This window comes from Salmo trutta, chromosome 22 (genome assembly GCF_901001165.1).
Source record: "Salmo trutta chromosome 22, fSalTru1.1, whole genome shotgun sequence".
NCBI lineage: Eukaryota > Metazoa > Chordata > Actinopteri > Salmoniformes > Salmonidae > Salmo > Salmo trutta.
In genome coordinates, this window is record NC_042978.1 from 1,140,995 (window position 1) to 1,213,083 (window position 72,089).

Genomic DNA, 72,089 nt, shown 5'->3' on the forward strand with positions numbered 1-72,089 from the left:
GCAAAATTCCAGTAGTTTTCCTAAAATTTTCACGTTCTTCTGAAATCCTTGTTGTAAGATTCCCGGCATCAGGAGTCAATACTCAATAAATCTGGTATCATCCAACCAGGATTTCTGGAAAACCTGGGAATTTGGGATAGTTACTCGAATTTTGAAACCCTACGAAACACACTCAAAAACCTACTACAATCAACCACATATCTAAGTCTGGACCTTGTCAATGACCTCTGGAAACTGAACCTATCTCAGTTATGACATCACTAGATCATAACTCAACTGTCCTATGTGAAATATGAGAGTATGTTCGTGGACGATGCATCAGGGAACTTAGCTGACACTGAATTCTCAACTTTTCACTGGTCTATAGAGAACTGTAAGGAGATCACCAGTTATTGTTGTTTTGATCTCCTGACTTCACAGATTGCCACTGTAACAGAAAGTAACAGGCATCAAAGCTGCTCAATGATATATCGGCGCTTGGAGGATTTTCCCCTGCTGTCCTCCGGAGGGGCAGGTTTTCTCAACACAATGGAAGGTCACTCCTCCCGTGTACATACACTGAGTATACAAAACATTAAGAACACCTGCTCTTTCCATGACAGACTGACCACGTGAAAGCTATGATCCCTTATTGATGTCACTTGTTAAATCCACTTCAATCAGTTTAGATGAATGGGAGGAGACAGGTTAAATATTTTTTTTAAGCCTTGAGACAATTGAGACATGGATTGTGTATGTGTGCCATTCAGAGGTTGAATGGGCAAGACAAAATATTGAAGTGCTTTTGAACGGGGTATGGTAGTAGGTGCCAGGCGCACAGATTTGTGTCAAAACCTGCCACGCTGCTGAGTTTTTCACACTCAACAGTTCCTGTGTGTATCAATAATGGTCCACCACCCAAAGGACATCCAGCCAACTTGACACAACTGTGGGAAGCATTGGAGTCAACATGGGCTAGCATCCATGTGGAATGCTTTCAACAAAGTGGAGGATTCTCGATTGATAATCGCTTGGCCACTGCCCTCAGCAACATCTTGTGACTCAGAGTGGAGGATGGTGGCGGGAGGGGTGGGGGTTGTTTTATGGTGGCTTGGTGTTGTGCTCCTGGTATCCCAGTAAATTTTGATTAGTGTGAAGGTTCAGGAGTAGTAGAGGCATACGTATGGGACTAAAGCTTGGAGCTTGGGCCAGGTGCACTCCCCAGAGGCCACAGCCTGCGAATTAGCCGGTAAATGCCCTCCATCCCTTTCTCTGGTAAATCCTTCAGTAAACAATGGCTGAGAAAGTAGCTCCTTTCTCACATGAAGAATGCCCCATTCCTTAGACCATACAGTTCCCTGCTCCTTATGGAATGGATGGAGTGCCAATTTGGTTATTGTTTTTTTACGGACTCAACTTTTATTGGAGGTGACTTACAAGCATCAACATCCATGAAATTATATAAACAGTAAAAGCTTGAGGGCAGTCTGGAATGAGATTTGTTTTACAATAGCGTTAGCATTGATTGCATAGAATGGTATACCTGAACACAGACCTTCAGCACTTTACATATCAGTCCAGGAAAAGTATATCCATTATTTTATGTAATGCTGACATATATTACAGAGACCATTACATCTCATATATTAAAAGATAAATATACAAAATAAATGTGAAATCAATACAATAAAGATCTATCCGTATGAAACATAACTTAGTATGATTAGCAAATAGCAAGTAACAATTGAGAGGACAGCTTTGATGGAACAGTATTAAGGAGGCTGAGAAATACAGTAAGGGGAAGAGAGTGCATTATAAAGACTTATAGTAAAGGAATCACTTCCATCCGGAGTGGGCCTACACCCCCAGTCCCCTTAGCACACTAGTGCGCGCACACACACACTCCCTCTCTCTTTCTCACACACAGCTCTTGCAAGCTCTGCACAGACCTGATGGAAACCATAACAAGAAGCTGGAGTCCTCTGGTGGGTTCAAGAGCGCCGCACACTAACCAGTTACCCTGTAACCCAAGCACCAATGAGAGAGAGAGAGAGAGAGAGAGAGAGAGAGAGAGAGAGAGAGAGAGAGAGAGAGAGAGAGAGAGAGAGAGAGAGAGAGAGAGAGAGAGAGAGAGAGAGAGAGAGAGAGAGAGAGAGAGAGAGAGAGAGAGAGAGAGAGAGAGAGAGAGAGAGAGAGAGAGAGAGAGAGAGAGAGAGAGGAGAGAGAGAGAGAGAGGAGAGAGAGAGAGAGAGAGAGAGAGAGAGAGAGAGAGAGAGAGAGAGAGAGAGAGAGAGAGAGAGAGAGAGAGAGAGAGAGAGAGAGAGAGAGAGAGCTTGTGAAAGTATGGAGAGATGGGAGAGAAAAGGGACAGAATCAATAAAAATAGAGATGGGCAGCAATGAAGTTAAAGTCAAGCAGTCTACTGTATAAAAGGGAGGGAGAAAGAGGGGGAGAAAAAAAAGAGGAAGGGAGGAAGGTTGATAGGTGAGTAGATAAGAATATCCATCCTCTGTGAGTAATCAGTGACTATAGCTATAGGAGTAAACCTGTTCCTTTACTCCTAATTCACTAAGCAATGCTCTTAACATTATGCCTGTATTTGGTTACATTATCTCATTTTCTCCATCATTCCTCTCTCTTTCCATTGACAAGGTATTTATCTGAGGAGAAAAGTATGGGATTCAAGATGGAATAGTTTGGAAATAATGTTATTTTAATCAACCTTAGAGGTACAAATGAGGCAAGCATTTTGGAGTTTGGAACTGAGTAAGCATGCATGCGAATCTCCTAAAGTATTCTTCATCTTACCAGTCAAATGAGTGAAAAATACTCCTCCAATATACAGTAGATTTGAATCTGAACCCTTTTAAGAGTGGTTTAGACATGTATCTGAATTAATTCTGAATATTACATGATCCTTTGTTGCAGTTTTCAATGGAATTGCCAGCACTGAAACAACGACAGGTTTAACATTACACATGTACCTACAGTAGTTGAATAAGCCATCTACCCAGTCAATAGGCGTTTTAAAAACACTTCCCCGTCAGTTAAATTCAACAGTTAGATTTGTACGTATCGCAGGTCTGTCTCAGTGGCCCCCGTAGCGGAGTAAGAGGTCACCAGGCTCCCAGCCTGTTAGGCGTGTAAACACGGACAACAAAAGAAGTTGTGCCAAACTAATCCCAGACGTCTCACCCCTGACCCCTCCCTCTGTCCGCTGGGGGACCCCGTTCCATGTGGAACCCACGGTTCTGGTCGCTGCCAGGACTTTGACACGCGTCTCCACTTCCCAGGACCTTGACTTTTTAAACTTTGTGTCCCTGGCTTTTGAGGTCTCAAAGATGTCAGATTGCTGGGCTAAAAGGACAATGCCCTAGGTCCCGTGGGTAGACTGAAACTTGGGTAGGTGAGGGTCATAAGCAGAGAGTTTACGCAATGTATACGTTCACATGCCTCCAAAATTAAGGTATGCTAATGATGCACTTTCGTGCTTTATATTCCAATCAAGGCTAATACCACACAGTGACCGCATCACTACTTTTTCACCCTCATCACAACACATGTAGCTCTGCCAGACAGAGACAGGTCTTGGCACTCCGGCTGCATTTCAGGATTAAGCTATTAAATGTCAATTTAATCGATTAGAAACATCTGTCGGTGCCTTCGCCGATTTTCCAGGACAAATTGTGCCATCAAGTGAAATTAAAAGCAAACTTCATGCTAATATGCAGGCATGATCTCATTGAACTAAGAGGGTTAGACTGTTAGTATCAGTTGCTACTAGATGGGAGTGCTCTCATTTTGAGGGTCACAAATGTAATGCATGTAATTTGGAGGGAAGAGCTCTTCTATGTAATTACAATAATCTTGTGCTTTCTGCAGCCAAATGGCGTTTGTTTTGCCATGCATGAAGAACAGAGAGAAGCAAAGCCGTCTGGTTAGGATTTTAGCAGCCCTGCAGAATGCATGCATGACTGTAAGTCACTTTGGATAAAAGGAGTCTGCTAAATGGCATATATTATTATAAGTTTATAATAAATGGCATATATTATGGCATATATTATTATAAGTCTATAATAAAGCAACAAATGAGAAATAAACATTTTTCCAGGTACTCTGACGGTTATCAAACTGTTCAGTGAGCCACTAATTTCCCGAAATCACTATCGGCTGTTTGTTGTATTATTATACACATGCAGCCATGTGTGAAATATTCCTATGTTGACTATTTGCCTGTTGACACAAAAGTATTTAACTTCTTACACAAACAAAAATGTATACAAGCACACTGATACACACACACCACTGCACACATGAGAACATATGTCGGCCATGGTTTCAAATCAAATCAAATGTTATTTGTCACATACACATGGTTAGCAGATGTTAATGCGAGTGTAGCAAAATGCTTGTACTTCTAGTTCCGACAATGCAGTAATATCCAACGAGTAATCTAACAATTTCACAACAATTACCTTATACACACAAGTGTAAAGGAATGAATAAGAATATGTACATAAAAAAATATATGAATGAGTGATGGTATAGAACGGCATAGGCAAGATGCAGTGGATGGTATAGAGTACAGTATGTACATATGAGAGGAGAATGTAGGATATGTAAACATATAAAAGTGGCATTGTTTAAAGTGGCTAGTGATACATTACATCAAGATGGCAAGATGCAGTAGATGGTATAGAGTACAGTATATACATATGAGATGAGTATTGTAGGGTATGTAAACATTATATGAAGTGGCATTGTTTAACTTGTTATGGATAGGGGGCAGTATTTTCACGGCTGGATAAAAAACGTACCCGATTTAATCTGGTTATTACTCCTGCCCAGAAACTAGAATATGCATATAATTAGTAGCTGTGGATAGAAAACACTCCAAAGTTTCAAAAACTGTTTGAATGGTGTCTGTGAGTATAACAGAACTCAAATGGCAGGCCAAAACCTGAGAAGATTCTGTACAGGAAGTACCCTGTCTGACCATTGATTGGCCTTCTTTGTCATCTCTATCCAAAACAGAGGATCTCTGCTGTAAAGTGACACTTTCTAAGGCTCCCATAGGCTCTCAGAAGGCGCCAGAACGTTGAATGATGACTCTGCAGTCTCTGGCTGAAAAACAGTAGCGCATTTGGTAAGTGGTCGATCTGAGAACAATGAGACGGCCGCGCATGCACGTGAAGAGTCCATTTTCTTCTTTGAGTCTTTGAACGAAAACAACGACTCCCGGTCGGAATATTATCGCTATTTTATGAGAAAAATCGCATAAAAATTGATTTTAAACAACCTTTGACATGCTTCGAAATACGGTAATGGAATATTTTGAATTTTTTTGTCACGATACGCGCCCGCCGTCACCTTTCGTTACCCTTCGGATAGTGTCTTGAACGCACGAACAAAACGCCGCTATTTGGAAATAACTATGGATTATTTGGAACCAAACCAACATTTGTTGTTGAAGTAGAAGTCCTGGGAGTGCATTCTGACGAAGAACAGCAAAGGTAATCCCATTTTTCTTATAGTAAATCTGAGTTTGGTGAGTACCAAACTTGGTGGGTGTCAAAATAGCTAGCCTGTGATGGCGAGCTATCTACTCAGAATATTGCAAAATGTGCTTTCACCGAAAAGCTATTTTATAATCGGACACTGCGATTGCATAAAGGAGTTCTGTATCTATAATTCTTAAAATAATTGTTATGTTTTTTGTAAACGTTTATCGTGAGAAATTTAGTAAATTCACCGGAAGTGTTCGGTGGGAATGCTAGTTCTGAACGTCACATGCTAATGTAAAAAGCTGGTTGTTGATATAAATATGAACTTGATTGAACAAAACATGCATGTATTGTATAACATAATGTCTTAGGAGTGTCATCTGATGAAGATCATCAAAGGTTAGTGCTGCATTTAGCTGTGGTTTTGGTTTTTGTGACATTATATGCTAGCTTGAAAAATGGGTGTCTGATTATTTCTGGCTGGGTACTCTCCTGACATAATCTAAAGTTTTGCTTTCGTTGTAATGCCTTTTTGAAATTGGACAGTGTGGTTAGATAAAGGAAAGTCTTGTCTTTAAAATGGTGTAAAATAGTCATATGTTTGAAAAATTGAAGTTTTCGGATTTTCAAGGAATTTGTATTTCGCGCCACGCCCTATCATTGGATATTGGAGCGGTGTTCCGCTAGCGGAACGTCTAGATGTAAGAGGTTTAAAGTGGCTAGTGATACATTTATTACATACATTTTTCCATTATTAAAGTGGCTGGAGTTGAGTCAGTATGTTGGCAGCAGCCACTAAATGTTAGTGATGGCTGTTTAACCTGTCTGGGGTATGTGGGACGATTTCGTCCCACCTACGTAACAGCTACTGATATTCCAGTGGCGCGATTTTTGAATCGTTAGAAATACTATTACTTCAATTTCTCAAACATATGACTATTTTACAGCTATTTAAAGACAAGAATCTCGTTAACCTCTTACATCTAGGGGGCAGTAATTTCACGGCTGGATAAAAAACGTACCCGATTTAATCTGATTATTAGTCCTGCCCAGAAACTGGAATATGCATATAATTATTAGCTTTGGAGAGAAAACACTCCAAAGTTTCTGAAACTGTTTGAATGGTGTCTGTGAGTATAACAGAACTCCTATGGCAGGCAAAAACCTGAGATGCTTCTGTTCAGGAAGTACCCTGTCTGAACATTTCTTGCCCTTCTTGATTATCTCTATCGTTTACAAAGGATCTCTGCTCTTACGTGACACTTCTCACGTCAACAATGGAGTCTCACAGCCCGGGAAAAACAGGAATGATGTAATTCAAAGCCCTGGCTGAAGCACACGAGAGCAAAAGCTGAGTGGTCAGTCAATGGACTAAGCCTTAGGCGCGTGACACGCCCCGCCCCCGGCTTTCGGTTTTTTCCTCAGTTTACAGACAGGCAGATTCCCGGTCGGAATATTATCGCTTCTCTACGAGATAAATTGCATAAATATTGGTTTTAAACAGCGGTTGACATGCTTCGAAGTACGGTAATGGAATATTTAGAAATTTTTTGTCATATTTTGCGTCATGCTCGTGGCCGAGATTTAGCGTTGGGATAGTGTCTAGAACGCACGAACAAAACGTCGCTGTTTGGATATAACGATGGATTATTTGGGACCAAACCTACATTTGTTATTGAAGTAGAAGTCCTGGCAGTGTATTCTGATGAAGAACAAGCAAGGTAAGAACATTTTTCTTATAGGAAATGTGATTTTGGTGAAGGCTAAACTTGCAGGGTGTCTAAATAGCTAGCCCTGTAACGCCGGGCTATGTACTTACATTATTGCAAAATGTGCTTCATCCGAAAAGCTATTTTAAAATCGGACATATCGAGTGCATAGAGGAGTTCTGTATCTATAATTCTTAAAATAATTGTTATGCTTTTTGTGAACGTTTATCGTGAGTAATTTAGTAAAATCACCGGAAGTGTTCGGTGGGAATGCTAGTTCTGAACGGCACATGCTAATGTAAAAAGCTGGTTTTTGATATAAATATGAACTTGATTGAACAGACATGCATGTATTGTATAACACAATGTCCTAGGTGTGTCATCTGATGAAGATCATCAAAGGTTAGTGCTGCATTTAGATATGGTTTGGGTTTATGTGACATGATATGCTAGCTTGAAAAATGGCTGTGTGATTATTCCTGGCTGGGTACTCTGCTGACATAATCTAATGTTTTGCTTTCGCTGTAAAGCCTTTTTGAAATCGGACAGTTTGGTTAGATAAAGGAGAGTCTTGTCTTTAAATAGCTGTAAAATAGTCATATGTTTGAAAAGTGTAAGTTTTCGGATTTAGAGGAGTTTGAATTTCGCGCCCCGCCCATCATTGGATATTGGAGCAGACGTTCCGCTAGCGGAACGTGTAGATCTAACCCCACTGTCCGATTTCAAAAAGGCTTTACAACGAAAGCAAAACATTAGATTATGTCAGCAGAGTGCCCAGCCAGAAAAAATCAGACAGCCATTTTTCAAGCTAGCATATCATGTCACATAAACCCAAACCACAGCTAAATGCAGCACTAACCTTTGATGATCTTCATCAGATGACACACCTAGGACATTGTGTTATACAATACATGCATGTCTGTTCAATCAAGTTCATATTTATATCAAAAAACAGCTTTTTGCATTAGCATGTGACGTTCAGAAAACGCATAACCCCCGGCAAACTTCCGTTGAATTTACTAACAGTTTGCTAAATTACTCACGATAAACGTTCACAAAAAGCATAACAATTATTTTAAGAATTATAGATACATTACTCCTCTATGCACTCGATATGTCCGATTTTAAAATAGCTTTTCGGATGAAGCACATTTTGCAATAATCTAAGTACATAGCCCGGCATTACAGGGCTAGCTATTTAGATACCCACCCAGGTCAGCATCCACCAAAATCACATTTCCTATAAGAAAAATGTTCTTACCTTGCTTGTTCTTCATCAGAATACACTGCCAGGACTTCTACTTCAATAACAAATGTTGGTTTGGTCCCAAATAATCCATCGTTATATCCAAACAGCGACGTTTTGTTCGTGAGTTCTAGAATGCTTCTTCCCGGTTTCGCGCATGGCGCATTGGCGTGTCAAAAATGTCTAAATATTCCATTACCGTACTTCGAAGCATGTCAACCGCTGTTTAAAACCAATTTTTATGCCATTTATGTCGTAGAGAAGTGATAATATTCCGACCGGGAGTATGCATTGAGCCTAAACAGCCGAATAAAATTTCTCCTCAGAAGCGACTCATGCACGCGCATCATTCAAAGGTCCTCGGAGCATCCACTTACAAAAGGCGATAATATGTTTCAACCTGAGGCTCCCTCGTAAACCTTCAGTTATTTCGCGGGCTCTGAGAGCCTATTGGAGCCCTGGGAATTGTCACGTTACAGCTAAGATCCTTACTTTTCAATAAAAAGATGCAAGACGCACGACTCCTTGTCAGACAGGGTACTTCCTGCTTGAAACCTTGTCAGGTTTTTGCCTGCCATAGGAGTTCTGTTATACTCACAGACACCATTCAAACAGTTTTAGAAAATTCAGAGTGTTTTCTATCCAAACCTGAACAATAATATGCATATTCTAGCTTCTGAGTTGGTGTAGGAGGCAGTTAAAAATGGGAACATATTTTTCCAAAATTCTCAATACTGCCCCCTAGCCCAGACAGGTTAACAGTCTGATGGCCTTGAGATAGAAGCTGTTTTTCAGTCTCTCGGTCCCTGCTTTGATGCACCTGTACTGACTTCGCCTTCTGGATGATAACGGGGTGAACAGGCATTGGCTCGGGTGGTTGTTGTCCTTGATGATCTTTTTGGCCTTTCTGTGACATCGGGTGGTGTAGGTGTTCTGGAGGGCAGGTAGTTTGCCCCCGGTGATGCGTTGTGCAGACCTCACTACCCTCTGGAGAGCCTTACGCTTATGGGCGGAGCAGTTGCCGCACAAGGCGGTGATACAGTCCGACAGGATGCTCTTGATTGTGCATCTGCAAAAGTTTGTGAGTGTTTTTGGTAACAAGTCGAATTTCTTCAGCCTCCTGAGGTTAAAGAGTCATTGCTACGCCTTCTTCACCACGCTGTCTGTGTGGTTGGACCATTTCAGTTTGTCCGTGATGTGTACACCGAGGAATTTAAAACTTTCTACCCTCTCCACTACTGTCCCATCAATGTGGATAGGGGGGTGCTCCCTCTACTGTTTCCTGAAGTCCACAATCATCTCCTTTGTTTTGTTGACGTTGAGTGTGAGGTTATTTTCCTGACACCACACTCCGAGGGCCCTCATCTCCTTCCTGTAGGCCGTCTCGTCGTTGTTGGTAATCAAGCCTACCACTTGTTGTCTGCGAACTTGATGATTGAGTTGGAGGCGTGCATGGCCACACAGTCGTGGGTGAACAGGGATTACAGGGGAGGGCTGAGAACGCACCCTTGTGGGGCCCCAGTGTTGAGGATCAGCGGGGTGGAGATGTTGTTACTAGAGGTCGACCGATTAATTGTAATGGCCGATTAATTAGGGCCGATTTCAAGTTTTCATAACAATCGGTAATCGGTATTTTTGGTCACCGATTTGCCGATTTAAAAAAAATTATTATATATATATATATTTTTTATAATATTTTTTAACTAGGCAAGTCAGTTAACCTCTCTGGGCCAGTGGGACGCTACTCAACAGCCAGTGTAATCCCGTGGCGCGATATTCAAATACCTTAGAAATGCTATGACTTCAATTTCTCAAACATATGACTATTTTACACCATTTTAAAGACAAGACTCTCGTTAATCTAACCACACTGTCCGATTTCAAAAAGGCTTTACAACGAAAGAAAAACATTAGATTATGTCAGCAGAGTACCTAGCCAGAAATAATCAGACACCCATTTTTCAAGCTAGCATATAATGTCACATAAACCCAAACCACAGCTAAATGCAGCACTAACCTTTTATGATCTTCATCAGATGTCAATCCTAGGACATTATGTTATACAATACATGCATGTTTTGTTCAATCAAGTTCATATTTATATCAAAAACCAGCTTTTTACATTAGCATGTGACTAGCATGTGACTAGCATTCCCACCGAACACTTCTGGTGAATTTACTAAATTACTCACGATAAACGTTCACAAAAAACACAACAATTATATTAAGAATTATAGATACAGAACTCCTTTATGCACTCGCTATGTCTGATTTTAAAATAGCTTTTCGGTGAAAGCACATTTTGCAATATTCTGAGTAGATAGCCCGGCCATCACAGGCTAGCTATTTTGACACCCACGAAGTGTGGTACTCACCGAACTCCGATTTACTATAAGAAAAGTTTGATTACCTTTGCTGTTCTTCGTCAGAATGCACTCCCAGGACTTCTACTTCAATAACAAATGTTGGTTTGGTCCCAAATAATCCACAGTTATATCCAAATAGCGGTGTTTTGTTCGTGCGTTCAATACACTATCTGAAGGGTAAAGAAGGGTGACGCGCCCGACGCGTTTCGAGACAAAAAAATTCAAAATATTCCATTACCGTACTTCGAAGCATGTCAAACGCTGTTTAAAATAAATTTTTATGCTATTTTTGTCGTAAAAAAAGCGATAATATTCCGACCGGGAGTCGTTGTTTTCGTTCAAAGAGAGAGAAAGTAAACATGGTGTCGGCTCGTGCATGCGCCTCCAGTCTCATTGTCCTCAGATCGACCACTTACAAAATGCGCTAATGATTTTCATCCAGGGCCTGCAAAGCCACCATTCATCGTTCTGGCGCCTTCTGAGAGCCTATGGGAGCGTTAGAAAATGTCACGTCATGCCAGAGATCTTCTGTTTTGGTTAGAGATGATCAAGAAGGCCAAGAAAAGTCAGAGAGAGCGCTTCCTGTAAGGAATCTTCTCAGGTTTTGGCCTGCCAAATGAGTTCTGTTATACTCACAGACACCATTCAAACAGTTTTAGAAACTTTAGGGTGTTTTCTATCCAAATCAATTATATCAATTATAACAATTATATGCATATTCTAGTTACTGGGCAGGAGTAGTAACCAGATTAAATCGGGTACGTTTTTTTATCCAGCCGTGCAAATACTGCCCCCTACCCCCAACAGGTTAAGAACACATTCTTATTTGACGGCCTAGGAACGGTGGGTTAACTACCTTGTTAAGGGGCAGAACGACAGATTTTTACCTTGTCAGCTTGGGGATTCAATCTTGCAACCTTACGGTTAATAACTAGTCCAACGCTCTAACCACCTGCTTTACATTGCACTCCACGAGGAGCCTGCCTGTTACGCGAATGCAGTAAGAAGCCAAGGTAAGTTGCTAGCTAGCATTAAACTTAATCTTATAAAAAACAATCAATCAATCAATCACAATCACTAGTTAACTACACATGGTTGATGATATTACTAGTTTATCTAGCCTGTCCTGCGTTGCGTATAATCGATGCAGTTCGCATTCGCGAAAAAGGACTGTCGTTGCTCCAACGTGTACCTAACCATAAACATCAATGTCTTTCTTAAAATCAATACACAAGTATATATTTTTTAACCTGCATATTTAGTTAATATTGCCTACTAACATGAATTTCTTTTAACTTGGGAAAATGTGTCACCTCTGCAACAGAGTCAGGGTATATGCAGCAGTTTGGGCCGCCTGGCTCGTTGTGAACTGTGTGAATACTATTTCTTCCTAACAAAGACAGCCAACTTCGCCAAACGGTGGATGATTTAACAAAAGCGCATTTGCAAAAAAAGCACAATCGTTGCACGACTGTACCTAACCATAAACATCAATGTCTTTCTTAAAATAAATACACAGAAGTATATATTTTTAAACCTACATATTTAGCTAAAATAAATCCAGGTTAGCAGGCAATATTAACCAGGTGTAACGCCCTGGCCATAGAGAGGGGTTTTTGTTCTTTATTTTGGTTAGGCCAGGGTGTTACAGTGGGCGTTCTATGTTCTTTTTTCTAGGTTGGTTTGTTTCGTTGATTTTGGCCGTGTGGCTTCCAATCAGGCTCAACTGTAGTTTGTTGTTGCTGATTGGGAGTCACACATAAGTAGCCTGTTTTTCCTTTGGGTTTTTGTGGGTGATTGTTTCTGTCTAGTGTTTTGTATTTTGTTCATTTGGGACCAGACAGGACTGTTTGCTGTCGTTGCTATCGAGTGTTTTGTTTGTAGTGGTTCATTTTTTATTAAATATTTAAAATGAATACACATCCTCCGCTGCACCTTGGTTTTCTTACGACGACAGCCCTTACACCAGGTGAAATATTGTCAGTTGTCTTGCGTTCTTTGCACGCAGAGTTAGGGTATATACAACAGTTTGGGCCGCCTGGCTAATTTGCCAGAATTTTTCGTAATTATGACATAACATTGAAGGTTGTGCAATGTAACAGGAATATTTAGACTTAGGGATGCCACCCGTTAGATATTATGTTATAATTAAGTCTATGATTTGATATTTGATAGAGCAGACTGAGCGATGGTAGGCACCAGCAGGCTCATAAGCATTCATTCAAACAGAACCTTCATGCGTTTTGCCAGCAGCCCTTCACAATTCTTCAAGCATTGCGCTGTTTATGACTTCAACCCTATCAACTCCCAAGATTAGGCTAGTTCACCGGGTACGCGCTAATAGCGTTTCAAACGTCATTCGCTCTGAGACTTGGAGTAGTTGTTCCCCTTGCTCTGCATGGGTAACGCTGCTTCGAGGGTGGCTGTTGTCGATGTGTTCCTGGTTTGAGCCCAGGTAGGAGCGAGGAGAGGGACGGAAGCTATACTGTTACACTGGCAATACTAAAGTGCCTAAAAGAACATCCAATAGTCAAAGGTATATGAAATACAAATCGTATAGAGAGAAATAGTCCTATAATTCCTATAATAACTACAACCTAAAACTTCTTACCTGGGAATATTGAAGACTCATGTTAAAAGGAACCACCAGCTTTCATATGTTCTCATGTTCTGAGCAAGGAACTTAAACGTTAGCTTTTTTACATGGCACATATTGCACTTTTACTTTCTTCTCCAACACTTTGTTTTTGCATTATTTAAACCAAATTGAACATGTTTCATTATTTATTTGAGGCTAAATTGATAGTATTTATGTATTATATTAAGTTAAAATATGTGTTCGTTCAGTATTTTTGTAATTGTCATTATTACAACAACAAAAAAATTGTCCGTTTAATCGGCAGCGTTCCTTTTTGGGCCTCTAATAATCGGTATTGGTATCGGCGTTGAAAAAAAATCATAATCGGTCGACCTCTAGTTGTTATCTACCCTCACCACCAGGAGGCGGACCATCAGGAAGTCCAGGACCCAGTTGCACAGGGCGAGGTCGAGACCCTCAAGCTTGATGACGAGTTTGGAGGGTACTATGGTGTTAAATGCTGAGCTGTAGTCGATGAACAGCATTCTCACATAGGTACTCCTCTTGTCCAGATGGGTTAGGGCAGTGTGCAGTGTGATTGCGATTGCGTTGTCTGTGGACCTATTGGGGCGGTAAGCAAATTGGAGTGGGTCTAGGGTGTCAGGTAGGGTGGAGGTGATATGGTCCTTGACTAGTCTCTCAAAGCACTTCATGATGTGGAAGTGAGTGCTACGGGGCGGTAGTCATTTAGCTCAGTTACCTTAGATTTCTTGGGAACAGGAACAATGGTGGCCCTCTTGAAGCATGTGGGGACAGCAGACTGAGATAAGGGTTGATTGAATATGGTTTAACTGAATATGGTTTGGAATATGGTTTAACTCTCAAAATTACCCTGTTTATGGAAAACAATGTGAAATGTAATGAATGCTATTAAATGGTGCATGCGTTGACATGATATTGCACAGAAATACAGTAGATTTATAAATGTATAACAGGGAAACAATATACCCTAATAGAACACATACTATCTGTAGCTTTGCGCACTATGTAGCCAAACTATGCCACCTTGAAAGGTGAGGTCCTCGGATAAATATGAACAATAATACCAAGAAATATAAAATAACAGGTTCTTTGATCAAGGGTGGAGCATGGGGGTGGCAGTTTAGTTTGCAGTGCTGAAATAACATGGTAAGGTCAAGGAAATAACCGGAAACGACAGGGAACTAAGATGGTAAAAATCAGATAATAACCCTTTCATAGTTAGTATGTAGTTGCCAAATAACTACATAGTGTGCCAAAATGATAGTAAATGTGATATATTTCCCTGGTTGTTATGTAGAAATAATTATTTGGAACTTATGAACAAGTTATGTAATAATTATTCCAGGCTATTTCGACTGTTATTAACAGCATCATCTATATACTTATATATCATATGAAATTGTATTAGTCACATGCGCCGAATACAACAGGTGTAGACCTTACAGTGAAATGCTTACTTACGAGCCCCTAGCCAACAATGCAGCTAAAAAAAATAAGAGTAAGAATGTGAAATAAAAGTAACATGTAATTAAAGAGCAGCAGTAAAATAACAATAGCGAGACTGTACAGAGGGGGGTACCGGTACAGAGTCAATGTGCGGGGCCACCACTAAAATGAGGTAATATGTACATGTAGGTAGCGTTATTAAAGAGACTATGCATAGATGATAACAACAGAGAGTAGCAGCGGTTTTAAAGGGGAGAGGGCAATGCAAATAATCTGGGTAGCCATTTGAATAGATGTTCAGGAGTCTTATGGCTTGGGGGTTGAAGCTGTTTAGAAGCCTCTTGGACCTAGACTTGGTGCTGCGTACCGCTTGCCGTGCGGTAGAAGATGGCTTCCTGCCATCCAGGACCTCTATACCAGGCGGTGTCAGAGGAAAGGCCTAAAAATTGTCAAAGACTCTAGTCATAGGCTGTTCTCTCTGCTACCGCACGGCAAGAGGTACCGAAAGGCTTTTTAACAGCTTCTACCCACAAGCCATAAGCCTCCTGAAGAGATAATCAAATGGCTACACAGACTATTTCCATTGTTGAACCCCTTTCACACTGCTGGTACTCTCTCTTTATTATCTATGCATAGTCACTTTAACACTACCTACATGTACAGTTGAAGTCAGAGGTTTACATACACAATAGCCAAATACATTTAAACTCAGTTATTCACAATTCCTGACATTTAATCCTAGTAAAAATTCCCTGTTTTAGGTCAGTTAGGATCACCACTTTATTTTAAGAATGTAAAATGTCCGAATAATAGTAGAGAGAATTATTTCTCTCTATTATCAGATTTTATTTCTTTCATCACATTCCCAGTGGGTCAGAAGTTTACATACACTCAATTAGTATTTGGTAGCATTCATTGCCTTTAAATTGTTTAACTTGGGTCAAACATTTCGGGTAGCCTTCCACAAGCTTCCCACGATAATTTGGGTAAATTTTGGCCCATTCCTCTTGTCAGAGCTGGTGTAACTGAGTCAGGTTTATAGGCCTCCTTGCTCCCAAATACTTTTTCAGTTTTGCCCACAAATGTTCAATAGGCTTGAGGTTAGGGCTTTGTGATGGCCACTCCAATAACTTGACTTTGTCCTTAAGCCATGTTTTCACACCTTTGGAAGTATGCTTGTGGTCAATGTCCATTTGGAAGACCCATTTGCGACCAAGCTTTAACTTCCTGACTGATGTCTTGAGATGTTGCTTCAATATATCCACATACATTTCCTTCCTCATGTTGCCATCTATTTTGTGAAGTGCACTTGTCCCTCCTGCAGCAAAGCACTGCCACAACATGATGCTGCCACCCCCGTGCTTCACGGTTGGAATGGTGTTCTTCGGCTAGCAAGCCTCCCCCTTTTTCCTCCAAACATAACGATGGTCATTATGGCCAAACAGTTCTATTTTTGTTTCATCAGACCAGAGGACATTTCTCCAAAAAGTACGATCTTTGTCCCCATATGCAGTTGCAAACTGTAGTCTGGCTTTTTTATGGCAGTTTTGGAGCAGTGGCTTCTTCCTTGCTGAGCGGCCTTTCAGGTTATATCGATAAAGGACTAGTTTTACTGTGGATATAGATACTGTTGTACCTGTTTCCTCCAGCATCTTCACATGGTTCTTTGCTGTTGTTCTGGAATTGATTTGCACTTTTTGCACCAAAGTACATTCATCTCTAGGAGCGGTATGACGGCTGCGTGGTCCCATGGTGTTTATACTTGCGTACTATTGTTTGTACAGATGAATGTGGTACCTTCATGCATTTGGAAATTGCTCCCAAGGATGAGGTCTACCATTTTTTTTATGAAGTCTTGGCTGATTTCTTTTGATTTTCCCATGATGTCAAGTAAAGAGGCACTGAGTTTGAAGGTAGGCCTTGAAATACATCCACAGGTACACCTCCAATTGACTCAAATTATGTCAATTAGCCTATCAGAAGCTTTTAAAGCCATGACATCATTTTCTGGAATGTTCCAAGCTGTTTAAAGGCACAGTGAACTTAGTGCATGTAAACTTCTGACCCACTGGTCAGTAATCAATTGTTGGAAAAATGACTTTTGTCATGCCAAAGTAGATGTCCTAACCGACTTGCCAAAACTATAGTTTGTTAACAAGAAATTTGTGGAGTGGTTGAAAAACGAGTTTTAATGACTCCAACCTAAGTGTATGTAAACTTCCGACTTCAACTGTACATACTACCTCAATTATCTCGACTAACCTGTGCCCCCGCACATTGACTGTACCGGTACCAATTGTATATAGTCTCGCTACTTTTTTTTACTGCTACTCTTTAATTACTTTTAATTTACATTTTTTGCTTATCTATTTTGTACTTAACATGTATTTTTCTTAACTGCTTTGTTGGTTAAGGGCTGGTAAATATGCATTTCACTGTAAGATCTACACATGTTGCATTTGGCGCATGTGACAAATACAATTTAATTTCAAACATGAAATAAATATATCAATATATAATATTACATGTGAACCCAAGCTGATACCATAAATGTCGCCGACAGAGAGGGCTGCCGGGAAGAACTATTGGATATCAGAGCGGTGGTAACTCACCAGCACTACCAGCATTACGACCAGGAATACAACTTTCCCGAATTGGATCCTTTGTTCTTATCCCCCAGGGCAATTGAACTGTTTCCAGAGGCCAAACCAAAACAACGCCGGCAAGGGAGAGGTACACGGAGTGGTCTTCTAGTCTGACTTAGGAGGCGCGCATACCACCCATCATTTTCGAGTATATTACTCGCTAATGTTCAGTCTCTGGATAATAAAGTTGACAAGTTCAGGGCAAGGATTTATTTCCAGAGAGACATCAGGGATTGCAACATACTCTGTTTCACGGAAATATGGCTCTCTCTGGATATACAGTGCCTTGCGAAAGTATTCGGCCCCCTTGAACTTTGACCTTTTGCCACATTTCAGGCTTCAAACATAAAGATAAAAACTGTAATTTTTTGTGAAGAATCAACAACAAGTGGGACACAATTATGAAGTGGAACGAAATTTATTGGATATTTCAAACTTTTTTAACAAATAAAAAACTGAAAATTGGCCGTGCAAAATTATTCAGCCCCTTTACTTTCAGTGCAGCAAACTCTCTCCAGAAGTTCAGTGAGGATCTCTGAATGATCCAATGTTGACCTAAATGACTAATGATGATAAATAGAATCCACCTGTGTGTAATCAAGTCTCCGTATAAATGCACCTGCTCTGTGATAGTCTCAGAGGTCTGTTTAAAGCGCAGAGAGCATCATGAAGAACAAGGAACACACCAGGCAGGTCCGAGATACTGTTGTGGAGAAGTTTAAAGCCGGATTTGGATACAAAAAGATTTCCCAAGCTTTAAACATCCCAAGGACCACTGTGCAAGCGATAATATTGAAATGGAAGGAGTATCAGACCACTGCAAATCTACGAAGACCCGGCCGTCCCTCTAAACTTTCAGCTCATACAAGGAGAAGACTGATCAGAGATGCAGCCAAGAGGCCCATGATCACTCTGGATGAACTGCAGAGATCTACAGCTGAGGTGGGAGACTCTGTCCATAGGACAACAATCAGTCGTATACTGCACAAATCTGGCCTTTATGGAAGAGTGGCAAGAAGAAAGCCATTTCTTAAAGATATCCATAAAAAGTGTTGTTTAAAGTTTGCCACTAGCCACCTGGGAGACACACCAAACATGTGGAAGAAGGTGCTCTGGTCAGATGAAACCAAAATCGAACTTTTTGGCAACAATGCAAAACGTTATGTTTGGCGTAAAAGCAACACAGCTCATCACCTTGAACACACCATCCCCACTGTCAAACATGGTGGTGGCAGCATCATGGTTTGGGCCTGCTTTTCTTCAGCAGGGGCAGGGAAGATGGTTAAAATTGATGGGAAGATGGATGGCGCCAAATACAGGACCATTCTGGAAGAAAACCTGATGGAGTCTGCAAAAGACCTGAGACTGGGACGGAGATTTGTCTTCCAACAAGACAATGATCCAAAACATAAAGCAAAATCTACAATGGAATGGTTCACAAATAAACATATCCAGGTGTTAGAATGGCCAAGTCAAAGTCCAGACCTGAATCCAATCGAGAATCTGTGGAAAGAACTGAAAACTGCTGTTCACAAACGCTCTCCATCCAACCTCACTGAGCTCGAGCTGTTTTGCAAGGAGGAATAGGCAAAAATTTCAGTCTCTCGATGTGCAAAACTGATAGAGACACACCCCAAGCGACTTACAGCTGTAATCGCAGCAAAAGGTGGCGCTACAAAGTATTAACTTAAGGGGGCTGAATAATTTTGCACGCCCAATTTTTCAGTTCTTTATTTGTTAAAAAAGTTTGAAATATCCAATAAATTTCATTTCATGATTGTGTCCCACTTGTTGTTGATTCTTCACAAAAAATTACAGTTTTATATCTTTATGTTTGAAGCCTGAAATGTGGCAAAAGGTCGAAAAGTTCAAGGGGGCCGAATTCTTTCGCAAGGCACTGTACTCTCTGAGTTCATCCAGGCATTTGGGTACAAAATTCATCTTGCAGACAGGAATAAATATCTCTCCGGGAAGAAGAGGGGCTAGGGTGTATGTTTCATGATTAACGACTCAAGGTGTGATTGTGATAACATACAGGAACTCAAGTCCTTGTGTTCACCCAACCTAGAATACCTCACAATTAAATTCCAACCGTATTACCTCCCAAGAGAAGTCTCTTTGGTTATAGTCACAGCCGTGTATATCCCCCCTCAAGCTGATACCATGACGAACCTCAAAGAACTTCATTCGACTTTATGCAAACTAGAACCCACATGGTAATGAGTTACCTTGCAAGGCGAGGTGTGAAGGCAATCTGTGAATTTTAAAAAGGGAGAGCTTGTTATCGCTTTTGTTCAATTTAGCTATGGGGATTTTAACTTAGCAAATTTGAGGAAAAGAATGCCGAAATTCAATCAAGACATTGACTATAGTACTCATGCTGCTAAAACACTCGACCACTGATACTCCAACTTCCGGCATGCCTACAAGTCCCTCCCCCGCCCTCCTTTTGTTAAATCTGATCACGACTCCATTTTGCACATTTAAAAAAAAAGATTTTGTTCTTAACTGACTTAGTTAAATAAAGGTTAAATATATATTTACAATGACGGCCTACCCTGGCTAAACCTGGACGACGCTGGGCCAATTGTGCACCGCCCTATGGGACTCCCAATCACGGTCGGATGTGATGAAGCCTGGATTCAAACTAGGGTGTGCAGTGACCCCTCTTGCGCTGAGATGCAGTGCCTTAGAAAGCTGGACCACTCGGGAGCCCAAGTGGCTCCATGTCCTATAGGCAGAAACAACTCAAACAGGAAGTACCCGTGCTAAGTACCATTCAACGCTGATCTGACCAACCGGAATCCACGCTTTAAGATTGTTTTGATCACGTGGACTGGGATATGTTCCAGGTAGCCTCCAAGAATAATATTGACGTACACTATCATTCAAAAGTTGGGGTCACTTAGAAATGTCCTTGTTTTTGAAAGAAACACTAATTTTGTTTGATTACAAATATGTGGAAGGAGTCGAAAAGAGAACACACAGGCTATATAAAAAAAAACACACGGATTACATCTTCATACTAAGGGCAACCATGGCATCCGTGACAGAGAGGGAGTAACGTTCATCCATGTACAGTGCATTCGGAAAGTATTCAGACCCCTTCACTTTTGCAACATGTTGTTACATTAGCCTTATTCTAAAATGTATTTAAAAAAATACATCTACACACAATACCCTATAATTACAAAATGAAAACAGGTTTTTATAGATTTTTGCAAATGTATTAAAAATAAAAATAGAAATACCTTATTTACATAAGTATTCAGACCCTTAGCTAAGAGATTCAAAATTGAGCTCAGGTACATCCTGTTTCCAATGATCATCTTTGAGCTGTTTCTACAACTTGATTGGAGTCCACCTGTGGTAAATTTAATTGATTGGACATGATTTGGAAAGGTACACACCTAGATGAAATGGAAATGTCCGTAGAGCTCCGAGACAGGATGGTGTCGAGGCACAGATCTGGGGAAGGGTACCAAAAAATGTCTGCAGCATTGAAGGTCTCCAAGAACACAGTGTCCTCCATCAATCTCAAATCAAAGACCTTTGGAACCACCCAGACTCTTCCTAGAGCTGTCCACCCAGCCAAACTGAGCAATCTGGGGGGAAGGGCCTTGGTCAGGGAGGTGACCAAGAACCAAATGGTCACTCTGACAGAGCTCCAGAGTTCCCCTGTGGAGATGGGAGATCCTTCCAAAAGGACAACCATCTCTGCAGCACTCCACAGATCAGGCCTTTATGGTAGATTGGATAGACGGATGCCACTCCTCACATGACAGCCCACATGGAGTTTGCCAAAAGCCACTCAAACCATGAGAAACAAGATTTTCTGGTCTGATGAAACCAAGATTGAACAATTTGGCCTGAATGCCAAGTGTCACATCTGGAGGAAACCAGGCATCGCTCATCACCTGGCCAATACCATCCCTACAGGGAAGCATGGTGGTGGCAGCATCATGCTGTGGGGATGTTTTTCTGCAGCAGGGACTGGGACTCTAGTCAGGATTGAGGCAAAGATGAACTGAGCAAAGTATAGAGAGATCCTTGATGAAAACCTGCTCCAGAGAGCTCAGGACCTCAGACTGGGACAAAGGTTCACCTTCCAACAAGAAAACAACCCTAAGCACACAGCCAAGACAGCGCAGGAGTGGAAAGTCTCTGAATGTTCATGAGTGGCCAAGAGCCCGGACTTGAACCCGACCGAACATCTCTGGAGAGACCTGAAAACAGTTGTGCAGCGATGCTCCACATCTAACCTGACAGAGTTTGAGAGGATCTGCAGAGAAGAATGGGAGAAACTCCCCAAATACAGGTCTTCCAAACTTGTGGCGCCATACCCAAGAAGACTCGAGGCTGTAATCACTGCCAAAGGTGCTTCAACAAAGTACTGAGTAAAGGGTCTGGATGCTTTTGTAAATGTAATATTTGCAAACATAACAAAAAACGATTTTTGCTTTGTCATTATGTGATATTGTGTGTAGATTGATGAGGGAAAAAAACAATTTAATCAATTTTAGAATAAGGCCGTAACTTAACAAAATGTTGAAAAAGTCAAGGGGTCTGAATTCTTTCCAAATGCTCTGTAAGAGTGTTTTTAATGGGGAAAAATAACATGAATGGCTATTTATATTATTATATTTCACTGTTATTTGTCTATATTCCGTTTGTTTCAGGCATAAGGACAATGAAATATACTGCTATTTACGTATAGTTGCATGTTTTCATAAGCTTGGGTCCCAGGAAAACACAGAATTTCTAATTTGGGTCCCAGACTGAAAAAGTTTAATAACCCCTGGTCTAATGTCATATCTAGGGTATTCCTACTCAGCAGTGTGTTGCTTAGGGCACTATCCTAAGTTGATAACTACATGATAAGTCCACAGCTGTAAGGCACCAGCTTCGGACAGTCTACAGAGATGACCTATGGACCTCTGGGGAGAAACTGGTTGTCACGACTTCCACCGAAGGTGGCTCCTCTCCCTGTTCGGGTGGTGCTCGGTGGTTGTCGCCGGCCTACTAGCTGCCACCGATCCCATTTTCCTTTTCGTTTGTGTCTGTCTGTTTTTTCACACCTGTGTTCAGTTTAGTTGATTTCGGTGGGTTTATATACATCCCGCTGCAGGCTAGGCTTTGTGCGGGATTATTTGTTGTGTATTTGCATGTTAGGGGTGCGTGCCTGCACTACGGGGTTTCGTTTTATATTTTCGGTAAATGTTACCGTGTGCCTACGAGACTTTGTTTGTGGAGTCGAGATTTCTCCTCCGTGTGCGAAGTTTATCCCCTGTGGGTGCCGACTACGTTTGTTCGTGTTTTTCCACTTGTTTGTATTGTGCCTTCGGGACCGCCTGTTTAAACGTTGTGTGCCACTGAAACTTCTCTGCTCTCCTGCTCCTGATTCCTACACCCCCGCCCACTCCTACTAGGAGGCCTTGTTACACTGGTGATTAATGTAGCTGTAGAGTCAAAGGCCTCAGGGTAAATGTTCAACTATTTTGCTTGGACCCTTAAGTGATCCTAGCATAAATCCTTATTAAATAGTCTGTTGTACATGTGTGTTTATGCTTACACACGCGCACATGCCAAGGGAAAGAAAACCAAGTATCATGGTAGGCTGCAACCTGTTCAGAATGAGTCTGACTTCATCAGATAATTTCCATGTCAATGACTGGAGGTCATTAAGAATTGGTGCCGACCTCAAGACATATGCCAAGGCTACCTGTTGTGGTTTTACAACAAATCAATGTGTCTGACACCATTGTATTGGCGATAGGTATGAAGGAGTCTATTTCAAATCAAATCAAATCAAATGTATTTATATAGCCCTTCGTATATCAGCTGAAATCTCAAAGTGCTGTACAGAAACCCAGCCTAAAACCCCAAACAGCAAGCAATGCATGTGAAAGAGGCACGGTGGCTAGGAAAAACTCCCTAGGAAAAACTCCCTAGAAAGGCCAAAAACCTAGGAAGAAACCTAGAGAGGAACCAGGCTATGAGGGGTGGCCAGTCCTCTTCTGGCTGTGCCGGGTGGATATTATAACAGAACATGGTCAAGATGTTAAAATGTTCATAAATGACCAGCATGGTCAAATAATAATAATCATTGTAGTTGTCGAGGGTGCAACAAGCACGTCCGGTGAACAGGTCAGGGTTCCGTAGCCGCAGGCAGAACAGTTGAAACTGGAGCAGCAGCATGGCCAGGTGGACTGGGGACAGCAAGGAGTCATCATGCCAGGTAGTCCCGAGGCATGGTCCTAGGGCTCAGGTCCTCCGAGAGAAAGAAAGAAAGAGAGAAAGAGAGAATTAGAGAGAGCATATTTAAATTCACACAGGACACCGGATAAGACAAGAGAATACTCCAGATGAAACAGACTGACCCTAGCCCCCCGGCACATAAACTACTGCAGCATAAATACTGGAGGCTGAGACAGGAGGGATCAGAAGACACTGTGGCCCCATCCGATGATACCCCCGGACACGGCCAAACAGGCAGGATATAACCCCACCCACTTTGCCAAAGCACAGCCCCCACACCACTAGAGGGATGTCTACAACCACCAACTTACCGTCCGAAGACAAAGCCGAGTATAGCCCACAAAATCTCCGCCATGGCACAACCCAAGGGGGGGGCGCCAACCCAGACAGGAAGACCACGTCAGTGACTCAACCCACTCAAGTGACGCACCCCTCCCATGGACGGCATGGAAGAACACCAGTAAGTCAGTGACTCAGCCCCTGTAATAGGGTTAGAGGCAGAGAATCCCAGTGGAAAGAGGGGAACCGGCAAGGCAGAGACAGCAAGGGCGGTTCGTTGCTCCAGCCTTTCCGTTCACCTTCACACTCCTGGGCCAGACTACACTTAATCATAGGACCTACTGAAGAGATAAGTCTTCAGTAAAGACTTAAAGGTTGAGACTGAGTCTGCGTCTCTCACATGGGTAGGCAGACTATTCCATAAAATGGAGCTCTATAGGAGAAAGCCCTACCTCCAGCCGTTTGCTTAGAAATTCTAGGGACAATTAGGAGGCCTGCGTCTTGTGACCATAGCGTACGTGTAGGTATGTACGGCAGGACCAAATCGGAAAGATAGGTAGGAGCAAGCCCATGTAATGCTTTGTAGGTTAGCAGTAAAACCTTGAAATCAGCCCTTGCCTTAACAGGAAGCCAGTGTAGGGAGGCTAGCACTGGAGTAATATGATCAAATTTTTTGGTTCTAGTCAGGATTCTAGCAGCCGTATTTAGCACTAACTGAAGTTTGTTTAGTGCTTTATCCGGGTAGCCGGAAAGTAGAGCATTGCAGTAGTCCAGCCTAGAAGTAACAAAAGCATGGATAAATTTTTCTGCGTCATTTTTGGACAGAAAGTTTCTGATTTTTGCAATGTTACGTAGATGGAAAAAAGCTGTCCTTGAAACAGTCTTGATATGTTCTTCAAAAGAGAGATCAGGGTCCAGAGTAACACCGAGGTCCTTCACAGTTTTATTTGAGACGACTGTACAACCATCCAGATTAATTGTCAGTTTGAACAGAAGATCTCTTTGTTTCTTGGGACCTAGAACAAGCATCTCTGTTTTGTCCGAGTTTAAAAGTAGAAAGTTTGCAGCCATCCACTTCCTTATGTCTGAAACACAGGCTTCTAGCGAGGGCAATTTTGGAGCTTCAACATGTTTCATTGAAATGTACAGCTGTGTGTCATCCGCATAGCAGTGAAATTTAACATTATGTTTTCGAATGACATCCCCAAGAGGTAAAATATGTAGTGAAAACAATAGTGGTCCTAAAACGGAACCTTGAGGAACACCAAAATTTACAATTGATTTGTCAGAGGACAAACCATTCACAGAGACAAACTGATATCTTTCCGACAGATAAGATCTAAACCAGGCCAGAACTTGTCCATGTAGACCAATTTGGGTTTCCAATCTCTCCAAAAGAATGTGGTGATCGATGGTATCAAAAGCGGCACTAAGATCTAGGAGCACGAGGACAGATGCAGAGCCTCGGTCTGACGTCATTAAAAGGTCATTTACCACCTTCACAAGTGCAGTCTCAGTGCTATGATGGGGTCTAAAACCAGACTGAAGCGTTTCGTATGCATTGTTTGTCTTCAGGAAGGCAGTGAGTTGCTGTGCAACAGCTTTTTCTAAAATTTTTGAGAGGAATGGAAGATTCGATATAGGCCGATAGTTTTTTATAATTTCTGGGTCAAGATTTGGCTTTTTCAAGAGAGGCTTTATTACTGCCACTTTTAGTGAGCTTGGTACACATCCGGTGGATAGAGAGCCGTTTATTATGTTCAACATAGGAGGACCAAGCACAGGAAGCAGCTCTTTCAGTAATTTAGTTTGAATAGGGTCCAGTATGCAGCTTGAGGGTTTGGAGGCCATGATTATTTTCATCATTGTGTCAAGAGATTCATACAGTGTCGTACAGTGTTGCACTTTAGTATCTCCCTTGAGCCAAGGTCCTGGCAGAGTTGTGCAGACTCAGGAAAATGGAGCTTTGGAGGAATACCCAGATTTAAAGAGGAGTCCGTAATTTGCTTTCTAATGATCATGATCTTTAACTCAAAGAAGTTCATAAATGTATTACTGCTGAAGTGAAAGCCATCCTCCATTTGCGAATGCTGCTTTTTAGTTAGCTTTGCGACAGTATCAAAAAGAAATTTCGGATTGTTCTTATTTTCCTCAATTAAGTTGGAAAAATAGGATGATCGAGCAGCAGTGAGGGCTCTTCGATACTGCACGGTACTGTCTTTCCAAGCTAGTCGGAAGACTTCCAGTTTGGTGTGGCGCCATTTCCGTTCCAATTTTCTGGAAGCTTGCTTCAGAGCTCGTGTATTTTCTGTACACAGGGAGCTAGTTTCTTATGACAAATGTTTTTAATTTTTAGGGGTGCAACTGCATCTAGGGTATTGCGCAAGGTTAAATTGAGTTCCTCGGTTAGGTGGTTAACTGATTTTTGTCCTCTGACGTCCTTGGGTAGGCAGAGGGAGTCTGGAAGGGCATCAAGGAATCTTTGGGTTGTCTGAGAATTTATAGCACGACTTTTAATGCTCCTTGGTTGGGGTCTGAGCAGATTATTTGTTGCAATTGTAAACGCAATAAAATGGTGGTCCGATAATCCAGGATTATGAGGAAAAACATTAAGATCCACAACATTTATTCCATGGGACAAAACTAGGTCCAGAGTATGACTGTGGCAGTGAGTAGGTCCGGAGACATGTTGGACAAAACCCACTGAGTCGATGATGGCTCAAATATGTTATCATGGATAACATATTTCATAACTATGTTATCCATGGAGGAGCTAACTTCACGACGGAAGTACTCTATAAGCACTGAACCAGACGTATGCGGTATGATCATGGTTCATTATAACTTTCCTCTTGAATGGAGAGATCTATTTAATAGTGGCATGTGTGTTAACCATCAGAAGAGTGTTTTGGGAGATTCCCTTCCATGTGTTGCAATCTGAATGCCTACTAACTCCTCTGTTGCTGTTATCAAGGGCAATTCAACTTGTTAGGTCTCTAACCTTCTTACTGATTGTGGCTGGACTGACTGTTGCTGGCATTGGTACTAGTACCCAAAGGAACCAGCTATCCTACCAATTCATTCTGAAATGTTATCCTACCGGAACACGTGATTAGAGCATTTTACTAGTTGCATTGTAGACTACACATGGCAAGGAATGATTATTGTTACCATTTATTTTTGGAAATGGAAAGGGCTTCTTGTCCTACCAGTGTGGTACCCCTCTAATTGTATCCCCGTCGAGGGGCTTGTCCGCTCCTCTCTGTTCTCGTGGGGAAGTTTACAACATATCTGGCGGCCTCGTACAGTGTTGCACGTAGTCTCGACCCCCCCACCGGCCTCGACGAGGCGCATCATGGGTCTGGGCTACTATTCCCCCCCTTTGGGTCGTGGGACCCCACCTCACCAGCGGTTGGTGTTGGTGTCTAACGCACAACCGAAAAGGTCAGACACTTTGCACGAGTTGTCAGCAGTCGTGTTGTTAGTAGACTGGCTGTGATCTTTCAACCAAATCTCTTTGTGTTTGTGATTCAAAATGCTCAGTGGTTGTCGTGGCCTGCAACTGTTCCAGTACCTGTGAACTGAGACAATGATGTCTTTCTGTGATATTGCACAGTGTTTCACCAGTGGGAGTCATTGGGTCAGTGGTGGGATGACGCCGAGTCCACTCCGCCTGTTGATGCTTTTATTCCTGAGACGGCGATAGTGCTTGCGGAAGTATCTGAAGGACAAGAGAACTTAATCTCAGCTACAGTATCGCATGACTAATTTTTTACATTTGACATTTTAGTCATTTAGCAGACGCTCTTATCCAGAGCGACTTACAGTAGAGTGCATACATTTTATTACATTTTTAAATACTGGCATGGGTACATCCTGTTTGAAATACTTGACTCCAAGGAGGAGGGAAGCTGCTCAATCACAGAGACTGCAGTCACAAAATTATGAAAAGAATAGTCAATCAGGTGTACTGATTGAATGTGACGAGATATCGTAATATCTGCTTGAGTCAGATTCTGCACAAAGAGGTGTCAAAACATCTTGTGGATGACTGTGTCACATCTGCGTTAGGAGAAGACAGTGTGGTCAGACGAGACGGCGTGGTTACCTGTGACCATACTTGGTTGATTTTCCAATCCATTAGTGGGATCAAACGATCCATCAAGTCTGCTCCGAGAAGCAGGGGTTCAGATTCGATGCTGGTGACATACACAGGGTAAACAAGCAATACGTCTTAGAAGTGTAGTTTCATTAGTCTCAATGTGAGAGGCAAGATAGTCTGAGTGAAACCTCAAAGTTTAGTGTCGCATCGTTCTGTTTTTAACCAACGTTTAGCTGGGTTCAAAGCCCTTTTGAGATCAAATGTTTGAGAGATGAGTGAAATTGTCGAGCCCGAATCAATTAGCGCATTACAGGTTAAGCAGTCCCCCGGGACTGTTTCCAGGTATGGGCATTTTGAGTTGCGTTTTGTGGTCATATTCCCCACAAAGTGGAGTGGTTGTTCACAACAGCGTGATGTCATTTGTGTCCATGGTGAAGACAGATTGACTAATCGAGGTTTGAGTGGAATTGACTATTGCAATGTTTTTGACCTTTTGCTTCGCAACATTTGTATCAGAGTCTATAGACAAAGCCATTGAATTGCGACTCCACTTTGTCTTTATACTGACATTTTGCCTATTTGATTGCCTTACGGAGGGCATAACTGATTCCCAGTCACAATATTCCCAGTCACCTTGCTTTTGTTAAATGCTGTGGTTCCCACTTTCAGTTTTGCGCGAACCCTTCCATCTATCCACGGTTCTTGGTTTGTATAGGTTTTAATAGTCACTGTGGGAACAACATCCCGGATACACTTCCTGATGAACTCCGTCACCGTGTTGATGGATACGTCAATGATATTCTCAGAGGCAACCCGGAACATATCCCAGTCCGCATGATCAAAACAATCTTGAAGCATTGATTCTGATTGGTCAGACCAGCTTTGAATAGACCTTACCACGGGTACATCCTGTTTGAATTTCTGCTTTGCTGAAGGGAGGGAGGGGGAGGGCCTTGTAGCCATCTCGGGAAGTGGAAGTAACAATGGTTGAGAGTTTTTTTGAAGAGTGAGTACTGCAAGCAATCTATTGATATGCTAAATATGTGTATGTGACCAATACAATTTGATTTGATAAAACTTAACCTCTCTAGGGTCAAAGTCAGATTTACTATAAGAAAAATGTTATTACCTTTGGTGTTCTTCGTCAGAATGCACTCACAGGACTTCAACTTCAATAACAAATGTTGGTTTGGTCCCAAATAATACATAGTTATGTTCAAATATCCTCTGTTTTGTTCGTGCGTTCAAGACACTATCCGAATGGTAAAGAAGTGTTACGAGCACGACGCATTTCGTGACAAAAAAATTCTAAATATTCCATTACCGTACTTCGAAGCATGTCAACCGCTGTTTAAAATCAATTTTTATGCCATTTTTCTCGTAAAAAAAGCGATAATATTCCGACCGGCAAAGCCTGTTTACATTCAACGAGAGAGAAAGTAAAAGCATGGGATCCCCTTGTGCACGAGCCTTAGTCTGATGGCCCTCTGATCGGCCACTATCCGAAAGCGCTAATGTGTTTCAGCCAGGGGCTGCCTCGATATCATTCAGCTTTTTCCCGGGTTCTGAGAGCCTATGGGAGCCGTAGGAAGTGTCACGTTACAGCAAAGATCCTCAGTCTTCAATAAACAGAGGCAAGAAGCTCAAGGAATGGTCAGACAGGCCACTTCCTGTAAGAAATCTTCTCAGGTTTTTGCCTGCCATATGAGTTCTGTTATACTCACAGACACCATTCAAACAGTTTTAGAAACTTTAGGGTGTTTTCTATCCAAAACCAATAATTATATGCATATTCTAGTTACTGGGTTGGAGTAGTAACCAGATTAAATCGGGTACGTTTTTTATCCGGCCGTGTAAATACTGCCCCCTAGCCCTAACAGGTTTTAAGTAGCATTTTCTTCAGATTTGCTTTATTAAAGTGCCCAGCCACAATAAATGCGGCCTCAGGATCTGCAGTTTCCAGTTTGCACAAAGTCCAGTGTAGTTCCTTGAGAGCTGTTGTGGTATCAGCTTGAGGGGGAATATACATGGCTGTGACGATGACCTAAAAGTTTTTAATTAGTTTGAGACTTTTTTATAACTTTGAGATTTTACTTGAAATGAAAAGTTCTATGCAATGTACACTGAACAATTTTTTTAACGCAAAATGCAACAATTTAAAGATTTTACTGAGTTACAGTTCATATAAGGACATCAGTCAATGGAAATGAATTCATTAGGCACTAACCTATGGAAATCACATGACTGGGAATACAGAAATTAATCTAATACCTTTAAAAAATTAGGAGCGTGGATCAGAAAAACAGTCAATATCTGGTGTGACCACCATTTGCCTCATGCAGCATGACACATCTCCTTCGCATAGAGTTGATCAGGCTGTTGATTATGGCCTGTGGAATGTTGTCCCATTCCCCTTCAATGGATGTGTGAAATTGCTGGATATTGGCGAGAACTGGAACACGCTGTCATACACATCAATCCAGAGCATCCCAAACATACTCAATGGGTGACATGTCTGATGAGTATTCAGGCCACGGAAGCATTGGGACATTTTCAGCTTCCAGGAATTTTTTACAGATCTTTGTAACATGGGGCTATGCATTATCATGCTGAAACATGAGGTGATGGCAGCGGATGAATGGCACGACAATGGGCCTCAGGATCTCATCACGATATCTCTATGCATTCATATTGCCATCAATAAAATGCAATTGTGTTCGTTGTCTGTAGCTTATGTCTGCCCATACCATTACCCCACCACCACCATGGGTCACTCTGTTCACAACATTGACATCAGCAAACCGCTTGCCCATATTTCTGCCTGGTACAGTTGAAACCGGGATTAATCTGTGAAGAGCGCACTTCTCCAGCATGCCAGCGGCCATTGAAGACCGACGCGGAACTCCAGTCAGGTCAACACCCTGGTGAATACGACGAGCATGGGCTTCCCTTAGATGGTTTCTCACAGATTATGCTAAAATTCTTTGGTTGTGCAAACCCACAGTTTCATCCGGGTGGCTGGTCTCAGACGATCCTACAGGTGAAGAAGCCGGATGTGGAGGTCCTGGGCTGGCATGGCTACATGTGGTCTGCGGTTGTGAGGCCGGTTGGACGTACTGACACATTTTCTAAAATGGCTTATGGTATAGAAATGAACAATCAATTCCATGGCAACAGCTCTGGGGGACATTCCTGCAGTCAGCATGCCAACTGCATACTCGTTGAAAACTTGACACATCTGTGGCATTGGGTTGTGTGACAAAACTGCACATTTTAGAGTGGTCTTTTATTGTACCCAGCACAAGGTGCACCTGTGTAATGATCATGCTGTTTAATCTGCTTCTTGATGTGCCACACCTGTCAGGTGGATTGATTATCTTGATAAAGGTGAAATGCTCACTAAAAGGGATACAAACAAATTTGTGCAAAAACATTTGAGAGAAATAAGCATTTTGTGCATATTGAACATTTCTAGGATGTTTTATTTCAGCTCATGAAACATGGACCCACACTTTTGTGTTTATATTTTAGTTATATATATAATATTTTTTACTTTCTTTGTACTTTGCTGACTGTGACATATTTGAGTAGGGTGAAGTTACCCCTAGACGCTGCTCTTGGATCAGTTTAGCATTTCCCCCAGTATGATTAGGGTTGGGGGAGGGAGTGCTGATCCTAGGTCTTTACCTATAAGGGAAACTTCACCGTGGAGTGTGACATGAGAACATCATCCCTTCATATGGGCAGAGACGTGTCGTAAGGACAGTGATGTCACAGGAGGAAGCCAGATGAATGCCTGTGAGTAATGACCACCTTGCTATCTACAGTACGGAGACCCGGAGGAGCGAAACATTCATAATAAAAAAAAACGCAGGCCCTCAATGGCACCGAGGAGTAGAGACCAATTAATTGATAAACATCAGGATGTGACGTCCCATCAGATAATGTGGATGTGCTTCTAAAGAGTGCGCTGAAGTGTGAATTAAGGCCTTTGAATTTATTAAAGGCAGAGTTAGCAAAATTCCATTAACCTAACTGAACCCTCTCCACTGATGTTCTTGGCGAGGAAAGCAATATAGTCTGTTTTAAATTGCGCCGAGCCCCCCGAGATTATAACAAAGTGTGTATTCTTCTTCCTTGAATAGCCGAAAACCAATTTCGATTGGTCCTAACAAGCTGTCCCACAAGCAAGGAGAGCTTCGAACCCATAGGCCTTCATTAGATGTCATAATTGTTTTTAGACACTGATTGAGTCGGGTATACTCACTAATTTATAATCATGCAGATATTTTAGAAAATCATACATTTTCATGGACAATTGTACTGTAAATAGGACTGGGTGCTGGAATGACTGCATGCTCGACTCATTCCCTCTCCCACTATGGCATTGATACTAGTCTCTTTCCACGAGGCACATCAACAAGACTGTGGCGACCCGTCATTCAGGGCAGGTGGGGCAGAGCCTGTTCTGAGCCCCACCTGTTTAGCTAAACAAAATGTAAAAAATTGTGTTGCCTGTTTTGCATGTTATTTTGGCATTAATACGAGTGAAATATAATTTTGCAAACAATAATAAAAAATAAAAGCAAAAATTGAGTTATAAAGCTGCATTTAAACTTGGTCTCTTTTTTGCTTTCTTGAGTAAGGTAGATCCAAAATGCAGGTGTTTCAGCCTAGCTCGGTGCTTTCTGTGGTGGTGGGGCAGTCAGAGGAAAATACGGAGCATAGGGGTTGGTAATGTTCCCTGATTGGCTCAGTGTTCTGTCACTCATGGGGACACTACGTCACCGCAAAATCTATGTTTAGAGCGGGAAAATTCAAGCCCCTTGAGTGCTGCCATAGAGTTACATTAGAAGCGCCCATCCAAGAAGGCTCAAGGTCATTGGCCACAGATAAAATGACGTCAAATGACGTTATATCTACAGTAGCTTTGATTTGACTGATCAAGTCATCATCATACTTTCAAAATCTTAGCTAACAGTCATCATCATGATTCAAGTCGACCATGTACTGGAAAATTCTTTTCATCCTTTCCTTGTCATATGAAGAGAAATAATGAAGAGAAATTATAAATAAAACTTATCGGTGCTCATCGGCCATTGGACATAAACATTACACAACAAGTTCAAATCGCAAATTCAACAATGAGTGGTTTAGAAGGAATCAGTGGCTGACTGCAAGCATTGCAAAGCAATCACTAGCCTGCTATTCAGTGGAGTGGATGTGGGGTCTTTATTCCAAGCTTAAAAGGATAAAAATTCAATATTGGCCATGCTGTCAATCCAGCATGACTTATGCCGCGGTCAGAAAAACTGAAAACTCAGAACTGGGAAATCTCAGACTTCAATGGGAACTCGGGGAAAAAAACGAGCTCCGACTAGGAAAATATGTTATCAACAGTCATCCAACTCAGAATTGCAAGTCGGGAACCCGGGCCTCTTTCCAGAGCTCTGACCTGAAGATCACTGGTGCCATCATGATTTAACCTTGTTTTTTTTCAGAGTTTCCAGTTGTCTTGAAAGCGCCATAAATCCAGAGAATGCTAGACTTTGATGACAAAGTCTGATTACAAAATTTGCCCACGATGGAAAGCCGTGCCACCTTCCTGTTCAAATGAGCACAGCACAACAAGGTGAGTAAAAAAATGTATTGTATGATGCTGCATAAATTATGTAATATGCCATGGAGATACGTATACTGAAGTATAAAAAGTAAAGTAAAAAGAAAGAAAGTAAAACTAAGTGTATGTTGTGTTGAAAGCTGTTAGTTGCCCATGTGCCTCACCCTAATAATTTGGTCCCTTTCCCCTCATAATTTAGCCTACTGTTCTGATTTGGTGGTGCACATGTAGCCTATAGCCTGTTTTAGAGAAATGTAATCATCGAATATTGTAAGTGATTTCGTTGTCTGCTTATATGCCCCTTTATTTATCCTACGGTTCATACTTGGTGTATCAGCAACCAAGGTACGACCCAGATGCAGACTGTCGAAGTAACACTGCTTATTGTAGCAACAGGGGCAGGCAAAGACAGGTCAAGGCAGGCAGGGGTCGAAAATCCAGGATAAGGCAAAGGTACAGGACGGCAGGCGGACTCAGGGTCAGGGACAGGCAGGGTTCAGTAATCCAGAGGTGGAGCAAAGGTACAGGACGGCAGGCAGACTCAAGGTCAGGCAGAGAGGTCAGGCGGGCGGGTACAGGGTCAGGACAAGCAAAGGTCAAAACCGGGAGTACTAGCAAAGAGAGAAACAACAGGAAAAACACTGGTAAGCTTGAACGAACAAGACGAACTGGCAACAAACAGACAGAGAACACAGGTATAAATACACAGGGGATAATAGGAAGATGGGCGACACCTGGAGGGAGGTGGAGACAAGCACAAGGAAAGGCGAAACAGATCAGGGAGTGACACAGGAAGAATACTGTAAGAACGGCCCATGTTCTGAATTCTATTGCTGTACTTTTAAAAAGTTCTGAACATATAATTATATTGGCTACGAGCATCTTAGTGTCACGCCCTGACCTGAGAGAGCCTTTTATGTGTCTATTTAGGTTTGGTCAGGGTGTGATTTGGGTGGGCATTCTATGTCCTTTTTTCAATGCCTTTCATTTCTTTGTTTTGGCCTGGTATGGCTCTCAATCAGGGACAGCTGTACATCGTTGTCGCTGATTGGGAGTCATACTTAGGCAGCCTGTTTTCCTTTGGGGTTTGTGGGTAGTTAATTTCTGTTTAGTGTTTTGTTATACCTGACAGAACTGTTTGGCTGTTATTTACTTGTTTTGTTCAAAGTGTCTCGATAATATTAAATATGAGCACTCAACACGCTGCGCTTTGGTCCCCTTCTTTTACAGACGACAAGCGTTACAGAACTACCCACCACCAAAGGACCAAGCAGCGGAGGAAGCAGCAACAGGAGGACTATACAGAGTCATGGACCTGGGAGGAGATCCTGGACAGAGCAGGACCATGGCACCAGGCTGGGGAATATCGCCGCCCGAAGGAGGAACTAGAGGCAGCGAAAGCTGAGAGGTGGCGATATGAGGCAAGGCAGCGCTGCAGGCACGAGAGGCAGCTCCCACATTTTTTTGGGGGGGCACACGGGGAGATTGCGGAGTCAGGCGATAGACCAGAGCCAACTCCCCGTGCTTACCGGAAGCAGCGTAGTACTGGTCAAGCACTGTGTTATGCGGTGATGCGCACGGTGTACGGTGTCTCCAGTACGCGCTCATAGCCCGGAGCGCTACATGCCAGCCCCCCGCAAGTGCCATGCGAGAGTGGGCATCGAGCCAGGGCGGATTGTGCCAGCTCAGCGCGTTTGGTCTCCAGTGCGCCGTTTCGGTCCAGGGTATATTGCGCCGGCTCTGCGCACTGTGTCTCCGGGGCGCTGGGAAGGCTCAGTTCGTCGTATGCCTGCGCTCCGCCCATGCCAGGCGAAAGTGGGCATTGAGCCAAATGGAGAGGTGCGTGTAGCAAGCATCAGATCTCCAGTGCTCCCCCACAGCCCGGTTCGACCTGTGCCTGCGCTCTGGAGGGGCCGGGATAGAGTGGGCATTCAGCCTGGAGGAGGGGTGTCAAGCCTACGCACCAGATCTCCAGTGCTCCCCCACAGCCTGGTCTATCCTGTGCCTCCTCCACGGAACAGGCCTCCAGTGGGTCTCCCCAGCCTGGTCTATCCTGTGCCACCTCCACGGACCAGGCCTCCAGTGGGTCTCCCCAGCCTGGTCTATCCTGTGCCTCCTCTACGGACCAGGCCTCCAGTGGGTCTCCCCAGCCTGGTCTATCCTGTGCCTCCTCCACGGACCAGGCCTCCAGTGGGTCTCCCCAGCCTGGTGAATCCTTTGCCTCCTCCACGGACCAGGCCTCCAGTGGGTCTCCCCAGCCTGGTCTATCCTGTGCCACCTCCACGGACCAGGCCTCCAGTGGGTCTCCCCAGCCTGGTCTATCCTGTGCCTCCTCTACGGACCAGGCCTCCAGTGGGTCTCCCCAGCCTGGTCTATCCTGTGCCTCCTCCACGGACCAGGCCTCCAGTGGGTCTCCCCAGCCTGGTGAATCCTTTGCCTCCTCCACGGACCAGGCCTCCAGTGGGTCTCCCCAGCCTGGTGAATCCTTTACCTCCTCCACGGACCAGGCTTCCAGTGGGTCTCCCCAGCCTGGGGAATCTGGCGCAGCCAAAGTCGCCCGCCTGTCCTCCGGCGCAGCCAGAGTCGCCCGCCTGTCCTCCGGCGCAGCCAGAGTCGCCCGCCTGTCCTCCGGCGCAGCCAGAGTCGCCCGCCTGTCCTCCGGCGCAGCCAGAGTCGCCCGCCTGTCCTCCGGCGCAGCCAGAGTCGCCCGCCTGTCCTCCGGCGCAGCCAGAGTCGCCCGCCTGTCCTCCGGCGCAGCCAGAGTCGCCCGCCTGTCCTCCGGCGCAGCCAGAGTCGCCCGCCTGTCCTCCGGCGCAGCCAGAGTCGCCCGCCTGTCCTCCGGCGCAGCCAGAGTCACCCTCCAGTCCGGGGCCCGCGGCGAGGGACCCCGCTCTAGATGCGCCACCAAAGTGGGGTGAGCCAGTGGTTGAGCGGGGTCTGCGTCCCGCTCCAGAGCTGCCACCACAGAGAAATGCCCACCCAGACCCTCCCCTATAGGTTCAGGTTTTGCGGCCGGAGTCCGCACCTTTGGGGGGGGGGGGTACTGTCACGCCCTGACCTGAGAGAGCCTTTTTATGTCTCTATTTAGGTTTGGTCAGGGTGTGATTTGGGTGGGCATTCTATGTCCTTTTTTCTATGCTTTGTATTTCTTTGTTTTGTTCAATCAGGGACAGCTGTACATCATTGTCGCTGATTGGGAGTCATACTTAGGCAGCCTGTTTTCCTTTGGGGTTTGTGGGTAGTTAACCTGTTTGGGATAGGGGGCAGTATTTTCACAGCCGGATAAAAAACGTACCCGATTTAATCTGGTTACTACTCCTGCCCAGAAACTAGATTATGCATATAATTAGTAGATTTTGACAGAAACCACTCTAAAGTTTCCAAAACTGATTGAATGGTGTCTGTGAGTATAACAGAACTCATATGACAGGCCAAAACCTGAGAAGATTCTATATGGGAAGTGCCCTGTCTGACCATTTCTTGTCCTTCTATAGCCTCTTTATCGAAAATACAGGACCTCTGCTGTAACGTGACATTTTAAAAGGCTTTCATTGGCTCTCAGAAGGCGCCAGAACGTTGAATGATAGCTCTGCAGTCTCTGGGCGAAAAACAGCAGGGGTTTTGGAGAGTGGTCCTTCTGAGAACCATGACACTGGTGCGCGCATGCATGTGACGACTCCATGTTTTACTTTCAGTGTTTGAACGGATACAACATTTCCCGGTTGGAATATTATCGCTATTTTACGAGAAAAATTGCATAAAAATTGATTTTAAACAGCCTTTGACATACTTCAAAGTACGGTAATGGAATATTTTGAAATTTTTTGTCACGAAACGCACCGGCGCTTCACCCTTCGGAGAGTGACTTGAACGCACGAACAAAACGGAGCTATTTGGATATAACTATGGATTATTTGGAACCAAAACAACATTGGTTGTTGATGTAGAAGTCCTGGGAGTGCATTCTGACGAAGAACAGCAAAGGTAATCCAATTCTTCTTATAGTAAATCTGAGTTTGGTGAGTGCCAAACTTGGTGGGTGTCAAAATAGCTAGCCATGATGGCCGGGCTATCTACTAAGAATATTGCAAAATCTGCTTTCACCGAAAAGCTATTTTAAAATCGGACACCGCGATTGCATAAAGGAGTTCTGTATCTATAATTCTTAAAATAATTGTTATGTATTTTGTGAACGTTAATCGTGAGTAATTTAGTAAATTCACCGGAAGTTTGCGGTGGGTATGCTAGTTCTGAACAAAATATGCTAATGTAAAAAGCTGGTTTTGATATAAATATGAACTTGATTGAACAAAACATGCATGTATTGTATAACATAATGTCCTAGGAGTGTCATCTGATGAAGATCATCAAAGGTTAGTGCTGCATTTAGCTGTAGTTTTGGTTTTTGTGACATATATGCTAGCTTGAAAAATGGGTGTGTGATTATTTCTGGCTGTGTACTCTCCTGACATAATCTAATGTTTTGCTTTCGTTGTAAAGCCTTTTTGAAATCGGACAATGTGGTTAGATAAAGGAGAGTCTTGTCTTTAAAATGGTGTAAAATAGTAATAGTGAAAAATTGAAGTTTTTGCGTTTTTGAGGTATTTGTAATTCGCGCCACTCTATACCATTGGATATTGGCGAGGTGTTCCGCTAGCGCAACGTCTGTCCCTAACAGGTTTTAATCACTAACCTTTGACAATCTTCATCAGATGACACTCCCAGGAATCAATGTTACACAATACATGTATGTTTTGTTCGTTAAAGTTCATATTTATATCCAAAAACCCCATTTTACATTGGCGCGTGATGTTCAGAAATTGTTTTGCCTCCAAACCCCTGGTGAATGAGCACATCAATTTATGAAAATACTCATCATAAATGTTGATAAAATTTACAACAGTTATTGAAAGAATTATAGATACACTTCTCCTTAATGCAACCACTGTGTCAGATTTCAAAATGGCTCTTCAGCGAAAGCACATTGTTCAATATTCTGAGTACAGAGCTCAGCCATCAAAGCAAGCTATACAGTTCCCCGCCAAGTTCTGGAGTAAAAAAAAACTCAGAAATAGTATTATAAATCTTCACTTACCTTTGCTGATCTTTGTCGGAATGCACTTCCAGGACTCCCACTTCGACAAGAAATGTTAGTTTTGTTTGATAAACTCCATATTTATGTCCAAATACCTCCGTTTTGTTCACGCGTTCAGATCACTATTTCAAAGGCACAATGCGCGAGCGCAAAACCCTAGATGAAAAGTCAAAAAGTTCCATTACCGTTCGTAGAAACATGTCAAACGATGTCTTTTTATCATAAATATTCGATAATATTCCAACCGGACAATAGCGTATTCATTACAGAGGAAAAGAAGGAACGGCATGCCTGCGTGACTGCGCAGTAAACACCTCATTGGCCTCAGGCAGTCCACTTGTTGAGTCAGCTCTTATTCTCTCCCCAGTAACAGTAGAAGCATGAAACAAGGTTCTAAAGACTGTTGACATCTAGTGGAAGCCTTAGGAAGTGCAAAATGAACCCTAAGTCACTGTATACTGAATAGGCAATCACTTGAAAAACTACAAACCTCAGATTTCTACACTTTCTGGTCGATTTTTCTCAGGTTTCTGCCTGCCATATGAGTTCTGTAATACTCACAGACATCATTCAAACAGTTTTAGAAACTTCAGAGTGTTTTCTATCCAAATCTACTAATAATATGCATATCCTACCTTCTGAGCTTGAGTAGCAGGCAGTATGTCTTTCATCCGGATATCAAAATACTGCCCCCTACCCTAGAGAAGTTAAAGGGTGTGACCATTAAGCAATTTGAGGAAGCTAAACTCCTAGGTATAACATTGGATGGTCAATTGTTATGGTCAAGTCATATTGACAAAGTTGTTGTGAAAATGGGCAGGGGTATGTTTGTTATAAAAAATACGTTTTGCATTTTTGACACAAACCAATTGTACTAGGTTACAGGGTCTGGTCTTGTCCCATTTTGATTACTGTCTGGTAATATGGTCAAGTGCAGCAAATAATGACATAGCAAAGCTGCAGTTGGCTCAAAACAGAGCAGCACACCTTGACCTTAACTGCACATACAGAACTAACATCAACAACATGCCAGTCTTTCTTGTTTGAGGGTTGATGAGGGATTAACTGCTTATTTTCTATTACTCAAGTATTACTGTGATGAAAAATCCAGATTATCTGCATAATTAAATAACATTCAGTTAAGTCAAAGTTAAATGAACAGATCTTTATTATCAAGGCCGGAGAGGTTATAACAAACTTAATACTCAAAGTATAGGTCTGTCAGAAGCTCTGAAGGGTGCTCTCCCTTCAGAACCATTTATACTCATGCACAAACTAGGCGTCTCTGCTCTTTAGGTGCAATAGGCTGATCATGATCTTGCACACATAATTTCTAGACATTGGGCCAAAGTAAAATGTGTTCCCTTCTTTCTGTCCTTCTATCAGTCCCCTCCCTGAGAGCAGTCACAGAACATCCTAACACAATAACAAGAAAAAGTACTATTTTACTATTTTCTACATTGCAGAATAACAGTGAAGACACCAAAACTATGAAATTGCACATATGGAATCATGTAGTAACCAAAAAAGTGTAAAACAAGATTCTTTAAAGTAGCCACCCTTTGCCTTGATGACAGCTTTGCACACTCTTGGCATTCAAAGACTTTTAACTGGTACTATATACAGTGAGGGAAAAAAGTATTTGATCCCCTGCTGATTTTGTACGTTTGCCCAATGACAAAGAAATGATCAGTTTATCTGAACAGTGAGAGACAGAATAACAACAAAAAAATCCAGAAAAACGCATGTCAAAAATGTTATAAAATGATTTGCATTTTAATGAGGGAAATAAGTATTTGACCCCTCTGCAAAACATGACTTAGTACTTGGTGGCAAAACCCTTGTTGGCAATCACAGAGGTCAGACGTTTCTTGTAGTTGGCCACCAGGTTTGGACACATCTCAGGAGGGATTTTGTCCCACTCCTCTTTGCAGATATTCTCCAAGTCATTAAGGTTTCGAGGCTGACGTTTGGCAACTCGAACCTTCAGCTCCCTCCACAGATTTTCTATGGGATTAAGGTCTGGAGACTGGCTAGACCACTCCAGGACCTTAACCTGTTAGGGTATAGGGGGCAGTATTGAGAATTTTTTGAAAAAATATGTGCCCATTTTTAACTGCCTCCTACACCTACCCAGTAACTACAATATGCATATACTTATTATATATGGATAGAAAACACCCTAAAGTTTCAAAAACTGTTTGAATGGTGTCTGTGAGTATAACAGAACTCATTTGGCAGGCAAAACCCTGAGACAGATTCTGACAGGAAGTGGATACCTGATGTGTTGAATTGACTTTGAGCCTATGCCATTGAAAAACAAAGGGGCTGAGGAATATTCTGGCACTTCCTATTGCTTCCACAAGATGTCCCCAGCCTTTACAAAGTGTTTTGAGTGTTCTACAGTGAGATCTGACCAAATAAGAGCCATGGAACGTGATGGTCCATTAGACCCCTGGCGTGCGATTTGATGGTGGGTACTCTCATTCCGAAACGTTTTAAAAGAAAACCCAATGGTCCGCCTTGAATTTTATTCATGTTCTGGTTAAAAAAGGCCCTAATGATTTATGCGATACAACGATTGACATGTTTGAACGAACGGAAATATATTTTTTCCGTTCTTGAAGTGAAGTGAAGTCCGGCTGGCTTAGATCATGCGCTACAACAAGGAGGTTTTTCGACATAAATGATGAGCTTTTTTGAACAAAACTACATTCGTTATGGACCTGGGACTCTTTGGAAGTGACATCTGATGAAGAGAATCAAAGGTAATGGATTATTTATATAGTATTTTCGATTTTAGATTCCTCCAACATGGCGGTTAGTCTGTATCGCGATGCGTATTTTTCTGGCGCAGTGCTCAGATTATTGCAAAGTGTGATTTCCCAGTAATGTTAATTTTAAATCTGACAAGTCCATTGCGTTCAAGAGATGTAAATCTATAATTCTTTGAATGACAATATAATATTTTAGCAATGTTTTCTAATATTAATTAATTATTTTGTTGTCATGACTTGACTGCCGGTATTGGAGGGAAACGATTTCCTGAACATCAACGCCATAGTAAAACACTGTTTTTAGATATAAATATGAACTTGATAGAACTAGAAATGCATGCATTGTCTAACATAATGTCCTAGGAGTGTCATCTGATGGAGATTGTAAAAGGTTAGTGCATAATTTTAGCTGATTGTATGGTTTTGGTGAAGCCTGTCTTTGAATCGACAATGCATTGCACACCGCTATTGTCAATGTACTCTCCTAACATAACCTAACTTTATGCTTTCCCCGTAAAACCTTTTTGAAATCGGTAAACGTGGTTAGATTAAGAAGATGTTTATCTTTCAAAGGCTGTAAGTTAGTTGTATGTTTGAGAAATTTGAATTTGTACATTTATTTGGTTTCAAATTTGCCGCTCTTGAAATGCACCTGCTGTTGATAGGGTGCGCCACGGGGGGCACGCTAACGTCCCAGGTAGCCTCAAGAAGTTAAGGTGCTTCTTCTTGAGCCACTCCTTTGTTGCCTTGGCCGTGTGTTTTGGGTCATTGTCATGCTGGAATACCCATCCACGGCCCATTTTCAATGCCCTGGCTGAGGGATGGAGATTCTCACCCAAGAATTGACGGTACATGGCCCCGTCCATCGTCCCTTTGATGGGGTGAAGTTGTTCTGTCACCTTAGCAGAAAAACACCCCTAAAGCATAATGTTTCCACCTCCATGTTTGACGGTGGGGATGGTGTCCTTGGGGGTCATAGGCAGCATTCCTCCTCCTCCAAACACGGCGAGTTGAGTTGATGCGAAAGAGCTCCATTTTGGTCTCATCTGACCACAAGACTTTCACCAGTTGTCCTCTGAGTCATTCAGATGTTCATTGGCAAACTTCAGACGGGCATGTCTATGTATTCTTGAGCAGGGGGACCTTGCAGGATTTCAGTCCTTCACGGCGCAGTGTGTTACCATTTGTTTTCTTGGTGACTATGGTCCCAACTGCCTTGAGATCATTGACAAGATCCTCCCGTGTAGTTCTGGGCTGATTCCTCACCGTTCTCATGATCATTGCAACTCCACGAGGTGAGATCTTGCATGGAGCCCCAGGCAGAGGGATATTGACAGTTCTTTTGTGTTTCTTCCATTTGCGAATAAACGCACCAACTGTTGTCACCTTCTCACCAAGCTGCTTGGCGATGGTCTTGTAGCACATTCCAGCCTTGTGTAGGTCTACAATCTTGTCCCTGACATCCTTGGAGAGCTCTTTGGTCTTGGCCATGGTGGAGAGTTTGGAATCTGATTGATTGATTGCTTCTGTGGACAGGTGTCTTTTTTACAGGTAACAAGCTGTGGTTAGGAGCACTCCCACTAAGAATGTGCTCCTAATCTCAGCTCGTTAACTGTATAAAAGACACATGGGAGCCAGAAATCTTTCTGATTGAGAGGGGTTCAAATTCTTATTTCCCTCATTAAAATGCAAATAAATGTATAACATTTCTGACATGCGTTCTTCTGGATATTTTTGTTGTTAATCTGTCTCTCACTGTTCAAATAAACCTACCATTAAAATTTTAGACTGATCCTTTCTTTGTCAATGGGCAAACGTACAAAATCAGCAGGGGATCAAATACTTTTTTCCCTCACTGTATACATATGAGATGAGTAATGCAAAATATGTAAACATTATTAAAATGACTAATGTTCCATTATTAAAGTGGCCAGTGATTTGCGGTGATACAGTGATTTGGCAGTGATACAGCCCGACATGATGCTCTCAATTGTGCATCTGTAAAAGTTTGAGGGTTTTAGTTGCCAAGCCAAATTTCTTCAGCCTCCTGATGTTGAAGAGGCACTTTTGCGCCTTGTTGTGACTTTACTTTCATTAATCTGATGATGGTTATTTATTTAATCCACAATGTTTAATTGTTACCTGATTAACCTCTTGGCGTTCCCCTAGGATAGGGGGCGCTACAGTGATTTTTGAAAAAAATTCGTGCCCATTTTAACCGGCCTACTACTCAAACTCAGAAGCTAAGATATGCATATAATTAATACTTGTGGATAGAAAACACCCTAAAGTTTCTAAAACTGTTTGAATGGTGTCTGTGAGTATAACAGAACTCATATGGCAGTCAAAACCCCGAGACAGATCGAAACAGGAAGTGGAATTCTGAATTGCGAACTCAAATTCATCACGTTGCCTATTAATCACACCGTGAGCTATGGTTCATTGAGCACTTCCTATTGCTTCCACTAGATGTCCCCAGTCTTTTCAAAGTGATTTGAGTCTCCTACTGTGAAAACTGACAGAATGACACGCTGTGGAACGTGGTCACACGGAGAGGGCCATCACCATTATGACGCCGGCGCCCCTGGTTACCCTCCCCTTTCGAAACGTTTTGAAACACAATGCAATCGTCCCCGTCGAATCTTATTGGAGCTCTCGTTGAAAAAGGCCCTACAGATTTATGTTATACAACGTTTGACATGTTTGAACGAACCTAAATAAGAAAACAATGCATTTTGTTGAAAGAGTAGCCCCGGGCACGTCGGAACTTTTGGTTCAGCCTTCAGAACGCGCTAACAACAACAAGCTAATGGAACATAAAGGATGAACTTTTTCTGACGAAAATACATTTGTTGTGGACCTGGGATTCCTGGAAGTGCCTAAGGATGAAGATAATCAAAGGTAAGGGATTATTGACACTAGTACACAAGACTAGATTTGATATGCGATTGTTCCAAGATGGCTAGCCTATTGCTATTGCTAGCCTATTGTTCTGAGTATCGCATCCCCTTTTATCGCAAAGTGTGATTACCCAGTAAAGTTATTTTTAAATCTGGCATTACAGGTGCTTTCAAGAGAAATTCATCTATAAATCTTAGAATGACAATATTACATTTTAAAAATGTTTTCGAATAGTAATTTAGTAAATTGTAGCGCTGTTTCATCGGATGCATTTGAGGGAAAATAGTTAGTCAACGTTACGCACCGATGTAAAATGCTGTTTTTATATATAAATATGAACTTTATCGAACAAAAGAATGCATGTATTGTGTAACATGATGTCCTAGGTGTGTCATCTGATGAAGATTGTCAAAGGTTAGTGCTGCATTTAGCTGTTTTTTGGTTATTTGTGATGCATGTCGTTGGTCGGAAAATGGCTATGTGGCTACTTTTACGATATACTCCTCTAACATAATCTAATGTTTTGCTTTTGCTGTAAAGCCTTTTTGAAATCGGACAATGTGGTTCGATTCAGGAGAGGTGTATCTATAAAACGATATAATTTGAAAAAAAAAAAAAATATATTACATTTTGTTATGCTAATAGGGATATGATTTTTCGCTGGATGTCCGTCCCGCATACAGGACGGAGGCCGCACAGGGGTTAAATCAATCATGTAACTCATTAGGATTTAGGGCATCACGGAATAAGTTGTTTAGAGTTGTTTTAGAGAATAAGTTGTTTTAGGGAGTTACCATCTTCCTGAAGCCGAGCAGAGATCTTCATGTCTTTTGCCAAACCTGGTGTGATATCGCAAAGAAGATTTGTCACTTTGGGATTTAGATAATTAAACACTATTTTAGAGACAGCAGATTACTGGCGTGGAGCTGTTTTTACGTGTCAATAATCTGTGTTCTCTTTTGTTTATATCAACATTGTGCAAGACTTGGTGAAAGTCTGTTTGATTACAGCCAAAAGCTATTATGTGGTGTTTGTAGTGAGTCTTTTATAGAAAGTCTGATCAGTTTCCTAATTACTTCAATCCTATAGAGAGTTTAGTCGTTTACAGTAACAGCACTACCCTTATGTGCTGGGAGGATGACTGTAGATGTGTCATTCTGGAGATATAAGGGCTTGTTTCTCAGAGCGGGTAAAGTTATAAACTGACATTTCCTATTGCCTCTAGCTTGGATATGTCTTACGCATCAGTCTGTAGTATGTATACACAACTGGGTAAATTGGCCCAGGTGGATTGAACATAGATGGAGCCCTAAACACACATTTTGTGGGGACAGAGGGGTTGCAATCTCTAAAGAACAGTTTCAGATGCAATGTGCATATGAATTAGTAGTCGAAACGCATGCAGTTTTCCTGATAATCAGGCTGATTTAAAAAAAAAAAATACATGTATTTTTTTAACTAAACAAGTCAGTTGAGAACAAATAATTTTTTACAATGACAGCCTAGGAACAGTGTTTTAACCTCTCTGGGCTACTCAACAACCAGTGTAATCCCGTGGCGCGATATTCAAATACCTTAGAAATGCTATTACTTCAATTTCTCAAACATATGACTATTTTACACCATTTTAAAGACAAGACTCTTGTTAATCTAACCACACTGTCCGATTTCAAACAGGCTTTACAACGACAGCAAAACATTAGATTATGTCAGCAGAGTACCCTGCCAGAAATAATCAGACGCCCATTTTTCAAGCTAGCATATAATGTCACATAAACCCAAACCACAGCTAAATGCAGCACTAACCTTTGATGATCTTCATCAGATGACAATCCTAGGACATTATGTTATACAATACATGCATGTTTTGTTCAATCAAGTTCATATTTATATCAAAAAACAGCTTTTTACATTAGCATGTGACTAGCATGTGACTAGCATTCCCACCGAACACTTCCAGTGAATTTACTAAATTACTCATGATAAACGTTCACAAAAAACATAACAATTATTTTAAGAATTATAGATACAGAACTCCTTTATGCACTCGCTATGTCCGATTTTAAAATAGCTTTTCGGTGAAAGCACATTTTGCAATATTCTGAGTAGGTAGCCGGGCCATCACAGGCTAGCTATTTTGACACCCACCAAGTGTGGTACTCACCAAACTCCGATTTACTATTAGAAAAGTTTGATTACCTTTGCTGTTCTTCATCAGAATGCACTCCTAGGACTTCTACTTCAATAACACATGTTGGTTTGGTTCCAAATAATCCATAGTTATATGCAAATAGCGGCGTTTTGTTCGTGCGTTCAAGACACTATCCGAAGGGTAAAGAAGGGTGACGCGCCCGACGTGTCTCGTGAGAAAAAAATTCAAAATGCATTACCGTACTTCGAAGCATGTCAAACGCTGTTTAAAATAAATTTGTATGCTATTTTTCTCGTAAAAAAGCCATAATATTCCGACCGGAAGTCGTTGTTTTTGTTCAAAGAGAGAGAAACTAAACATGGTGTCGGCTAGTGCACACGCCTCCAGTCTCATTGTCCTCAGATCGACCACTTACAAAATGCGCTACTGTTTTTCAGCCAGGGCCTGCAAAGCCACCATTCATCATTCTGGCGCCTTCTGAGAGCCTATGGGAGCGTTAGAAAATGTCACGTCATGCCAGAGATCCCCTGTTTTGGTTAGAGATGATCAAGAAGGCCAAGAAAAGTCAGAGAGAGCGCTTCCTGTTTCTTCTCAGGTTTTGGCCTGCCAAATGAGTTCTGTTATACTCACAGACACCATTCAAACAGTTTTAGACACTTTAGGGTGTTTTCTATCCAAATCAAATCATTATATGCATATTCTAGTTACTGGGCAGGAGTAGTAACCAGATTAAATCGGGAACGTTTTTTATCCAGCCATGCAAATACTGCCCCCTATCCCCAACAGGTTAACTGCCTTGTTCAGATGTAGAACAACAGATTTTTACCTCATCAGCTCGGGGATTTGATCTTGCAACCTTTCGGTTACTGGCCCAACACTCTAACCACTAGGCTATCTGCCACCCTTTTGCTTCTATGTTTTCTATGGCACATATTTTCTGTAAATTGTTTACCAAAGGTTTATTGCACTGCAATTGTTTTCTTTCTCCAAACAACAAAAAAGAATAAATAGAACAATAGACACTAAGAAATATTGTTTTGAGAAATAGCATCCACAAACTGGGGTGGTGTAACGCGGGTCGTCTAATGGGGACCAAGACGCGGCGTGTGACGTGCTCATATTTACTTTTATTTAACTCAAAATCAAACAAACAAACAACAAAACGACCTTAAACAGTCCCGTCAAAACAGAAAACAACCCCCCACAAAACACAGGAAAAAAACACCCCTTCTAAATAGGACCTTCAATTAGAGGCAACGAGGAACAGCTGCCTCCAATTGAAGGTCAACCCAAGAAACTTAAACATAGAAATAGACACACTAGAACAAACATAGAAATATACTAACATAGAACATAAACGAAAAACCCCGAAACACATAAAACAAACACCCCCTGCCACGCCCTGACCAAACTACAATAACAAGCTGGGGCTTACTTCTGTGTGCAAATAATTTCACGGCTGCAGTTGGAGCTTATTTATTCTCTTTTATTTATGAAAATGAACTGATACTTGCCTTTATTATTTATGATTTATTTCTGATATTTTATCTTAGTTAAATGTATTTACAGTACCAGTCAAGTTTGGACATAACTACTCATTGCAGGGTTTTTCTTAATTTTCAATATTTTCTGCATTGTAGAATAATAGTAAAGACATCAGAACTATGAAATAACACACATGGAATCATGTAGTAACCAAAAAAGTGTTGAAGAATCTCAAAAATATTTTGATTTGTTTAAAGTAGCCACAGCTTTGACAGCTTTGCACAGTCTTGGCATTCTCTCAACCAGCTTTTTTAAAACTTTTATTTAACTAGGCAAGTCAGTAAAGAACAAATTATTATTTACAATGATGGCCTACCGCAGAACACTGGGTCAACTGCCTTGTTCAGGGGCAGAACGACAGATTTTCACCTTGTCAGCTTGGGGATTCAATCTAGCAACCTTTCAGTTACTGGCCCAATGCTCTAACCACTAGGCTACCAAGTCCATATCATGGCAAAAACAGCTAAAATAAGCAAAGAGAAATGACAGGCCATCATTACTTTAAGACATTTGCAAAAAACATCAAGCGCTATGATGAAACTGGCTCTCATGAGGACAGCCACAGGAAAGGAAGACCCAGAGATACCTCTGCTGCAGAGGATAAGTTCGTTAGAGTTTCCAGACTCAGAAATTGTAGTCCTTTCTTCACAGAGTTCAAGTAACAGACTCATCTCAACATCAACTGTTCAGAGGAGACTGCGTGAATCAGGCATTCATGGTCAAATTGCTGCAAAAAAACACTACTAAAAGGATACCAATAATAAGAAGAGACTTGCTTGGGCCAAGAAACACGAGCAATGGACATTAGACCGGTGGAAATCTGTCCTTTGGTCTGATGAATCCAAATTTGAGATTTTTGGTTCCAACTGCCGTGTTTTTGTGAGACGCAGAGTAGGTGAACGGATGACCTCCACATGTGTGGTTCTCCCTTTGAAGCATGGAGTAGGAGGTGCGATGGTGTGGGGATGCTTTGCTGGTGACACTGTCGGTGATGTATTTAGAATTCAAGGCACACTTAACCAGCATGGCTACCACAGCATTCTTTAGCGATTCGCCATCCCATCTGGTTTGCACTTAGTGGGACTATCATTTATTTTTCAACTGGACAATGACCAAACACACCTCCAGGCTGTATAAGGGTAATTTGACCAGGAAGGAGAGTGAAGAAGTGCTGCATCAGATGACCTGGCCTCCACAATCACCCGACCTCAACCCAATTGAGATGGTTTGGGATGAGTTGGACCACAGAGTGAAGGAAAATCAGCCAACAAGTGCTCAGCATATTTGGGAACTGTTTGAAAAGCATTCCTCTTGAATCTGTTTGAGAGAATGCCAAGAGTGTGCAAAGTGTCATCAAGGCAAAGGGTGGCTACCTTGAAAAAAAAAATAAAAAAAATATTAAAATTGTTTAACACTTTTTTGGTTACTACATGATTCAATATTTGTTATTTTATAGTTTTGATGTCTTCACTGTTATTCCACAATGTAGAAAATAGTAAAACATTAAGAAAAACCCTTGAATGAGTAGGTTTGTCCCAACTTTTGACTGGTACTGTGTATTATGGTGTTTCTATTTTAAGAAAAAAATAACATATTATTACAGGAGCATATGTATTTTTTTAATTAAGCCGTTAAAATGCGATACTAAGTATTTTGAATGAGATACTAAGTCATTCAAATGAGAATTCCAAGAGTATGTTAATTTTTATTGTGTTTCGCCATGGGCTTCAGGACATCCTTAACACATTGTAGATACTTAGACTATCAACAAACTATCAAATGCAATATGCAATAGCTTGCTTTAGGGTTAGGATTATGGGTTTGGAGTAAGAGTTAACGTTAAGGTAAGGTTTATAGTTAGTGTTGATCTAGGGTTAGGGTTAAGGGTTACTAAATGGTTGAACATCTAACCATCTGCAGGGGACTAAATACAGTTATCTATTTTTAAATCTTTGAATACTATTTTACACATACATTTCATTTGGATACGTCCTATTCAAATTTGACAATATGATTTGTAATTTAAACAAACGGAATCAAACCCCTATCATGCACACTGCCCTGAGGTCAACCAGTCTTTATCTTCCTGTAAACCACTTTCCAAACCACTCCTATTACTTTCCACATCTCCGTTAATCCGCCACATACAGTGCATTCAAAAAGTATTCAGACCCCTTCTCCTTTTCCACATTTGTTACGTTACAGCCTTATTCTAAAATGTATTAAATATTTTTTTCCCTTCATCAATCTACACACAATACCCCATAGTAACAAAGCGAAAACAGGTTTTTAGAAATTTTACTAAATATATTTACAATAAATAACAGAAATGACTTATTTGCATAAGTATTCAGACCCTTTGCTATGACACTCAAAATTGAGCTCAGGTGCATCCTGTTTCCATTGATCATCCTTGAGATGTTTCTGCAACTTGATTGGAGTCCACCTGTGGTAATTCAATTGATTGGACATGATTTGGAAAGGCACACACCTGTCTTTATAAGGTCCCACAGTAAATAGTGCATGTCAGAGCCTAAAACCAAGCTATGAAGTCGAAGGAATTGTCCGTAGAGCTCCGAGACAGGATTGTGTACAGGCACAGATCTGGGGTAGGGTACCAAAACATTTCGCCATTATTGAAGGTCCCCAAGAACACAGTGGCCTCAATCATTATTAAATAGAAGAAGCTTGGAACCGCCAAGACTTTTCCAAGAGCTGTCCGCTCGGCCAAACTGAGCAATCGGGGGAGAAGGGCCTTGGTCAGGGTGGTGATCAAGAACCCGATGGTCACTCTGACAGAGCTCCAGAGTTCCTCTTTGGAGATGGGATAACTTTCCAGAAGGACAACCATCTCTGCAGCACTCCACCAATCAGGCCTTTATGGTAGAGCGGCCAGAAGGAAGGCACATGACAGACAACTTGGTCTTTGTCAAAAGGCAGGTAAAGGGATCTCAGACCATGAGACACAAGATTCTCTGGTCTGATGAAACCAAGATTGAACTCTTTGGCCTGAATGCCAAGCGTCACGTCTGGAGGAAACCCGCACCATCCCTACGGTGAAGAATGGTGGTGGCAACATCATGCTGTGGGGATGCTTTTCAGTGGCAGGGACTGGCAGATTAGTCAGGATCGAGGGAAAGATGAATGGAGGAAAGTACAGAGATCCTTGATGGAAACCTATTCCAGAGCGCTCAGGACCTCAGACTGAGGCAAAGGTTCACCTTCCAACAACTCTAAGCACCCAGACAAGACAGTGCAGGAGTGGCTTCGGGACAAGTCTCTGAATGTCCTTGAATGGCCCAGCTATAGCCCTGACTGGAACCTGATCAAACATCTCTTGAGAGACCTGAAAATTGTTGATGAAAACCTGCACCAGAGCGCTCAGGACCTCAGACTGGGGTGAAGGTTCACCTTCCAACAGGTGAACCTTCACACAGCCAAGACAGCGGCTTCGGGACAAGCCAGAGCCCGGACTTGAACCCGATCAAACATCTCTGGGGAGACCTGAAAATAGCTGTGCAGCGACGCTCCCCATCCAACCTGACAGAGCTTGAGAGGATCTGCAGAGAAGAATGGGAGAAACTCCCCAAATACAGGTGTGCCCAGCTTGTAGTGTCATACCCAAGAAGACTCAAGGCTGTAATCATTGTCAAAGTTGCTTCAACAAAGTACTGAGTAAAGCATCTGAATGCTTATGTAAATGCAATATTTTTTATTTGTTTTGTACATTTGCAAAAAATTCTAAAACCTGTTTTTGCTTTGTCATTATGAGGTATTGTGTGTAGATTGATGAGGGGAAAAAATCTATTTAATCAATAAGGCTGTAACGTAACAAAATGTGTAAAAAGTGAATGGGTCTGAATACTTTCCGAATGCACTGTAAATGGACTTAGTCCAACCTGTACTTACCCAGCAAAAGCAATGAGCTAGTACACTGGCTTTGAGTAATAGGGCTCCTTAGAGAAGTTACTTATTTTTCAGGCTATTTGCATGTCAGAATACAAGGAGAAAATCAATGATGCTAATTACGGCATTCCAGAGGATTTACTGAGGCCACATCACTGATTATACTGGACAAACTGCCAGGGGATTAGCTGAATGGCCTCATGGCTCGGGAGACAGAGGAGATATTAATTACAGAGGGCTCTCTGTGTGTGTCTGTGTGTTTGTGTGGTTTTGATTAAAACACTTGTGGCCACCCGCAACTGGAATAAGTATTACTATGCGAACAGAGAGAAAAAAAAGGATTTTGGAATTTAAAAAAAAATCTCACCCAAACTATACAATATTATTTGGTAGTTTTAGGTTATGAGTGACTTCATACAGCTAATATTGACACCCAGAACCAATATAGTTGACTTTAGCAAAGGTATTGATCACATTCTATTCCCATAGCATCAAATTAATTCTAAATTCATTGTTTACATCTGCAGTCGAGAGGAGGTATTTACACACACTCATCTGGAAGAGAAAAGGCTCAATTTGAAGCCTTTCCATAATGTTACTAAGGAGGAGGAGTGTGTTTACACATGATTATCACTCTGACCCTTACTGGTCCATTTGTAATACAAACAAATTAGTCTCCTTGACGTTTAGGTGCTCTTTCGATGTCTCATCCCTATCAAGAGTAAGCGGCCACTCACTGTTCTCTTGGAGTGCCTCGCCACTTTCTAAGGTCACGTTTCCCATTGAGGACAGTTGACTTCCAAGGCATATTTCTGTAAGCCTTTGATTCTAAACAAAGACAAAGAAGGGGTCTCTTTCGCTGTGTCCTTTCTCGAAAGCTTCGAACAGCCCCATCTTGAAACTATCTGAGCTGTGAGGAATTCTGCTGCGCTTTTCATCCCTGTCTTATACGTGCCTTCCAAAAGGTGAAATTTGGGACCGAGCGAGAGGCATGTTCGATTTGCGTCCCAGGTCAGGCTCCAATCCACCGGCAGGGTAAATAAGGGTTGAATTTCATAGGACGCTTCAGTGAACTGTCTGTTTGCCCACTTAAATTAGAGGAGCCCTAATCAACCAAATGTTTGACATGTTTGATAATGTCACAGGGCTGCCCTTCAAAAGGTATCGCTTTCATCCTCCCAGTCAAAATCATTCGTCTTTCTATTGTCTGGTTTAATTGTAGCCATACTCAAAACAATAGACGAGGCCTGTTCAGGTGCTGTGTCGAGTTATGAAATCACCTGGGTTCAAATAGTATATATATTTTTAAGACTTCAGCTGCATTTGATTGAGCTTGCCTGGCACAAGGGAACCAATGGAATACTCCCCAAAGTGCAAAGACGCCCATCTGGCAACTCCCAAGTAGTCTAAATCAAAGCTCAATGTATTTAAAAGAAAGCAAATACTGTTTGAAGCCAGATCTGGTTATGGGAATGTATGTACTCACCCTTAATCTACCTTGACTTTATCGTTCAGCTGTTTAGCTGACTTATATAGAGAAATGCATACGGTTTTACAATGAGACTATAATAAGTTTATAGTAAATGTTTTAGAATTGCTGTGGCTAAATAAACTCAGCAAAAAAAGAAAAGTGCAATTTTTAGACCCTGTCTTTCAAAGATAATTCGTAAAAATCCAAATAAATTCACAGATCTTCATTGCAAAGTGTTTAAACACTGTTTCCCATGCTTGTTCAATGAACCATAAACAATTAATGAACATGCACCTGTGGAAAGGTCATTAAGACACTAACAGGTTACAGACGGTAGGCAATTAAGGTCACAGTTATGAAAACTTAGGACACTAAAGAGGCCTTTCTACTGACTCTGAAAAACACCAAAAGAAATATGCCCAGGGTCCCTGCTCATCTGCGTGAACGTGCCTTTGGCATGCTGCAAGGAGGCATGAGAACTCCAGATGTGGCCAGGGCAATAAATTGCAATGTCCGTACTGTGAGACGCCTAAGACAGCACTACAGGGAGACAGGACAGACAGCTGATCATCCTTGCAGTGGCAGAGCATGTGTAACAACACCTGCACAGGATCGGTACATCCGAACACCACACCTGCGGGACAGGTGCAAGATGGCAACATCAACAGCCCGAGTTACACCAGGAACGCACAATCCCTCCATCAGTGCTCAGACTGTCTGCGACAGGCTGAGAGAGGCTGGACTTAGGGCTTTTAGGCCTGTTATAAGGCAGGTCCTCACCGGACATCACCGGCAACAACGTCGCCTATGGGCACAAACCCACCGTCGCTGGACCAGACAGGACTGGCAAAAAGTGCTCTTCACTGACGAGTCCCGGTTTTGTCTCACCAGGGTTGATGGTCGGATTCGCGTTTATTGTCGAAAGAATGGGATTTACACTGAGGCCTGTACTCTGGAGCAGGATTGATTTGGAGGTGGGGGTCCGTCATGGTCTGGGGCGGTGTGTCACAGCATCATCGGACTGACCTTGTTGTCACCTTGTTGTGCCTCAATCTAGGTTGGGCAAAATTAAAGATGGCGGTGTTCGCTTTAGCAATCTCACTAGTATAAAGACCTCCTCCATCCCTGCCATTATTGAAAGAGATTGTGATACCTCACATCTCAAAATAGGACTACTTAATGTTAGATCCCTCACTTCAAAGGCAGTTATAGTCAATTAACTAATCACTGATCATAATCTTGATGTGATTGGCCTGACTGAAACATGGCTTAAGCCTGATGAATTTACTGTGTTAAATGAGGCCTCACCCCCTGGTTACACTAGTGACCATATCCCCCGCGCATCACGCAAAGGCGTAGGTGTTGCTAACATTTATGATAGCAAATTTAAATTTACCCCAAGAAAACAACGACGACGTTTTCGTCTTTTGAGCTTCTAGTCATGAAATCTATGCAGCCTACTCAATCACTTTTTATAGCTAATGTTTACAGGCCTTCTAGGCCATATGCAGCGTTCCTCACTGAGTTCCCTGAATTCCTATCGGACCTTGTAGTCATCGCAGATAATATTCAAATTTTTGGTGACTTTAACCTGTTTAGGCTAGGGGGCAGTATTGAGAATTTTGGAAAAAATATGTGCCCATTTTTAACTGCCTCCTACACCAACTCAGAAGCTAGAATATGCATATTATTGTTCAGGTTTGGATAGAAAACACCCTAAAGTTTCTAAAACTGTTTGAATGGTGTCTGTGAGTATAACAAAACTCCTATGGCAGGCAAAAACCTGACAAGGTTTCATGCAGGAAGTGGCCTGTCTGACAAGGAGTCGTGCGTCTTGCATCTGTTTATTAAAAAGTAAGGATCTTAGCTGTAACGTGACAATTCCCAGGGCTCCAATAGGCTCTCAGAACCCGCGAAAAACCTGAAGGTTGACGAGGCATCCTCAGGCTGAAACACATTATCGCCTTTGGTAAGTGGCGGATCAGAGGACCATTGAATGAGACGCGTGCACCATTCGCCCCCGTGGAGAAATTTAATTCGGCTGTTTAGGCTCATTGCAGATTCCCGGTCGGAATATTATCGCTTTTCTACGAGATAAATGGCATAAAAATTGGTTTTAAACAGCGGTTGACATGCTTCGAAGTACGGTAATGGAGTATTTAGACATTTTTTGTCACGCCAATGCGCCATGCGCTAGACCGTGATGTAGCATTCTGATAGTGTCTAGAACTCACGAACAAAACGTCGCTGTTTGGATATAACGATGGATTATTTGGGACCAAACCTACATTTGTTATTGAAGAAGAAGTCCTGGGAGTGTATTCTGACGAAGAACAAGCAAGGTAAGAACATTCTAAATAGCTAGCCCTGTGATGCCGGGCTATGTACTTAGATTATTGCAAAATGTGCTTCATCCGAAAAGCTATTTTAAAATCGGACATATCGAGTGCATAGAGGAGTAATGTATCTATAATTCTTAAAATAATTGTTATGCTTTTTGTGAACGTTTATCGTGAGTAATTTAGCAAACTGTTAGTAAATTCCCCGGAAGTTTGCGGGGGGTATGCTTTTTCTGAACGTCACATGCTAATGTAAAAAGCTGGTTTTTGATATAAATATGAACTTGATTGAACAGACATGCATGTATTGTATAACATAATGTCCTAGGTGTGTCATCTGATGAAGATCATAAAAGGTTAGTGCTGCATTTAGCTGTGGTTTGGGTTTATGTGACATGATATGCTAGCTTGAAAAATGGGTGTCTGATTATTTCTGGCTGGGTACTCTCCTGACATAATCTAATGTTTTGCTTTCGTTGTAAAGCCTTTTTGAAATCGGAAAGTGTGATTAGATTAACGAGATTCTTGTCTTTAAATAGCTGTAAAATAGTCATATGTTTGAGAAATTGAAGTAATAGTATTTCAAACGATTCAAAAATCGCGCCACTGGATTGAAGTGGCTGTTACGTAGGTGGGACGAATTCGTCCCACATGCGCCAGAGAGGTTAATATTCACATGGAAAAGTCCACAGACCCACTCCAAAAGGCTTTCGGAGCCATCATCGACTCAGTGGGTTTTGTCCAACATGTCTCTGGACCTACTCACTGCCACAGTCATACTCTGGACCTAGTTTTGTCCCATGGAATAAATGTTGTGGATCGTTTTTCCTCATAATCCTGGACTATCGGACCACCATTTTATTACGTTCGCAATCGCAACAAATAATCTGCTCAGACCCCAACCAAGAAGCATTAAAAGTTGTGCTATAAATTCTCAGACAACCCAAAGATTCCTTGATGCCCTTCCAGACTCCCTCTGGCTACCCAAGGATGTCAGAGGACAAAAATCAGTTAACCACCTAACCGAGGAACTCAATTTAACATTGCGCAATACCCTAGATGCAGTTGCACCCCTAAAAACTAAAAACATTTGTCATAAGAAACTAGCTCCCTGATATACAGAAAATACACAAGCTCTGAAGCAAGCTTCCAGAAAATTGGAACGGAAATGGCGCCACACCAAACTGGAAGTCTTCCGACTAGCTTGGAAAGACAGTACCGTGCAGTATCGAAGAGCCCTCACTGCTGCTCGATCATTCTATTTTTCCAACTTAATTGAGGAAAATAAGAACAATCCGAAATATCTTTTTGATACTGTCGCAAAGTTAACTAAAAAGCAGCATTCCCCAAGAGGGGATGGCTCTCACTTCAGCAGTGATGAATTCATGAACTTCTTTGAGGAAAAGATCATGATCATTAGAAAGCAAATTACGTACTCCTCTTTAAATCTGCGTATTCCTCCAAAGCTCCGTTGTCCTGAGTCTGCACAACCCTGCCAGGACCTAGGATCAAGGGAGACACTAAAGTGTTTTAGTACTATATCTCTTGACACAACGATGAAAATAATCATGGCCTCTAAACCTTCAAGCTGCATACTGGACCCTATTCCAACTAAACTACTGAAAGAGCTGCTTTCTGTGCTTGGCCCTCCTATGTTGAACATAATAAACGGCTCTCTATCCACCGGATGTGTACCAAACTCACTAAAAGTGGCAGTAATAAAGACTCTCTTGAAAAAGCCAAATCTTGACCCAGAAACTATAAAAAACTATCGGCCTATATCGAATCTTCCATTCCTCTCAAAATATTTTGAAAAAGCTGTTGCGCAGCAACTCACTGCCTTCCTGAAGACAAACAATGTATACGAAACGCTTCAGTCTGGTTTTAGACCCCATCATAGCACTGAGACTGCACTTGTGAAGGTGGTAAATGACCTTTTAATGACGTCAGGCCGAGGTTCTGCATCTGTCCTTGTGCTCCTAGATCTTAGTGCTGCTTTTGATACCATCGATCACCACATTCTTTTGGAGAGATTGGAAACCCAAATTGGTCTACATGGACAAGTTCTGGCCTGGTTTAGGTCTTATCTGTCGGAAAGATATCAGTTTGTCTCTGTGAATGGTTTGTCCTCTGACAAATCAACTGTAAATTTCGGTGTTCCTCAAGGTTCCGTTTTAGGACCACTATTGTTTTCACTATATATTTTACCTCTTGGGGATGTCATTCGAAAACATAATGTTAAATTTCACTGCTATGCGGATGACACACAGCTGTACATTTCAATGAAACATGGTGAAGCCCCAAAATTGCCCTCGCTAGAAGCCTGTGTCGCAGACATAAGGAAGTGGATGGCTGCAAACTTTCTACTCTTAAACTCGGACAAAACAGAGATGCTTGTTCTAGGTCCCAAGAAACAAAGAGATCTTCTGTTGAATCTGACAATTAATCTGGATGGTTGTACAGTCGTCTCAAATAAAACTGTGAAGGACCTCGGCGTTACTCTGGACCCTGATCTCTCTTTTGAAGAACATATCAAGACTGTTTCAAGGACAGCTTTTATTCATCTACCTCACATTGCAAAAATCTGAAACTTTCTGTCCAAAAATGACGCAGAAAAATTAATCCATGCCTTTGTTACTTCTAGGTTGGACTACTGCAATGCTCTACTTTCCGGCTACCCGGATAAAGCACTAAATAAACTTCAGTTAGTGCTAAATACGGCTGCTAGAATCCTGACTAGAACCAAAAAATGTGATCATATTACTCCAGTGCTAGCCTCCTACACTGGCTTCCTGTTAAGGCAAGGGCTGATTTCAAGGTTTTACTGCTAACCTACAAAGCATTACATGGGCTTGCTCCTACCCATCTTTCCAATTTGGTCCTGCCGTACATACCTACACGTACGCTACGGTCACAAGACGCGGGCCTCCTAATTCTTCCTAGAATTTCTAAGCAAACAGCTGGAGGCAGGGCTTTCTCCTATAGAGCTCCATTTTTATTGAATAGTCTGCCTACCCATGTGAGAGACGCAGACTCAGTCTCAACCTTTAAGTCTTTACTGAAGACACATCTCTTCAGTAGGTCCTATGATTAAGTGTAGTCTGGCCCAGGGGTGTGAAGGTGAACGGAAAGGCTGGAGCAACAAACCGCCCTAGCTGTCTCTGCCTGGCCGGTTTCCCCTCTTTCCACTGGGATTCTCTGCCTCTACCCCTATTACGGGGGCTGAGTCACTGGCTTACTGGTGTTCTTCCATGCCGTCCCTGGGAGGGGTGCGTCACTTTAGTGGGTTGAGTCACTGACGTGGTCTTCCTGTCTGGGTTGGCGCCCCCCCTTTGGCTGTGCCGTGGCAGAGATCTTTGTGGGCTATACTCGGCCTTGTCCCGGGATGGTATGTTGGTGGTTGGAGATATCCCTCCAGTATTGTGGAGGCTGTGCTTTGGCAAAGTGGGTGGGGTTATATCCTACCTGTTTGGCCCTGTCCGGGGGTTTCATCGGATGGGGCCACAGTGTCTTCTGATCCCTCCTGTCTCAGCCTCCAGTATTTATGCTGCAGCAGTTTATGTGTCGGGGGGCTAGGGTCAGTCTGTCACATCTGGAGTATTTCTCTTGTCTTTTCCGGTGTCCTGTGTGAATTTAAATATGCTCTCTCTAATTCTCTCTTTCTCTTTCTTTCTTTCTCTCTCTCAGAGGACCTGAGCCCTAGGACCATGCCTCAGGACTACCTGGCTTGATGACTCCTTGCTGTCCCCAGTGCACCTGGCCGTGCTGCTGCTCCAGTTCAAACTGTTCTGCCTGCAGCTATGGAACCCTGACCTGTTCACCGGACGTGCTACCTGTCCCAGACCTGTTGTCCCAGACCTGCTGGAACCCTGACCTATTCACCGGACGTGCTACCTGTCCCAGACCTGCTGTTTTCAACTCTCTAGAGACAGCATGAGCGGTAGAGATACTCTCGAAGATTGGCTATGAAAAAGCCAACTGACACTTACTCTTGTGTTAATGACTTGTTGCACCCTCGACAACTACTATGATTATTATTATTTGACAATGCTGGTCATTTATGAACATTTGAACATCTAGGCCATGTGCTGTTATAATCTCCACCCGGCACAGCCAGAAGAGGACTGGCCACCCCTCATAGCCTGGTTCCTCTCTAGGTTTCTTCCTAGGTTTTGGCCTTTCTAGGGAGTTTTTCCTAGCCACCGTGCTTCTACACCTGCATTGCTTGCTGTTTGGGATTTTAGGCTGGGTTTCTGTACAGCACTTTGAGATATCAGCTGATGTAAGAAGGGCTATATAAATAAATTTGATTTGATTTTGAAATTTGATTTGATTGCAGGCAATCTCAATGCTGTGCATTACAGGGAAGACATCCTCCTTCCTCAGGTGGTACGCTTCCTGCAGGCTCATCCTGACATTCCCCCCAGAAATGTCCGGGAACTTGCAGGTGCCTTAGTGGAGGAGTGAGGTAACATCTCACAGCAATAACTGGCAAATCTGGTGCAGTCCATGAGGAGGAGATGCACTGCAGTTCTTAATGCAGCTGGTGGCCACACCAGATTGACTGTTACTTTTGATTTTGCCCCCCCGTGTTCATGGACACTTGATCCAAAATCAAAATCAAACATAGATGGAACACACGCTTGTTTGCAATTTTTCACAACACCCAAAGTCACTTTACACAAACAAACAAGCAGGATAAAAGTTATAAAATCACATTAAAATAAGTAAGTACTGTATATATAAAAGTACACTAAACATAAGGACAATATAACCATGGAGAACACAAAACATGATGACAGACTAACCAGGGAAGTGAACTAGACGAAGGATAAAAGCTAAGTTAACAGAGAATCCGGGTATGCCTGTGTGAAGAAGTGTGTCTTTAGTGTGGACTTGAATATGTGTATGGATTGTGAGGTTTTAACATGGAGAGGGAAGTAGTTCCAGAGTTGGGGAGCTGCACTGCTAAAAGTCTGTTGTCCCATGGAGGGGAGTCTGGTGAGAGTGATGGTGAGGAGGCTAGTGTCACAGGAGCGTGGTGAACAGGTGGGAGTGAGGGGTGCAGGCGGTCAGTAAGGTATGTGGTTGCCACTCCATTCTGTGCTGTGTAGGCGAGCATGAGCAATTTGAAGATGATCCTGAATTGAACTGGGAGCCAGTGGAGTTTGATGAGAGTGGGGGTGATTTGGTCCCAAGGTCTGCAATGTGTGAGGACTCATGTAGCTGAATTTTGATATGTTGAAGTCTGTCCAGTGTTTTGACGGGGAGTCTGTAGAACATGGCGTTGCAGTAGTCCAGGCGTGATAAAACAAAGGTGTGAATGAAGGTTTCAGCAATGGGGTCTGAGAGTTGGTCTGAGTCGTGAGATGTTTTTGAGGTGGAAGAAGGCTGATTTGTTGATATTCCAGGTTTAGGGTTCAAATGATAGATTGGGGTCAAATGTAACACCAAGGTTCCTGACTGTGAAGTTGCAGTGGATGGTGTAGCCGTCTAATGTTATATTGAGTTGACCCAGTTTGTTGATGAGGGAATTAGGGCCCATGAGCATGATCATCCAAGTTTTCATCATGGAGACAGTCAACTACAGAGAGGGGTGGCAGAGTGGAGATTCTGGTTGTTCACTACCTTTACCATGGCAGTTTCAGTGGTGTGCATAGCCCAGAAGCCCGACTGGAGGGGTTTGAAAAGTTCTAGCGGAACGCCTCGCCAAATATCCAATGGTAGAGCGTGGCGCGAAATACAAAAAACTTAAAAATGCTATAACTTCAATTTCTCAAACATATGACTATTTTACACCATTTTAAAGACAAGACTCTCGTTAATCTAACCACATTGTCCAATTTCAAAAAGGCTTTACAGCGAAAGCAAAACATTAGATTACGTCAGCAGAGTACCCTGCCAAAAATAATCACACAGCCATTTTACAAGCAAGCATATATGTCACAAAAACCAAAACCACAGCTAAATGCAGCACTAACCTTTGATGATCTTCATCAGATGACACTCCTAGGACATTATGTTATACAATACATGCATGTTTTGTTCAATCAAGTTCATATTTATATCAAAAAACAGCTTTTTATATTAGCATGTGATGTTCAGAACTAGCACAGATGCTGTATTTTCGATAGAGATGCAACAGAAGGACTACAAATTGTCAGACAGTGCACTTCCTGTATGGAATCTTCTCAGGTTTTGGCCTGCCATATGAGTTCTGTTATACTCACAGACACCATTCAAACAGTTTTAGAAACTTTAGAGTGTTTTCTATACAAATCTACTAATTATATGCATATTCTCGTTTCTGGACAAGAGTAGTAACCAGTTTAAATCGGGAACGTTTTTTATCCGGCCGTGCAAATACTGCCCCCTAGCCCCAACAGGTTAACAAAACTACTTTCATCAGTTTTCATGTCTCACGTACAACATAAAATATGAAAACCTGACATATACAGTGTGTATACTTTTCAAGTTACAGTATTTATGTTATACTGTTTTTAATGACATCACAAAATAGACATTCGTTTTCCATAGACCATATCTCATCATTCCCCACGTTCTGATGTTAAGAATATTGTTCCAGTGTTCACTTTTTGATTGTTAGAGAGTTTTGGGCAGGCAAAAGACTTGCATTCCTTTGGTTGATACTAAAGGGTAGAGAGAGAGTTCTGCTGTATAACATTTTTGACCGGTTGTGAGGTGTTAAAAAGCAGCCCAGCCCCTCCTCCCTTTTCTGTGGGTGAGAGAGGGCCTGTTTATTTGTCAACTGTTGCCAAGCTGATCTGAGCCCTTGGATCCTCACGTGTAGTCATAACACCTCCCCTCCGTCCTTGACGTTTCCTAAATAAGTCTATATAACACACTGACGTTGTTAGAATCTATATATCACAAACATAACTGGAGTTATAACCAGTTTTAGGAGGGCATGTCATTTTTGAATGGTTTTCCCCATTGCCTCTCCTTCTCCCAACAGTAGGGCATGCTTGCTCCTTCTCCCGACAGTGGAAGGTCCGTGCCCAGTTGATAATCATCCCGATAATTGCCTCGAAACTGAACCTAAACAATATTGAATATTAATTTCACACATACAGTATAACAGATTAAATAAATGAAGTATGATGAGGGAGAAAGGGTGAGTTGATGAGCGAGTGGAAGTAAACACTGCATAATTATGTAATCACCAATTGTGAATGAAAAACCGGGCTGGCCATTCTATCGTATTGGTATATTCTAATTATAATCTCAAAATGGTATGTACCCTATATCAGTCCACCAAATCCAAGCAGTCTTATCAGTATACCTTGGCCTACTTGGAGTAATTTACAATGTCAAGAATACCAAGACAAATGGATGCACAAGCTGCATTAGCGCTGCTACAAGAACTGAATGAAATCAACTCAGATGGTGGGGAAGAAATTAATCATGATATCTGTGATTATTGTTCTGATTCTGAGCCTCAGTCAGCATAACTTACACCTCCGAGGCCTAAAGCGCAAGAAAGCCAGAATGGTGAGCACTGAGCAGGTGGCACTATTTTGATAGAACAAGCCAGGGACAATGCTACCAGCCAATTATCAGCACAAAATGTTAATCACTGAGAGAACAGGCCCTACATCTTAAAAGGATGCTCCCCTTCAATTTTTGCCTAAAATGACATACCTAAATCTAACTGCCTGTAACTCAGGCCCTGATGCAAGGATATGCATATTCTTGATACCATTTAAAAGGAAACACTTTGAAGTTTCTGGAAATGTGAAAGGAATGTCGGAGATGTCGGAGACCTGGTAAAAGACAATACCAAGAAAAAAACAACCTTTCTTTGTATTTTTTTGTACCATCATCTTTGAAATACAAGAGGAAGGCCCTTATGAATTATTCTCGTGCAGACACAATTTAGACTTTGGCCAGTAGATGGCAGCAGTGTATGTGCAAAGTTTTAGACTGATCCATTGAAATATTGCATATCTTTTCAAAAATGTTGTGTCAAGCCCAAATGTGCCCAATTGGTTTAATAATAGATTTTCAAGTTCATAATTGTGCACTCTCTTCAAAAAATAGCATGGTATTGGTTCACTGTAACAGCTACTGTAAATTGGACAGTGCAGTTAGATTAACAATAATTTAAGCTTTCTGCCCATATCAGATATGTCTATGTAATGGGATTTTTTTTGTTTCTTAAAACCTCATGCTAATTGCATTAGCCTATGTTAGCTCAACCATCCCGAGGACGGGATATCAATCCTGTAGAGGTTAACTTCTTTGGGATAGGGGGCAGTATTCGGAAGTTTGAATCAATGAGGTGCCCAAAGTAAACTGCCTGTTACTCAGGCCCAAAAGCTAGGATATGCATATAACATTGGTAGCATTGGATAGACAATACTCTGAAGTTTCTAAAACTGTTAAAATATTGTCTGTGGGCATAACAGAAATTATTTGGCAGGCGAAACCCCGTTGACAATCCATCTAGAAAAAAAAGCAATTCAGCTCACCTCTGATTACACTGGCTGGAAATGGGAATATAAAAGGAAGTCCTCCCAGATTGCAGTTCCTAGGGCTTCCACTAGATGTCAACAGTCTTTAGAAAGAGTTTCAGGCTTGTTTTTTGAAGTAGTTTTTGTAGTTTTTTGTAGTTTTTCTAAGTGGCTCCCATTTTGGCTGTAGTGTTTGTAGCGCGTTCCGGTGAGTGCGCGTACTTCGTTATTTATCTTCGGTAATGGTCTCCGGTATTCTCCGTCTTAAATTGTATAGTTTATTTACATAATAGGGTACCTGTGGATTGATTAGGAACGTTGTTTAACGTTTTAAGTTTCAACCTCACCATTGAAACTTACTTTTTTGGGATGTAAAGAAGGACTTTATAAAAAAAGGACCATTTGTTATGTAACTGGGACCCTTGTGATTGCAACCAGATTAAGATCTTCAAAGGTAAGTGATTTATTTTATCAGTATTTCTGACTTTCGTGATGCATCTGCTTGGTTGGAAAAGGTTTGTGGCACACTCTGGTGAGGGCGTGCATTTGGTTATTTATCTCCGGTATTGAATATACTATTCTCAGTCTTAAATTGTATCGTTTATTTACATATTAGGGTACCTGAGGATTGATTAGGAACGTTGTTTGGCATGTTTGGACCAAGTTTATTGGTAACGTTTGGGATTCATTTTGTATGCATTTTGAACGAAGGGAAACAGGTGAATTATTGAATGAAGCGCGCCAAATAAACATACTTTTTTGGGATGTAAAGAAGGACTTTATCGAAAAAAAGGACAATTTGTTATGTAACTGGGACCCTTGTGATTGCAACCAGATTAAGATCTTCAAAGGTATGGGATTTATTTTATCGCTATTTCTGACTTTCGCAATGTATCTGCTTGGTTGGAAAATGTTTTTAATGCTTTTGTATGTGGGGCCCTGTCCTCAGATAATCGCATGGTGTGCTTTTGCCATAAAGCCTTTATGAAATCTGATAACACGGCTGGATTAACAAGAAGTTAAGCTTTTAAATGATGTATGACACTTGTATTTTCATGAATGTTTAATATTACAAATTCTGTAATTTGAATTTGGCACTCTGCAATTTCACCGGATGTGGTCGAGGTGTGCCGCTAGCGGCACATCTAGCCCAAAGAGGTTGTACACTCCACAGAGCTGGGCTTTACGGAAGAGTGGCCAGAAAAAAATAAGCAAACAAAAGCCATGTGGGAGACTCCCCAAACTTATGGAAGAAGGTACTTCGGTCAGATGAAACAAAAATTTTGCTTTTTGGCCATCAAGGAAAATGCTTTGTCTGGCGCAAACCCGACACCTCTCATCACCCTGACAACGCCATCACCACAGTGAAGCATGGTGGCAGCATCATGCTGTGGGGATGTTTTTCCATCGGCAGGGACTGGGAAACTGGTCAGAATTGAAGGAATGATGGATGGTGCTAAATACAGGGAAATTCTTGAGAGAAACCTGTTTTAGTCTCCCAGAGATTTGAGACTGGGACAGAGGTTCACCTTCCAGCAGGACAATGACCCTAAGCATACTGCTAAAGCAACACTTGAGTGGTTTAAGGGGAAACATTTAAATGTCTTGGAATGGCCTTGTCAAAGCCCAGACCTCCATCCAATTGAGAATCTGTGATGTGACTTAAAGATTGCTGAACACAAGCAGAAGCCATCCAACTTGAAGGAGCTGGAGCAGCTTTTCCTTGAGGAATGGGCAAAAATCCCAGTGGCTAGATGTGCCAAGCTTATAGAGACGTACCCCAAAAGACTTGTCGCTGTAATTGCTGCAAAAGGTGGCTCTACAAAGTATTGACTTTGGAGGGGTGAATAGTTATGCAAGCTCAAGTTTTCTGTTTTTCTGTTTCACAATAAAAAATATTTTGCATCTTCAAAGTGGTAGGCATGTTGTGTAAATCAATTGATGCAAATCAATTTTTGAATTCCAGGTTGTAAGGAAACAAAATAGGAAAAATGCCAAGGGTGTGAGTACTTTAGCCTTTTGAGGACAGACGTTCCGCTAACCAAATGTAGAGCGTGGCGTGAAATACAAAACCTTAAAAATGCTATAACTTCAATTTCTCAAACATATGACTATTTTACACCATTTGAAAGATACGACTCTCGTTAATCCAACCACCATTTCAAAAAGGCTTTACAGCGAAAGCAAAACATTACATTATGTCAGGAGAGTACCCAGCCAAAAATAGTCACACAGCCAATTTCAAAGCAAGCATATATGTCACAAAAACCAAAACCACAGCTAAATGCAGCACTAACCTTTGATGATCTTCATCAGATGACACTCCTAGGACATTATGTTATACAATACATGCATGTTTTGTTCAATCAAGTTCATATTTATATCAAAAACCAGCTTTTTACATTAGCATGTGATGTTCAGAACTAGCATACCCACCAAAAACTTCCGGTGAATTTACTAAATTACTCATCATAAACATTTACAAAATACATAACAATTATTTTAAGAATTATAGATACAGAACTCCTTTATGCAATCGCTATGTCAGATTTTAAAATAGCTTTTCGGCAAAAGCACATTTTGCAATATTCTGAGTACATAGCTCGGCCATCACAGGCTAGGTATTCAGACCCGCCAACGTCGGGGCAGCCTAAACTCAGAATTACTATTCGAAAAATTGGATTACCTTTGCTGTTCTTCGTCGAATGCACTCCCAGGACTTCTACTTCAACAACAAATGTTGTTTTGGTTCCAAATAATCCATAGTTATATCAAAATACCTCCGTTTTGTTTGTGCGTTCAGGTCACTATCCGAAGGGTAATGCGCGAGCGCACTTCGTGACAAAAAATGTCAAAATATTCCATTACCGTACTTAGAAGCATGTCAAACACTGTTTAAAATCAATATTTATGGTATTTTTCTTGTAAAATAGCGATAATATTCCAACAGGACAATGTTGTATTCATTCAATGAGTGAAAGAAAAAAATGGCAAGGTCAACGTGCCTCTCCAGTCTCATTGTCCCCAGGCAGGCCACTTACAAACTCTGCTGCTGTACTTTGCCCAGAGACAGGAGACACGTCAATCCGCTTTCTGAAGGCTTTAGAGAGCCAATGGAAGCCTTAGAAAGTGTCACGTAACAGCACAGATGCTGTAATTTTGATAGAGATGCAACAGAAGACTACAAATTGTCAGACAGGCCACTTCCTGCATGGAATCTTCTCAGGTTTTTGCCTGCCATATGATTTATGTTATACTCACAGACACCATTCAAACAGTTTTAGAAACTTTAGAGTGTTTTCTATCCAAATCTACTAATTATATGCATATTCTAGTTTCTGGGCAAGAGTAGTAACCAGATTAAATCGGGTACGTTTTTTATCCGGACGTGAAAATACTGCCCCCTATCCACAACAGGTTGAACAAGCTTCTTTATACTGTAAACAGACAATGAATCTCTTGCAATATTCAATGATTACATTTCTCTAAAACAGGTTGTAGGCTATTTGTGCACCACCAAGTTAGATCAGTAGTCAAAATTAAGAGTTGAAAATTCACCAAATTATTAGGGTGAGGCACATTGAATGCTGTTTGGGTCTTTGCGTGTCAAAAAAGATACACGCTATATAACATTATTTGACGCTTTAAATAAGCTTTTAATTTGACACGTCAAATAACACAATTCTATTACAGAATGTTGTGTGTGCTGAATTTGCATGTGCAAGCCAAACACCACAACTACTAACGTTATGTGTTTACAATACCGCGTAGGTGAAAATAGACCAAATTATTAGGGTGAGGCACATGGGCAACTAACAGTTTACTACACAACATACACTTAGTATTAATTTCTAAGCTACAGTATACATATCTCCTTTGCATATTACATCATTTATGCAGCAGCATATAAAACATTTTTGGACTCACCTTGTGAAGGTGGCGCAGCAGTCCTTTGTAGGCAAATTTTGTCATCAAACAGTGTCATCAAAGTCTGGCATTCTCTGGATTTATGGTGGGAACTCGAAGAAGAAAAAACACACCCACTCCATTGAATACCAGGCAACGTTACTGTTTTCTTTGCAACGCTTGCAGTTAGCCATTGATTCCTTCCAAACAACTCATTGTTGAATTTGCAATTTCCAACTTGTGGTGCAATCTTTATATACAATGGCGATGAGCACCGATACGTTTTATCTGTAATTTCTCTTCAGTATTTCTCTTCATATAACAAGAAGTAAAAAGGATTTGCCAGTAGATTGTCGACTTGATGACGACTGCTAGCTAAGACTTTGAAAGTAAGATGTAAGATGAAGTCCAATCAAAGCGACTGTAGATATAACCTGATTTGATGTAATTCTATCTGTGGCCAATGACCTTGAGCCTTCTTAAACGGGCACTTCTAATATAACTCTATGGCAGAACCCAAGGGGCAAACATTTTCAAGCTCTAACCTTAGAATTGGGGATGACGTACTGTCCCATGAGTGACAGAAAACGGAGCTAATCATGACAGAAAATTTAACAAATCAGGCGCAACACTGTATTTTCTGCTGGCTAGCCCCACCATCACAGAAAGCACTGACCTTGGCTGAAACATCTGCATTTTGGAGCTGCCTTACTCAAGAAAGCAAACAATAGTATGCGACTATTAACTCAATGACCTTTTTTTTTACATTGTTCGTAAACTGATATGTGACAGGTATTAATGCCAAAATAACAAGCAATATATATATATATATATATTTACCTTAAAGTGTGGTGCTCAAAACAGGTGGGGCAGAATTTGTCCTCAAGCCGACTACTTTTATCTTCATTGTTACGCTATTTGAAATGTAATTTTTACACAAAGTTTATAAATAGCAGTTAAATAGCAGCTAAATACTGTATATACTGTAGCTATACAGTAAATAGTAGACTATAATACATAATGAAACAATCCAGGGTAAGCTAGTGTTTTGAGGGTGGACTTACTATTATTTGGCATTAATAGACTGGTTTTACACAAAACTTTCTATCCAAGCTGGGAGAGAGAGCGAGGATGGCTCATGTCATGCAGGTTCGGGCAGGCTGTACATATATATATTTTTTTATCTATCAGTTGCTAATTTGTATGCTAACGCAACGCTTAAGGCTATTTGAGTATCTAAACAATATTGAATGTAAATGTCTTGTTTTCTCAACTATAGGCTTTTAGTAGGTAAGAAAGCTAATTACAAGGCCCTTTTTTAAGAGTGATTTGAATTGTCAATGTGCCGCATCTTATTGTTAAATATTCAAAGCTATCGTTCTTAATTCATGGAATGGTTTCCTTTTCTCCAAATGTTGAATAGACATGCAGACAAATTAATTCATGCAAAGAGAGCAAAAATACTTTGGAGTCATAAAAACAATTAAGTAAATAGATTTTATTTGGTTGGTCACAGCTCTAGGAACAATTATATGCGGGTGGGTCAGGTTGCGGAGAAAAACCTGTCCTGATGTCAGATATCAGGTGAGGCTAGGAATTGATGTGGGCGGCGTGGGGCGGGTGCGGCTCCAAAAAATGTACTACAGTACACAAGAGAAATGGTGACTGTTGCTTATTCCACTTGTGTAATAACTAACTTATAAAGCAATTTCTATGTATCAACAATGTTACTACTGTAGTAATCACAAAGTTTGTACATATATATAAGAACTTCATGTCAAGTATTACTGTATTACCTCATGCCTCAGTCAATGACAAAATGTATTTAAGTCATTTTGAAAATGCCAAAACAATTGCCTAGATCGAGCTAAATGCCTGTTTGGTTTACATTTGTATTACTTTCCATTATTTTGATCGATAAATGTTCATGCTTAGCATATATTTAGACTAATTAAACTAACTGTTGTAGATTTTGGAACTTCATCAAATATTTTCCAGCCATCAAATACTGTATTTTTTAAAATAGATTGCTTCTATTTAAATACCTTCAAATATTATTTGTTTTTCTGAGAAATACTCAAAATACTTTCAAATGTTATTTGTTTTTTAGAACTTCTATTTGAATATCAAAAAAGTTAGTTTTTAACCTAGTAATTGCCCATATTTGACTACCTTGAGTATTTCAAATAAAGTACAAAATACAACTATTTCCTGCCCAGGTCTGCACTGAACTATACTCTAATTTCTCATTAACCCTCTCCCCCTTTCTCTCTTTCCTCATCACTCTCTCTTTCTCTCACCCTAACCCCCTCTTACTCTCTCCCCTTTCTTTCTCTCTCACCCTCTATCGCTCTTCCCCCTCCTCCCCCCTCTACCCTCTCTCGTGTTGCGTGGGGAGAGATTCCTTGGGCTTTGATTAATCTCCGCTGTCAGGGGAAGTTCCTGTGTTTGGGTCCCAACAGGCAGGTTGCCCACTCCACATCTGGAACCTCTCCCTCTGCGGTCCCCTGCGCGCACACACACACACACACACACACACACACACACACACACACACACACACCTTCCCTCCATTATTGGTTCCTATTTGTTTTTCACTGTTTCTTGTAAATGAGTTGCATAGTTTGAAAGGTAAAGATGTCAGTTTAACTTTTCCCTCTTTTCCCTTGTAGTTATAGAAATAACTAAAAGGGTTAACTGGATTAAACTCTGTCAGAGAATACCAACAGCGGAATCACTCTGGAATCTCTCAAATGAATGATGTAGAGCAGTGGTTCCCAAACATTTTATTGTTCCATACACCTTCAAACATTCAACCTCCAGCTGCATACCCCCTCTAGCACCAGGGTCAGCACACTCTCAAATGTTGTTTTTCGCCATCATTGTAAGCGTGCCACACACACTATATGATACATTTATTAAACATAAGAATGAGTGTTAGTTTTTGTCACAACCCAGCTCGTGGGAAGTGACAAATAGCTCTTATAGGATCAGGGCACAAATAACAATATAATAATAGTAATCAATACTTTTTCTCTTTATTTAGCCATCTTACATGTACAACCTTATTTGTTCATCAAGGGCGTGCTTGAAAGGATACACATAACTCTGCAATGTTGGATTGTATTGGAGAGAGTCTCAGTCTTAAATAATTTTCCACACACAGTCTGTGCCTGTATTTAGTTTTCATGCTAGTGAGGGCCGAGAATCCACTCTCACAAAGGTATGTGGTGCAACGGGCATCAGTGTCTTAACTTTTTGAGTAAAGGGGGTCAGTATTGAGTAGCTTGGATGAAAAACATGCCCAAAGTAAAATGCCTGCTACTCAGGCACAAAAGCTAGAATATGCATAATATTAGTAGATTTGGATAGAAAACACGCTACACTTTCTAAAACTGTTTGAATGATGTCTGTGAGTATAACAGAACTCATATGGCAGGCAAAAACCTGAGAAAAGTCCAACCAGGAAGTGGGAAATCTGAGGTTTGTAGTTTTTCAAGTGATTGCCTACCTAATACACAGTGTCTGTGGAGTCATTTTGCACTTCCTAAGGCTTCCACTAGATGTCAACAGTCTTTAGAACATTGTTTCAGGCTTCTACTGTGAATGGGAAGAGAATAAGAGCTGATTCAGTTGTGTGTCTGGAAAATTGGCATGAGCTCAAACATGTGCGCGGCCGTGAGAGCGAGCTGCTTCCCTTTCAATTCTAAAGACAATGGAATTGTCCGGTTGGAATATTATTGCAGATT